Source organism: Mizuhopecten yessoensis, unplaced genomic scaffold, assembly GCF_002113885.1.
Source record: "Mizuhopecten yessoensis strain PY_sf001 unplaced genomic scaffold, ASM211388v2 scaffold10971, whole genome shotgun sequence".
In the NCBI taxonomy this organism is placed as follows: domain Eukaryota; kingdom Metazoa; phylum Mollusca; class Bivalvia; order Pectinida; family Pectinidae; genus Mizuhopecten; species Mizuhopecten yessoensis.
In genome coordinates this window covers 592,094-643,259 of record NW_018408813.1, presented here as the reverse complement: position 1 = coordinate 643,259, position 51,166 = coordinate 592,094, and the positions used below count along the sequence as shown (strand labels likewise).

At 34.7% G+C, this 51,166-nt stretch overlaps 2 protein-coding genes across 2 annotated transcripts; one reads left to right on the top strand and one right to left on the bottom strand.

Moving 5' to 3' along the window:
• Positions 1-6,626: 6,626 nt before the first annotated feature.
• Positions 6,627-38,452, bottom strand: LOC110464188 (protein sidekick-like). The gene is made up of 34 exons (XM_021519271.1): positions 37,928-38,452; positions 33,917-34,183; positions 33,290-33,580; positions 32,978-33,089; positions 32,400-32,635; positions 31,113-31,263; positions 30,475-30,602; positions 29,909-30,025; positions 29,340-29,507; positions 28,077-28,370; positions 27,535-27,687; positions 26,520-26,711; positions 25,338-25,961; positions 24,837-24,935; positions 24,509-24,700; positions 23,781-24,151; positions 23,390-23,615; positions 22,969-23,084; positions 22,380-22,569; positions 21,554-21,844; positions 20,676-20,871; positions 20,099-20,202; positions 19,288-19,358; positions 18,773-18,998; positions 18,003-18,118; positions 17,358-17,538; positions 16,330-16,467; positions 15,656-15,814; positions 14,819-14,947; positions 14,088-14,252; positions 12,725-12,853; positions 12,166-12,328; positions 11,315-11,462; positions 6,627-10,879 (listed from the first exon to the last, which is right to left on the bottom strand). Exons 1-34 carry the CDS (start codon positions 38,043-38,045, stop codon positions 10,583-10,585), a joined length of 6,558 nt encoding a protein of 2,185 aa, XP_021374946.1. The 5' UTR covers positions 38,046-38,452; the 3' UTR covers positions 6,627-10,582.
• Positions 38,453-46,313: 7,861 nt separating this feature from the next.
• On the top strand, positions 46,314-47,535 carry LOC110464187. The gene is made up of 2 exons (XM_021519270.1): positions 46,314-46,657; positions 46,927-47,535. Exons 1-2 carry the CDS (start codon positions 46,411-46,413, stop codon positions 47,382-47,384), a joined length of 705 nt encoding a protein of 234 aa, XP_021374945.1. The 5' UTR covers positions 46,314-46,410; the 3' UTR covers positions 47,385-47,535.
• The last annotated feature ends 3,631 nt before the right edge of the window (positions 47,536-51,166 follow it).

The window sequence follows — 51,166 nt, the reverse complement described above, 5'->3', positions numbered from 1 at the left end:
TATATATATATATATATATATATATGCATATGTCATCTTTGTTTGATTCGGAAAGAAAAACAAACTCAATACTGCCTTTTTAGATGAATAACAGTATCGATTGTATTCGTGACTAGTGTCACTCTTTGTGTTGTATATATATATATATATATATAATAAAAAAGAGATTAAATGTCCATGTGAAGGAAGTAAATATAGAAAAAAATAAGATTAACGACCGACTAAAAAACTTTCGTTTTAGTCGGTCGTTAATCTTATTTTATATATATATAGAATAAAAACATCATTTTTTTCAGATCGTCCGCTAGGCCTTTCTGCCTTCTAGGGCTTCTTCAGGCGGAATCTATATTTTCCTTCGCAAGGACTTATTTATTTATTATCTACTATATATATGTATATATCTTTGAAGTAGCTTACCAAATCTTCTTGAAGGAGAAGATATTTTGTCAAAATCCGTTTCCGGCTATACTTAAAGCTTTTATTATGATTCATTTCCCTATACACATTTTGTCCAATATTTGTTCTGGATACGTAAATTTCTTTTTTTTAAGAAAAATATATAATTCAAATTTCTGATTATAATGACTGATACATACGTGTAAAACATACAAAATTACGGATTGCTTTACTTACATATGCCCTGTCAAAGACAGAGATATTCCGATTGTAATGCTTGTAAACTTTTGTCAGATTTTGTCTCTAGATATGTTCAATTTTTATTTTTTTCATTTCCCATCAATAAACAAATTTAAAAATTTGACGAAACAGTGTTTGTGATAGTCTATATTGCGATTTTCTCAACTATATATAAATTTCAATCTTTATTCAAAGATTTCTAGGGACTTGTCTGGTGTCAGGTAATTAGTCTCAGATAAATAAGCTGTATCATCTTCCGGTCAATTCTAGGGTTTTCTTATTATATCCGTCAATTTCCGCTTTTTTTCCTAATCCCCCTACCCCCGCGTTAAAAGTAGGTACCCGAAAAGTTAATCCTCTTATAGGCAAAAAAACTAGGAAGTCAGAAGTAGGAACTCCAATTTTTATAGGAAGTCAGAAGTAGGAACTACAATTTTTATAGGAAGTCAGAAGTAGGAACTACAATTTTTATAGGAAGTCAGAAGTAGGAACTCCGATTTTTATAGGAAGTCAGAAGTAGGAACTCCAATTTTTATAGGAAGTCAGAAGTAGGAACTCCAATTTTTATAGGAAGTCAGAAGTAGGAACTCCAATTTTTATAGGAAGTCAGAAGTAGGAACTCCAATTTTTATAGGAAGTCAGAAGTAGGAACTCCAATTTTTATAGGAAGTCAGAAGTAGGAACTCCAATTTTTATAGGAAGTCAGAAGTAGGAACTCCGATTTTTATAGGAGTCAGAAGTAGGAACTCCGATTTTTATAGGAGTCAGAAGTAGGAACTCCAATTTTTATAGGAAGTCAGAAGTAGGAACTCCGATTTTTATAGGAAGTCAGAAGTAGGAACTCCACTTTTTATAGGAAGTCAGAAGTAGGAACTTCTGATTGTATCATACATACTATAAGAGCAGCTGCCCGATTACTGCGTTTTATCAGTAGAATCTTTTTAAGCTGGTTTGAGTACAGAATCCATGCTTGAGCATGAGAACGGTTTCATGAGTACGGGGCCAGTAGTAAACTGCATTCAAAGCAGGACTAAATACAACCCGAATTACACTTATCCCGTGATCACGTCTGTACGTAATACTATCCACAATGCAGTTTGATAGTTAACATACAAATGTATTAAAAACTAAAAACACATTCGTGTCCATGTCTGAAGATCATTCGAAAAAGGCCAAAGAATAAACTCTTATCGTAGACAGTTGGCATTCATTGCAAGTAATTACTGTAAATGGATTTGAGGATATCTCGAGGAAGGAACAGAATTTTAAACAGACAAATTAAATTCTCATTTACGGCCCCGAGGAATGTGTGGATAATTATTTCGTCCTTTAAGTTAATACCGTTACGACAAATTTAACAGGAATAACACATCAATGGTGCATATGGTATCATACACAAATTAAACATGATTGCATTAGGAAGCACGTGCCATCTGACGAACGCCGTTCCATTTGTACTTCATGGATCGATGGTTAAATAGTCAAAACGGAAAATTATTCCACGAACAGTCTGCTTCCATTTGTAACAGAGCTAAAGTATAGGTTGTTTTTAAATAAAGCACAGGTACACGAAAATTAAGACACAGTACGAGGCATTTCCTAATATGTAGGGATTTTATTGCATTAAGATAAATTACCCGTGGGTAAAACAGTGTTTGACCTTTATTCTCAGGTCCCTATGGATTTGACGGAGCATCTGGAAAGTGGCAAGAACATATAAAAAATCACAAATATGTTAACAATAACAACCATTTGTTTAAATCTATCGATAAGGTGGGGTTGGGAAAGGTCAGACGGACAAAGTGGATATCTAAACTCCGTCAGTGATGACGGAAAGAGGCGAGATAACTCCGACAGATGACACATCCGTGGCAAGTGACATCGACCTTTTGGACACTTTTATCTAAAAACAAACCCATGCATGTTCTTTATGTCTAATGAAGTCCTGTATGACGTAGTAATATCACTGCTGTTTATCAAAGAAAGCATTTTACTGGAGGTTATGCATGCTATTTCAGAGCATAATTCAAGTACTAGTACTGATCTTTATTTATAGCAATTATATCGCGACCTTCAGCCCTAAAAGCTACTGATATTTAGAGCAAACTCCGTGCTTTGTGCAAAAGGCCCATTGGAGAGTTGGTAGGGCAGCAGCTCTAACAGACACCCCCAATCATGAATGTCCTACCATATCAAACCGAAATAACGTACTGCGACAAAAACGATAACAAAACTTATTCTAATTGTAAAATATTTTATTTTAGAATGGATTTTTGTTTCCATAACATAGTTTAAACATTTTGTTCACTGCATGTGTATGGCGCTACTATACATACATTCAGATTCATACGCCAGTCATATACACACGTACTCAATACTGACCGTAAAACATATAGGACCTCAAAAGTCATACGCACGCGAGCACGTGCTAGCTGGCGGCCAAATGCGGATCACTAGTCAAAACTCTTGTACACTGCAATACCAGCCACAACTTGTGAATGCTATGCCCTCTGATACACATCTGACATGTGGCCCGCGGTGAAGATATGTTGATAGTTTTGATAGTCAATACAATAGATGCCCAACAAAGTCCAAAACATATCAGATACTGGCTTTTGCCGCAAGTTGCTTCTTCAACTATCGTTCTACACATTGGTGCTTCTAAAACCACAGGGGCCCTGATACTCTATAATACTACAGGTTTTTATCAAAGTGCCTGGTCCCTGTGTTAGAAACCATGAGAGTTTTATGTGATAATCAATTCAAGATCAATTAAGATCTAAATAGCTGTTTCGTAGATAAATATATCATATAAAACTTTGTGGCATACCTAATCTATAATTTCTGATTTTCAACCGATTTTCCTACCGAAAGTCGACATTGTTCCTGCGGTTATTTCAGACAGCATAGCATCACAACATGTATACTAACCAGTACCTGTAGCGACTGGCTACTTTCGGTAAGATCATTATTTAGCCTGTTAAAACAATTACTTTATAGTGGTAACACTTATATAATAGTTGATCAATATAATAATTACACACAATTCTGAATCAACAATTAAAAAAGCATTTTGAGATAAAATATTCACAATCTTGATGTTAGGAGATTCAAGCAAGAAAGAGTTATCTCCCCTCTACTCAGTGAAAGACAGACTTTAACCTTGCTTACAATGAACAGGTGTATAGTCCATCAGGATACTAGACATATAAATAAAACTTAAAAGGAAACATTTCCTCATCATTGTGAACACAAAATTCCATATCAGCTGAACAGAAAAACAGGAAATTTTCACCCGTTCTATTTTTGCCTTGGACAGTGGGGTAAACTTAAATTTAACACGGTTACTATTGGATAAACACAGAAAAAAATACTTTCAACACAATTTTCATGATAATATGAAACCAGAGTAAGTTACAGAATGAAATACGAGCTATAAGAAATGTAGTGGGTACTGACAGAATCAACAAGGGTTATATTGGACCGTAACTTGGGGAAATACAGAAGTAGCTACATATCCATGTCTTATGGTGGCAGAACACACTGTGCAGGCAAGTTAACTCAGCACATCCATACTTACAACAATCACAATGCAATGTTAGTTGGACTGAGGTCCAATATAGGGCCTTCATTTCTCCATATAAAAATAGCTGATCTGTTCAGACTTAAATTTTACCTTGATAATTATTTGTGCAAATTTTTACACATTTCACTTCAAATTTGAGAAGATTTTGTTTTCAAAATTCTGTCTGAAAACCAATATGATTTTCAGTGTTCTTCATGTCACAATTCATAAAGCATTTTACAAATGTTTAGATTTCATTTGTGATACTGATAAATGATTTTCTTTCATTTTACAAAGACAGGTTGAGAATTATGTATATAGAAATTGAAGTTTGAACTCCAGGTTTCATTTAGTGATAACAGAACCCTCTATCACAGGTTGCAGTGTTAATTCGTGGATACAGAAACTATCATATGTTAAATCTGCCCCCAAATTCTCAACAGAACAGTCAAATGTTTTGGGTTTTTTTTGGTTATAATCGAGTTTCTTGTAAAACACCTACATTCGCAAACTGATACTAAATTTAAAACACATGTCTCGGAAATCCTGATTTCCCCCCCCCCATCATAGCCGTTCACGAAAAACAAAACCCATATTGTTTTATATTGAGACATGGATTATAACAAAAAGATAATCTAAAAGAACATGTTGCAGAAATGGCATTTTGAACAATTGAAGTAATTTCAATATAACGTTAAGTATTATAAAACAAATTTAGGTAACGTCCTGGCGAGCAGTTTTGTAAGAATTTGGAGTTTCATGTCTCTGTGACAAGTTTTAACACGAAAGTGGACAATTATCTGAGCAGGAATGGTCATAAGCTTGTAACAGCATTCAGAGTATTCTCCTTTTCAAACATACATATGCAATTAAGAGTTTTCATTACATGTTACACAGTACTTTAAATGTTAGTTTTACAAATGACAGCAATATCATAATCTCAATGTCAATTTAACAAATCTTATATTGGTTTTATTTTCGATTATTGGGAAAATCACATCCCTGTTATTATAAAATGATATGTGTATATAATAAACATAAATAATGCTACCCTTTCAAAGCCAATGTTAACCTTATTTCTACAGGAGCATCCTTATAATTACTGTATAACCTATATGTCCATGACTTTTAGTATTAAATTTATGACGAGATAAGCTAACCGTAACCGTGATAAATAAACATCTAACATACATGTAACCAGTCAAGATTATTCCATAATATAAACACGACAAATCAATCTTTTCTTATCACAGAGGAACAATTTACAGTATGTTTATAAATCTTTTCAAGGTTTAAAATTCCATTCATCTCTTTTAAGTTTATATACGAATTCAAAATTCTACATAAACTGGTCATAATTAAGTGAACAGCATTAAAATATTGGATTGATTGTTAAAGTGAATATTTCGGAATTGTTGTGATATTGTCATTACATAATACCAGTAACTTCCAATATAACTTAGACAAAGTCTGAGACAGTCTTGACAATACAGCATTCAACCTGTACATGTGTACATGTATCTACAATACAGCATTCAACCTGTACATGTGCACATGTATCCACAATCTTACGTGATAAATTATGAAATATCTATAAACATTAATTCACTATAATTTTTAACTATAATTAAACTTTACAATTTATAATTAGACTGTACAATTTGTCTTGGAGACACATTTATAGAGATACAAGAAAAAAAAATATGTGTACATTGTGGAGGATGCAACGATACCAAAATGGATCCTGGTATATGTCGACATAATTACTGTAACATTGTTACATTTAAATTCACAAACTGTCACAACCTCAAACTCAAACTCATTTGACAGATTGGAGAACTGGGTCCTCTTTAGGGACATACATATACAAGTAAGCTTTTGACAATTATACAAAGGTAGTCTAAACAGTTAATACAAGCACTTACAGAACAGCTGTTACAAATATTCTATGTAATTATTCAATTTGCAATTAAAGCAAGGTGCAATTACAAATTCAGAAATTTTAATTACGAACAGAATACTGATTTCTTGAGGAAAAAAGTTTGATTTGAAGTCCCAGTGACAAAATTATGGAAAACCTTTGACCAGAGCTGAGATTTTCCCCATGAAATTAAAAGTTGTGTTTAGATATTGTGGTAAGACATGTACTTAAGTGTATACTACTTTTAACAAATGGAATTAACACATGTACAGATATAAATTTGTGTTTGGATGTATATATGTTACCTAATAAAATCTCTTGGGAAAAATAAAAACAAGTGGGAATAATAATTAAACTGATATGTTTCATAAAATGTATCAAAACGCGTTTTGACCTAAAACCTTACAACTTGTTTTATTTTTTATAAAGTAAATCAGAATATTTTTATTTACATATTTGCAATAACATAAAATAATATTTTCAGTCAACAACTTGACAAAAAAATACCCAAACAATAAAAACATAATAAAAAATTACATTATGAATATAAAAAAATGTATATGTTTAGATATGTTGCCATAACTTCACAATGTTAATCTTCATCTGTAGCTGGAAGTCGCTTTTGTTTTAGTAAACCTCAATAAATTCATCATTTCATAATTAAAAACTGCATATGAATCTCTTCAAACATTAACTGTTCAAGTTTCTATGGTTTGCAAAGTCTTGTCGATAATCAAAACGTTTAAAATTTATTTTATAAATAAATTCACCGACTATCCAGTCAATGCCCAGTAATATAACGGTATACTCACAACCTAGTGGATTATGGAATGTTTTACGTTTAAAAACATGAGCAGATTATAATTTAATTTAAGGATGTTTTTTACACAAGGAATATTACACAAAGGTATACAACTAGTCTGTTATTTTTCAAAAGTACAGTAAACTAACAGCCACTTCATTTAATGATCAAGTACTGACTGCAAAAGTTTGAAACAAAAAACTGGAAAGGTCAAACTATATTGACAGAGAAACTCATATTTTGGTGACATTACATTTGTGAACCAAAATTTGACAAGCTTTGTCCACAAACTCATAAAAAGTGACCCTATCATTACCAGTGACTAACCTTTAACTTTATTGGGGGTTAAGTAAATTATGTATTGGATTTTTACCAGGACCTGATACAGTATATACACGTACAACTGTAAGGCTTCATTCCAGTTATTAACCAATCTATTTTTGTCAAAACAAATTAGCTGGGATGGTATTTAAAATCCTCTGAATTGTCCAATTATCACTGTAAAAATATGGTACAATTTGTGTAATCTAAATAGTGAATTCCAGACAAAACTTGCATGCATCAATATGTCTGTTGCATCATGAAGAAATTAAAGCACCATTTTTATACAGTGATGATTGGGATAATGTTATACAAAACTTGACATATCAATGGATTTTTTTGTTGAATGGTTGATTTGTATTAATAAACACAAATAAGTATTATTATCAACAAACATGCTTGAATAGATTTAGAGATGCCAACCTTAATGAATGTATGTAAGTTTGAGTAACCATGCCAATCAAATTCCAAAGGTCGGTTGAGAAAATTTTGTTTTTGTCACTACCGGACATATCCATAATTTTCATAAATATTTATTTATTACCTATATTGCATCATTGAAATATCCAAATTTTAACTTCAGTATCCATACTGGAAAGTGCCTGGATTGCAATGATTGAAAATTTAACAAAACTAAAGTAAAACAAATAGAAACTGGAGAGTGGATTTTTAGTTATATAAAGGAACATGGAAAGGAAGTTGGCAAATATACATATCTGCAAACAAAAAGCATCTGGTTTTCAGAATGGAGACAGCGATGTGCACTCCTTTATAATAATTATACCCAATCTGACAATTCTAATTATTATGACTTTCATATCCGTTTTTACCCAATGCAATTCTGATGTAATGTAATACTTTTCGAATGTCATCACCAGTTTACAGTCCAAATGTTCCATGAAAAATTCTGTATAAATTTCTTAACAAAGTTAGTGTGAAACCCTTCTGTGAAGGAGGTAAAAGTCACTACGTTAGTATACCTCCGAAATAGATTATATATATATTGGTAAATTAAACACGATTTACAGAGAGGCATACTCTACAAATTATATATATAACACTATACAAATAATTAATACACAGTTACAATAGAATTAATGTGACTACATAAAATAAGGATATTATTGCACCTTGTTAAAAATGTTCGCAGGTTTTTAGTGATGTCATGAACCCAGATATACAATGAAGTGATATCATGATACCTGTACTTCTATTGCTTTGTACTTCATATTAGTTACAATTCCTCAAAACAAAAATCATGTTTCAACCAGTTCTTCAAATAATATAATTATATGATATGTTTGTGACTTTTACAGCCAATAACACATTTTCAATTATCTGCTTCAGTGGCTGAAATTTTCCACATCGTTATCAACAGCATGAATTCTCGGTAACGTTGTGTTACTGTCATATATTGATATGAATACAAAAGGCCTCAAATTTACAACTTTTGAAAGGTTGCCGTTATCAAGACTAAGAATGTTCAGGATCAAACAGAATCATAGTATTCCAAAGAACCATTATCCATTATCACTTGGTTTAGCTGGAGACATGTGGACAAGAGTCAGTCTGCAACGTAATGTTACCTAGCACTAACTGTCTAGCTAGCTACATTTAAACCTCTCTCACTCTCTTACACACCCTATACAGGTTTAGAAAATTTGGCCACCTGGGAATATTTCTATTTTATAATTTTCTGTACACATTTTTACACACTCACATCACATACATCACAGTGTATTACATCATGATACAGCACTTGCCATCACTTTTCACTGCATCACATAGGGATGTACAATTTCATATAAAAGTATGCTAAATATTCTGGCAGGTTGATTTAGAAAACTTTTACTAGCCCTACCTATCTTTGCATATACAATTTTAATCAGCCCTGACGTAACGGCTAGTCCTTGGTGTCGGGCTAGATGAATGGTACACCCCTGTTGACATCACTAAAGTGTACGCTAACACCTTACATTTCACATTGTTCTTTATAAGTGCATAACATAGCTTTACATTGCAAGACTTTGTCTTGGCGTGCTCAACATCATTTACAGAACGAAACATCACTTTTACAGTGTATTACTGTGGGCTCCAGAGATCAGGACTGAGTGATCGATCATATTAAGCGATTTGTCTGGAATCAGTTCAACGATTGCATTCGCTTTTTGAGAATACTGCCAATGTTCTCTTCCCTCCACTTGACACTTGGTAGTAACGAAACACCTCATCCCTCCTGTTGACACTCACTACTTACAAAACATCTAACTGGACTGTCCTACTGGTAGATGTCTAGCACACAGCTGTCTTATACATAGAGATCCTTCACTTACACCATTCATAAGTGCAAAAATAATCACAGTAGGCCATGACTGGATTTCCTTTGAATGCATACATCCTGACTTTGCAGTAAGAAATTCATATCTTAAAACAACACTGCATAACGCTCGATTTCTACTCCAATCTTGAAACTGAACTGAAAAATTAAGATTTGTATATCCTTGATCAAAATCCTTCACAAAAAAACATTCTTAATCCATTTTGTGCCAATTCAGTCTTCACCATTTGGCAGCAAGTTAGTTTCAACACTTGTTCAGTCTTTTCTTTGCGATATAGGTCAGACACATTTTGACATACTTCTGAGATGCAGAGCTTACTCCTCCGAGATTGTTTGGCGTATTGCCTTTGGCATGGAGAAGAGATATAGAATTTGAGCTTGCATGTGTACACACTCACTAATCCAACAGATTTATCCTGAATTTTTCTTGGAAGTATTATTTTCAGTATTGCTGTCTCCACTTGCAATATTTTCACAATTATACAAATCTTGCATAACTTCATTTATAAATGATTGTGCATGATACAGTTGAGGGAATACAAAAAAATATATCATGATTTGATGACCCTTTTGGTATTGTTAGCTTTTGTAGTCATATTCTGTATAAAACTATAAAACATATCTGCTGTTGCTGCATGATTTGTTGTCGGAATACCGGTATTCAAGGCACAAAAGTTCAGGTAATCACAAACCCTTTGAAAAAAACCAAATGAACACATACATCAGGTATACACTGGTAGTAACTGAAATAGCAATCTTTGAACAGTGGAGAAGTATTCTCACTATTTCAAAGGAAATCCTAGCATTTACACCAAGATGCATGTTTCATGCAAAGTCAGGGTGTTTTTTTTATCTCTGTCTAGAGGACGAATATGCACTAACAAAAATATCCTTATGTTAGATCTCAAGGACATTCCGCACTCGTATCAGAAATTGAGGAAATTCTGAAAAGCGTCTTTTAGGATTTGAAGAGTCTCCAAATACACTGAATCAATGATGTCATACAAATGAAGAGAAACCTGGAAGAGGAGCTCGTGAGCCTGCGGCATTGTTAATTATCATCTGTCCACCTGTCAGACTGAGTGCGTAGTGACTACTCTCCGCCTCACTGTCTGTGTAAGTATAGGCATTATAATGACTTGTCTGGGGCTGTTGCTGATGCTGGTCCTGCGAGTTCTGTCGCCACGACCGTCGTGCCAGGTCGTTGACGTATGGATTGGCTGTGAAAGGAGGGGGGGGAGGAGACGATGGAGGGGGAGGTAACTTGTCACTGTCGTCACTTTCTTCATCGCTAGGCTGCAAATAAATACAAACATCAAGGTCAGTGAAAATCCAAAATTGACCAAATGCAGAGATGTTTGACAAATAAATAACAGTTAACACCATTTCCAGTAAATGTAACAGTCTCCTGACATACAGCTATCGTTATCAATCTGTGACATTATCACACTGCTGTTGAAGTGTAAATCAAAGTGATGTTCAAATCATTAAAGTAAACTGACATACAAAGACACCAGGATGGCAATCTTAACACAAGACATTTTGTTATTGAAATACAAGAGGACGAATATGTAGTGGGTTACCATTATCACTGTTTACAGAATATCAATCGATGTTTTTTGAATTACTAATGGGCCATACACATGGGGACTGAACTAAGTGTCACACCAACAGAAAATAAGTAACAGGAGTCCTTTGTACTGATGATGCTCAGCTTTGGTAAACACTTACAGATAAAGAGTCCCCATAGTTGGACGGTTTTTCGGTGACACTGCTGATGTCATCATCATCGTCGTCGTCAGGCAGAGCACTTTTGGCTGTGGCTCCATCATCGTAGTCGGAGTATGTGACACTTGCGGGGCTTGGTCTGGGAGGGGCCCTGAGATTAATGTTTGGACCATTATTATCATAACATGTGCAAATTACCAATTTTTTCATAAAACAAAGGAAATTGAAATACTTTCAATTAGGGCTGTCACAGTATATAGGAAAACAGGTATATCGCAATACACAGGTGTATTGTATTGTACCAAAATACAGAGATGAAATATTGTTGTATCGCAATATTTTTCAAAAGCATATTTTAATGTATCTACTTGGTGTTTTAACTTTGCAAATTACTACAAATTCTAACAGATATATGCCAATAAGCATAAAGCAGGCTTTTAATAGTTCAAATTTTGTAATCGATGGTTGGTTTGACAAAAATCTTTAAATCTATGTAATCCATATTAAATATGATTAAGTTTGATAACATTCTGACAACAACTTATTATAAAATTGAGCACATCTTTCCTATGACAATATATTGGGATACGTATTGCAATATATTCATTCTGTATTGCAATATATCGTGATACACTCTTGGCGTATCATGATACCCCAACTTTCAATATCATATCAAGTTTTGGCTGGGATGTACAATTTCATATTTAAAGTATTTGCCTACATCTCAATTTGAACATTTCTACTAGCCCAACCAACCTAAAGTATATTTTGAAAACCCTTGGTTATGGAATATGTATATCAAAATCATACAAATTTGATTACTAGGAGTATTTCTCTGTTTTTAATATGCTTACCTTCCATATATTCCCGCTGTTCTAGCATTGCCATTTCTGCTGCTAGCCATACTTCTACGATTTGACCGTCTCATCTCCATTGTTGCGAACCCACCATCCTCTGGCTCCAGTGATTCAAGGTTAGTTGTGGACAATGCCACGGTAGGGGTAGCTTTCTTCTTGTCTGGGGTGAGGAATTGATGATACAGATTATAAACCAATTGGCTATAGCAAACTGGACAAATCCCCGAGAAAATGATTGTGTAAAACATATGTACTTTTAATAGTTTAAAAAGAAAAATTCCCATTTTCTCTTCACATGCTAATATTTAGACAGGCACTGATAAAAGCAGAAACACTGTCTCTTTAATATTATTTAAACTGTCCAAAAGTTTTGCTCAACTTATTTCCCCCCCAACTTTTTAAGAGTTGGGACACAACTATTATTACGGTAAAATGAAATAATAAATTGGGAGGATATGAAAGAATTATAAAATCCTATTTGAAATGGGCCAAAATTTGGAAGCCATTTACACCCAAAGAGAGGTCTCTGGGGAAAAGTTGGCTTTGGAATACTGACCTTTGTTGCCCCTACGAGCAACCAGACATAAACAAGAAATGATGAGAAGGATGACGATGAGTCCCGACAAGGCCATGATGACAGCAAACCACCACTCGTAATGGAACGGCTTGGTGAGGGCTAGTGGAGCTATAACATAAAGAAAGTTCGTCAAATATCATATGATACAAGTATGTAAGGTCAACCTATAGTTTAACAGTCAGCCAGGTGTAACCTATTGTTTGAAAGTCAGCCAGGTGTAAAAAATAACCTGGTTAGGCCGCGGCGTTGTTTACATGATGCGTCCAGGTGTGACAGAAGGTCCCCGGGGCATTTATCATGAATCATTACCGCCATTTACCTGTATTTTTTTTTGTAACAGTGGCCAAAATAAAGTGATATTAAGAGAAATCGACATAAAATCAGGGGATAATAAAAGAATTGAATTGCATAGATTATATAGCAGGAAAAACGGTGCATCAAAAAAACATGATAATAACCGAAAAGTGACATAAACGGACGTGATATTAGGTGACATGTGCTGTACTTGCCTTTCACAACAAAGCAACTTAATAGTAATTTGAAGAAATTTTTCAGGAGCAAGCTTATAATTCAATTTACTTGAAAGTTTGTTTTGAATCACTAACTCTAAAAACAAGCGTGCTCTAGTTGATAGAATGCACACATCACATTGTTGAAAAGATGGAATGCTTTTTAACGCTTGTTCAGTACATTAAATAGTAGGACTTGTTTATACAGCAAGTTAGCACTGTTATGTGGAATGAAAATACTGCAGATCTAGTCAAGTCGTAAAACAGTGAAAGTTTGATCGAGCTAACAAGCACTATATGTCTTTGTTGATGCTTACCTCGTAAGTGTATGTCAGCCGGAAAAAAACGTACGCGCAAGTGTCCATTTTTCATAAATCAATATTACATAACAAATATTGGAGGTGTTGAACAATACCACTTACACATTTGTCACAAATAAAACATATATACTGGTGCAAACAAAGCGCATATGTCCATCAATAATTGCAAAGTTGTTTCTAGTTTGCTGCAAATATTCTCCATAGAAAACCACAAAATTAGCTGATCAGTGGACGATGTCTGTGGAAATGTTAAAACCCATGAAATTCCAAGTAAGTGCGGATTTCCAAAGAATTTTGTAGATATTTTATTGCTTAATTATTTTCCATGGAAAATGTACAGCTGAGCGCTAGGACCTTATATTTTGTACAAGTTTCCATCAATAAGTGTTGGTCAAGTCAAAAAAAAACATTTGTACTAAATACAACTTCTATCAAAATAGAAAATAAATACCACACACAAGCAAACATTTCACCTTTCTATAGAGTACTGGGCTCATGTAGCAGTGCTCTTACCTATAACCTCTGAGGGATTGCTTGCATGGCTGATGCCGATCCAGTTGAAAGCTCTGATTCTGAACTGGCATCCGTCGTTTGAACACACGGTGGGGAAGGAAAAGCGAGCCTCTGTGATGTTTGTAGTTGTCTGGTACACCGGTGCTGTCTCCCAAAGCTGCTTCTCTATAAAAGTATTATATTAAACCTGTTGAAGCTACTGTTCAGTTCAAATTCATGATCTCATTAATTCTTTAAAATTACTGACATCGTAATAGCACCCATTTATGACATCACAAGGAATAATAAAGTGGCATCCTTGATCTGCAGCGAAGGCGACAGAAATGGAAACACAAGTGATAAAAAGAATCTTTAATACACTGATTACCATTCCAGTAACTGTGGTTTGTGAGAAAAACGGATTTATGTAGAAAAGGACCAATCCATCCCCTAAAATACTAACTGGATAGTAAGACAACCAGGATACCTTAAGTTGAATTCATTACCAGTAGAAGTGTTTTGATAAATGCAAGATTATACTATATTGTAGTTTACAACCATGTCAAAGCTTATAATGCAGATTTGAAATAAAGAAATTTAATACAAAAATTACAGCTGAAACACAATTCCTAATTTCAATGCAAGAGAAACCAATTTTTTATGGTCTTTATTAATACAAACATGTGCTCAAACGATATGACCACTGTTTTTGTATGATACCGAGTGCCAGAGAATTACATGATATTACTTACTTGTACTTTTGGCCTCTACACGATAGCCGATGATATCGGAGTCTCCACTTTTACCTCCCTGCCAACGTAGTATGACAGTGCTATCACCGGTCATCTCAACAGATGGCGGATTTGGACGCCCGGGGGAACCTGAAATTAAACAGAGCAGTTCACAACCATATCAAGCTTTAACAGGTCTTTCCAGATTGGTCCGAGCCTTCTGGTCCAATTGTAAGGATGTTTGCTGGTCATTTTCAAAGTATCTAAATTTTCTTAATATTGCTGTTTAAGGATGGAGACAAGAAAACTCAGCAAAACTGTTGAAAATAATGTTCACAGTTCTGGTTTTTGAGACGTATTCGAAACTTAAACATAGAATCACCTTTTTGCAAAATATGATATAATTCAAATGAATTTTCCGATATTTCAGGAATATCATGTTTGCTACTCATTCCCAGGATATTTTTTTTGTCAAACAGAAGCAAATTAGAATTGAGCTTAGTACTGATTTTTTTTTTTACATTTAAAGTGAAAACCAAGAACAAATAGAAAAGGCAAAGAAAAATTGGTAGATGATGCCTCTTAGTTTGCTAATAATATTTCAGTGGTTGAATTCAATAGTTATGAGTTGTCCTATTAAGATCCTCCTATGTAAATTTGGTGTACTTACTTTAGTTTCATATCATTATCATAATCAACCATGAACATTTGTCTAAAACAAAATTCACTAACTATTAAAAAGGAGAGTATAAACATAACACGAAGATAGAAGAATTTCACAGAGAGTAAAAAGTGTGCAAAATTGTACAGGAGTATAGTGAGGACCTTAACCTGATGAGCCAACTACTGAATACATACCTGGCTGTGGCCCCATGGTGACCTTGCCCACCCGCTCCGGCCCGAACCCCACAGACGTTCTAGCTTTCACACTGAAGAAGTAGGTACCATTCTCCTCAACTTTGTCGATGATCACATAATGTCTTGAGCCACTGACTGTCAACTTCACAAGGCGACTCTCTGTGGAAAAAGGACAATTATATCTTCAAATTCACTCGTCATAATACAGTTGTTATAAAAGTACAAAATTGAAACTTTTAACTTTTGTCTAACAGATGGTATACTTTTACTTGTTAGTGACTGTAGATGAAAGCTAATGTTTCTGTAGAGCACTACTAGCTATAGACAGCCATACAATTGACACTTTTTTAAAGTGATTTATGTAAAAAAAAAAAAAAAGCGTTTCTCCTTTCAACCAAACTAGGATGGAAAACTACTAGGCAATGCTAAATATAAACTAGCAATGAAGATGTTTGAACCTTAAAACCACAAATGCAATGCCCTTTTTCTAATATATTTTTTTATTATATATTAAGTTTTTAAGAGCTTCTACCCATAAGTAAAAGCTCTTAAAAACTGCTGGCTAAGCTTTAGATCTAGTTTAATACAATCCATGGGCACATTCCCTAATCTCCAATTCTTAAAACTGGAAAAATGGGCAAGCAACTCTTGAAGATTGAATAAACATGACCCACCTTCATTAGAATGCTGCAGGGAGTAGGTCAACTCGTAGCCGATGATGATACCATTGGGTTGGATGGGCGGTGCCCAGGATACATTAAGGGATGTCAGTGTGATGTTGGTGAATAAGATGTAGTCAGGAATCTCAGGTACTGCAAAAATAAATATATTACATAAACTTACAATAATAGGTTTTATACAGAATTTTGGCACCAATTATTCAAGCATAATTGAAATTAAGAAAACATGAGCCATCTCATTGAAGCATATTGACCCAAGACAAAAGTTGATGTTTCAAATGTTTCAGACTTATGTGTAATTTGACCTTTGTTATAAGTAACTGTTACCCTGTCTTTACAAGCTCAGAAACAAGCTCTTTAATGAAGAAAATAGGTCTAATATGTACAGTCAACATAATCCCCAAAAATCACTGTCAAAATAACTGCTAACCATAAGGACAAGATTTCCGGATTTCCTGCTATTCAAATGATGCACCATTATCAATACTTTTGTCAATACACTATCGGAACAGCTAAAGTTGAATTTAAGCCTTAAATGGTTTTAGCAGTCTGACTAGAGTAAGAACACAGAAATTTTAAGATGATATTATTTTTAAAAGTTATGTTCAAATAAAATTCATGTTTGAAAAATTAAATTACATAGAAATAAGGCAGAGATTGTTTAGTCTTCTTTTTCATCACAGAAAAGATTTTTAATTTGTGGGTTATTTTTTTAAATAAAAGAGGTTTTCAAGTAATATTCCACAAATATACACAGATTTTAAATGTTGATATAAATTGATAAAATAATAATGAATTATTGTCCCTGCTATAGGTAATTTTGACAGATTTATTGACTGAATATACGAATTTATACTCTTCATAAACTTATTTTTTTTCCCTCAATCAAATTTATAAATCTTCTGATCATAATTTTCAAATTAACTGAGAGTAAAAGGACAATAATTTGTATCTACAACCAATTTTACTTCATCAATTGAACAACTTAACCAAGAGGGAAACAACTATGCAACAATACATACATCCCTCCAGGGTTCGTCCGTAGAAGATGTTACTCTTGGGTCCTTCCCCGGCCAGGTTGTAGGCCTGTACTGTTACCGAGTAGTTGGCGAAGATCTGGAGGCTCTGAAGTAATGCCTGTTTCTCCCTGACTATTATCTGTACGGCAGACGGGAGCCCATCCATGGTCATCCAGTACTGAATCTGTTTCAGAAATAAGTTATTGAACTTAAAAGAGGCCAAAACAATCAGAAATGCACATTTTGAATCAATCTGTATAAATGTACTGAATACCCAAATATGGTCAATTAATCCTTTATAATACACATACCAGACTAACAGGTATATTTTCAAATACAAATGTCTGTAGTATCTTGTAGATGTTGGTTAGTGATATTGTATACTAATGGCATTCTCAATAATTAAGATTCACCTTGTTGATATAAAAGTGAATAAAGGTTGCAAAATAATCCTGAACCAAGTGTTTCTATAACTTCACATCATGGTCTAAAAAAAACCTTAAAATTCCATAATTTTATTCTAGTATTCAACGATTTCTGGAACAATACTAAAGAATTTTGTATTTATTTATTTTTGTTCCTTTTGATCTAAATCTTTTGAAAGTATTTAACTTTTCTTGAACTTCAAGGTTTTTGATGCAGGCCTACCTTGTACCCGGACAGGGCCCCATTCTGTTTGTCTGGGGGTGGTGGCTGCCAGTGCACCATCAATTCAGTGGAGTTCTCCGCCTGAACTAAAATATTCATAGGAGCAGCAGCAGGAGCTAAAAAGAAAACAAAGTATCTATGCTATCAGACCTTTACACAAAATAACCTACTGGAACATATTCGGTCTTTGCTTATTGCAGAGTTATCTTCTCTTGGGAGCAGGTATTGATTGTTACGTCATTGGTTTGTGTGAGAAAATTAGGTCGTTTTCTCAAAAATTGATGACGTTACTCTCACAAACCAATGACGTAACAATCAATACCAGCTCCCAAGAGAAGATAACTCTGCAATACGCAAAGACGGAATAGTAACAGACCACGTATTACAGGGATAACCAATACACTACAGAAAGGTAGGGGCATTAGAGTCCGGCCTCGTAAGGGAGTAACAATTAGTGGTTACATTTGTAATCTGGAATAAATAGGAAATTTCACATTCATTCAACAACTGGTTTAGGAGATGTGGCATTACAAAGAGAAACATAAACTCGCATAACAGAAATTGGTAAATAAATTCATGTTGACATTTTTACTTTTTATGAGGACAAAAATGCCCAAATAATACCCCAAATCCTTTTCATTACTCGACTCCTTACACACATGTCACAATATAATCCAAGGAACAAAATTTCAATGGCTTTTCTCCTCCTAACATAACAGTTTATGGAAATGGATTTTTACATCACAAGGAAAGCTATTCATTTTACATACCTGCCTCCCCTACATACACAATGGTAGGGGTACTCGGTGGGCCATTGCCCATGCTATTGAAGGCAATAATACGGATCTCGTAGTTGACATCTTTTGTCAGCTGGTCCAGGGTCACAGTGTGCTGGCGATAGTCCACCTGTGTTTCTGCATAACTGTTCATATCCACTTGTTTATACTGGATGATATAGCCCAGCAGTACCCCGTTCCATGTCAAAATTGGAGGTTGCTAGAAAATAACGTGAAGTATTAGATTATAATTGGTTTTTTTACTGGTGAATGGTTGTATTTGTATTTCATGGCTTTTTAAAAAAATTGTTGTGGAAAACTATAAAATCGAAAAAGAACAGTTTCAAGAAGCCTTTATTTCTTGACTATCATCAATTATTTAATTATTTAGAATTTTTATACATTTCAAGGCCTATCAGTTGTTTAAGTTGCACAATTTCCTTAACACTCTTCATTACCTAGTGCTGTATCTAAAAGTTTAAACTGAAGCTTTGAATATTTTGACCTACCTGCCATGATACTCTGACGGAGACAGTCGTTACAGGTACAACAACTGGATTCTGTGGTGCTCCTTCTGGTACTGAAATAACAATGATGATAGGAAACTAAGTTACATGTATTTTGTTTAATACTGTGTCTTTTTCATAGTATGACCACCATAGTTTCAACATGGAAGGAAGGAAGGGGGGAATGGGCTTATACAAATTAGGTGTGTAAGAAACAGTGCAGCTCGTATTCTAAGTGATTTAAACAGGCTAGTAACCTCCCCCAAAGTATGTTTTAAAGTATGTCATGTGTGCTGTATAACATCAAACATTCATGAGTACTGACATCCGCAGTGTTAAGATTACTAAGCATTTCATTAATACAAACCTTACTGGACATTTATTTGCCGTTTTGATTCAAGAATATTCTATTTTATCACATAATGTACTGTGTTATCCAGCGTATATACCAATGTCATATTTTTTTTGCGTATTAACTCATGTAATAGGACCTATATCAGCCCTGTGATTGGTTGTAAGTGTCAATTGTTCCAATTGTGACCTCATGCCTAGGACAAGTACATAACATCACAGATTTATGCACTGGAGTCAAAAATGGCGGCTTTTTACATTTCAAGATTGCATGGAAATTGTCATTTTACATGTGTAAATGCCACAAATCTTGATTATGTGAAATGGAAACTTATGTAAGATCCTTTATATATATATGTCTTACACACAAAAGGAACTGGGAAACAGGCAAAGCCTATTAAAACCCTTGTTCCTTTATTTGCTGTTCTAGTTGATTCAGTTTCTACCACAGTTGCACACTTACAAGCTTCCAAAGTCATGACTGGTAAAGACTCATCGCTGAATGGACTCATTCCAACATCATTGGTGGCAGCCACTCTGAACCAGTACTGGGTGTTTGGGTGCAAGCTAAAACATAAAGTAACCTTGGGGTTCAAGTCATGGCAAATTCCTTTTAATATTCAATGCAGGCAAACTGTATCCATTACTTTTTTTTTAAACTTACATGAAATTTTTTAACATTTATTTTCACAAGAAAAGGGGGAATGGCATAAAATATTACCCGGTAGTTTAAATATTCTTTTAAAATCAATCTCCCATCTTTGATTTTCGTAGCTTGCATACCTTTCCTGAATTAAGATTTCCAATGAAACACTTTATACCTGTACCAGGCAATTTCAGTGTGAAGAGTTTGATTGGACAATTATCAATTTAACCGATGTCAGAGGGTAAATATTTCACTGGAAAACATTTTATCCTGTTACAATGGTATTGACAAATTACCCTCTTAAAGTCAAGTTTATATAGATCCAATAATTTGATGATACATGTACTATATTTGCACTTAATGTACTGAAAATTACTGAATGCTGACAACATACCCGGTCACTTTGTAAGAGTTGAGTTCTGGGGGCACAGTCTCTGCGGTTGGGCTCCAGCCTTCGTTCTGACTGCGGTACTGTATGGTGTAATTTCTCAAGGGGCCATACCCATCAAATGCTGGCTGCCAGCTTATCACCACTGACCTGGGTCCAACTTCTGATGTGATGGTTGGCAATGAAGGTCGGTCCGGGATGGCTGCAAGATAAATAAGTAGTCTCTAACCAGGCACCGGTTTAATACACAAAACAATGAAAGCAGATTATGATTTTCTCGACTGTATATGACATGTGATTACAAATCTTACAGCAGCTATTTCATTATGTGCTATCTTATTCATTTATACCTAAGCTTGATTTTGTTTGTTTGTTTATGTTTAACGGCCCATCGACGGCTGTGGTCATTTAGGGCCATGGTTATTTTTTTATTTTTTTTTAACAAACATGTGAGTAGCGAAGATAAAATCAGATAAAATGGTTCATTTTAAAAGCATTCGCATTGTATGTGTAGATAATAAAAATTAAAAAAAAGGGGGTTAAAATAATAAGAGATAATGAATAGATGATATGGAATGGAATGTAATGAATAAGCTTGATAGTTGGAAGCAGTAATATATGTGCCCCACTATATTTTTGTCTGGGATATATCTAAAAAAAGGAAAAGAAAAAAACCCACTATCCCATTAGAAACTTTTCCTTTAATTTTCCAACATGTTTGACCATCTCCTCCCATTTACATTTGCCACTTTTGTCTCATTTTACATTGATTTATACTATGCATAACTTATATCTAGTGAAATATGGACTAGGGCAAAGACAATAAGCAAAACTTCTATACCACAACACAGTACAACAGTACAAATTTGAAGAAATGAACTTACTGCGGTTGATCATGGTGTAGACGAGAACCTCTGCCGGTGTTCCCCAGCCTAGATGTGTACGGGCTGTCACACTGAACAGGTAGTAAGTCTCACGCTGTAGTGTGGCCACTGTGTACTCAAACTGTGTGGATGGCAGCTCTGAGCTATTAGTGATGATGTTGAGGTTTTTGATGCGAAAGGATACCATGTATCCACTAACAATACCGTTTGGTTCAAGCGGCGGGCTCCATAGGACTTTTGCAGTTGTGTAGGTAACCTGAGGAAACCACACAATCACTGGTGGGCCTGGTTCTGAAGGAATATATTGTAGATGTTATATTAGTACCAATTATAAAAGAAATCTTCACATAATAAATACCATTGAATTGTTATTTCCCCTTTTTTAATGTTAAGATTTTATTACGAAACACTGAAGACTAAATTTCACTAATACTTTTTTGCCCATATTGGGGCTTTCATGTGATTTTATAAAAAGTGATTCTGACAAACCATTAATAACTTTTGCCAGGCAATATAAAGTTGATAATTTTAAACTAAACTAGAACGTTGTAAGAAAATGCTTTTAACAAACTTTAAAGGGACACTCCTGTATACATACATGAATTTTTAAAAACAGGTGCAAAATAATCTTTTGAAATTCTTGCGGAAAAACTGTATTACCTTTCTTTAAATTATAAATCAATCGATGATAAACCTTTGAATCATTAACAAGATCCCTAGTTTGCTTTGGTTGTTGCACTTTTTTAAATCTTTTTATTAACAGAATATCTGACCATGTTCCTTTTAACGAAAACTTATACTGAAACATAAATTAAAATGAACTTACTATCTTCAATTGTTTTGACAGTCTTTTTGGGCACGCTGAGAACTCCGTCTCCCATACGAGTGTATGCAAGGACCTGCATCTGGTACGACACAAACTTGCGTAGGCCCTGAATCAGTACACTGTATGTTTGGTTTCCCGGCACATCTTGCATCACAGGAGGAATGTTCTCGATGGCTGACTCATACTGGACCTACACCAACACAAAAATACTCATCAAGGGTCACCTTTATAGAAATTTTCACATGTTCAAACTATTACAATTAACAATTTCAGGTAAATATTTCTCATGAGTTGAGGATAAGTTCTACCTTACCGTGACATGAATTTCTGTTCCGAAACACCTCCATAGTAAGAATTATCACACAAGATGCCAATTTGAAGTTTTCAGGGGAGATAACTCTACCAAATTCTTTATGTTGCTTTTTACTACTGTTCAATGATCTGAATTTATATGCAGATTGGGTTTGTTTTTGTGATATAAACCACATAACACATTTTTCCAAAAATTACTGAGACTTTGATAAAGAAATATTTTCGAACAAACAAGTTACAACCAAGGTTAACATTTAGTTTATTTTGTACGCTATACCTTGTAGCCAGAGATAAGACCGTTCTGGTCAAGAGCAGGGACATCTGACCAGGAAACATTGACTGAGGTTGACGAGACAGGGATGGCGTTCACATTCTTTGGGCTGTCCGTTGGTGCTGTTCGTAAAAGAAGATAAGTATGAAATAACAGAAACATCAATTTTACATTGGACAGCCAGGAATAGTTAATACCTTTATATCATTGAGTTACAGGTATTATACATCAACCTTTCCAATTGTATCATATATATCTATTGACAAAAATCACATCATATTTTCCAAATAAAGAAATTATATAATTTGAAGCCAGATAAAGAGAAAAACCAACTTCACTGAATTGAAATTGCAGTTTCAAGACAAACACAGTTCTTCTTTGTTATTTGGCAAGTAAAACAAGCTTTTTCCTGACCACAACCACTCACTTGCTTCTCTAGTACGTTCTGTGGTGATGGGACTATAGCCACTACTGCCCACATCATTATATGCCTTCATCCTGACTTGATACTCCATCCACTCCTCTAGACCGTTCAGAAAATGGTTATCACGGTCCATATTCAGATCAATCTGTGCATATACGGGGTTCTCTTTGAGCTTGTAGAACAGCTGGTAGCCACGCGGGGCTCCATTCCACTCACTCTTTGACAGTGGCTGTAAAAAATAAATAAATTAATTAGCGCTTTCTTTGAAAATAAGACATGAACAAAAAAACAGTTTAAATTTAAGTACCATAAGAGTTTTTTAAAGAAAATATTTACCTTAACAACTCTTTTTTACAATTTAACAATTTTGTTTTTAAGTTGTGTAAAAACTTACTGCCCAACTGATCCTGAGAGCCGTAGCGTTCTGAGCCCTAACAGTGACGTTGTCTGGGGGAACACTTGGTGCAGCCTGTAGGGTCTGGAACTTTCGAGTTGGAACACTGGGCAAACTTGGGCCAACAATGTTGACAGCAATCATTCGAAGGCGATATTCAGCGTAGGGGAGGAGGTTGAGGACAGTGAGCGAAGTGGCCCCGGGTTTTGAGATTCTATAAACTTCTCCCCAGGTTGTATTTTCGTTTTGCTGTCCCTGTACTATCCATGTGGTGATGGAAGTCTTGCCGTCATACCCGGGTATAAACTGGAGCAGGACAGATGACGCCTCTATGTTTGACACTCCAAGGTTGATTGGAGCAGTCGGTTGCTCTGTGTTACAAACATTGTTTATATTACTACACATATATTCAATGTAATGATCATTGTATAAACATTGAAATAAGGGTGTGCTAACAAAAAAAATTCAACAGGACAAAATACTACCCACACTAGTCTATGAAATGATCATCAAGATTTGATGGTGTCTGTTCAGCGATTCTTGAGAATTTCTCTTTTTAAAAAACAGATGGGCAATGTACTTTGTGTCATGGCATAAAGTTTCTTAGTACAGTTTTTACATTTACTGAAACTCCATAACACTACTTACTATAAGAAACATTTATTTTATTTTTATTTACTTTATACAATTAACAAACAGATGTATAAACTAGAAAAAGCACTATTTACCTGGAGGGACCCCAGACTGAATGTCTGCAGATCTGGAAGGTCCATATCCCTTGGCGGTCTTGGCTCGAACCAGTATAGTGTAATTCGTGCTAGGGGACAGGCCTCTTATAGTGTAGTCATTGAAGATCTTCTGTAAGTCTATTGACTTGCCTAACTCTGTTGAGTTACGCTTCATCCACTCCAGTTTATATTCTGTACAAGACATTGAGAACACGATGAATAAATTACACAGTGAAATAGCCGAGAAATTATTTAGGAAACTGTATGCAAACAAAAGGCGTTTTAAAGAAAGAGGAATTATCACATATTAAGATTTTAACTTTCTTACCCAGGAGTATTCCATTGACCTCGGTAGGGGGCGTCCAGATGACTTTCAAAGATATGTCCAAGATGTTGGCAAATGAAAGACTTCCAACTGGACCAGGAACTGAACACAAAAAAAAGTCTTAATTATGAAAAGACTTAAAAAACTAATGACATAAACAGTTCTTCCTCACAATTAAGAAACTTTTTCCTTCAGTAAAAACTACTGGTCAATATGTTCATACAATAATTTCACTACATGTGTAACATTATCAATATCATCAGTGCTTGTTAGTTGGCCCTGAAAAAATACAGGACTCCGTTTAAATATAATGATGTTAATATGAATTTCAGCATTGTATATCTGTCTCTTATAAACTGCAAATGTATTGATTTTAAATACTTACTGATCACCTTTATTAGAATTTTGTAGTTATCATAAAGAATGCAATTCACCATGTTTTACTTCTTTAATTCAAAATCAAGCAATAAACACTGCAGGATGAAATTTGGCAGCAACACTCACCATCTTCTTCAGTTTTCACAGCTACAAGTGAGCTGAAGGGACCATTTCCTTTACTTGTGTAGCATGTTACTTTCAAGGTATAGTTTGTGAACTTGTTCAGGTTGTGTACATGTGCAGTCTGTATTCCGACAGGATTGTTAGGATCTGGAGCCACTTGTAGTCTGAAGGTGGGCTCAGGCTCTGTCAACTCTTTCATGTAAATCTTGTATCCCAGATTGACACCGTTGAAATATGCGGCATCCGGTGGGCGCCATGTCACCTCCACTGTTGTGGAATTAATTGTGGTGGCTGTTACGTCCCTCGGTGGCGCGTCCGGTGTTCCTTCCATGGTGGCCACTCTGATTGACGAGGTGTACACACCCACTCCCTCACTGTTAAAAGCAGCTATCTGTATTTCATATTCCTGGAAAATGATCAGATTTGTCACCTCATAAGAAGTCAAAGGCCAAATGGTGGCATTTCTCATTTGGTAAGAGGCACTGGGATAATCAGCCAGTTTGAATCGGATTGTATAGCCAAGGAGATCTCCGTTCCACTTATCCTCATCTGGGGCCTGCCACTGAAGCATGATGGAGGAGTTAGACCGTGCACTGCCAAAAAATCCCTTAGGTGGACCACTGGGGGCTGAAATTGAAGAGTTAAAAATGAAATTATTGTCAGCAAGCTCTTAAATATTTAAAAGAAATCCATTCTGTTACAAGAGGGACAAAAGGTACATTTTAGTATGCCAAAACTTTTCTTTGCATCAAAATATAGAAATGGGATCATACAGTAAAACAGGCTTGATCATTTTCTACCGTAATTCAATGACTTGTAAGCTTCTATTCATGAATATATATGATTGTGCATTCCAAGATCTAACCAATAAAAGTGTTAAGGCTCATTTAAAAAAAACAGCCATTTCATTTGTGAGTTATGTCTCAATTAACCAAGTCATTTAATTTGAAAAAGGATTGCAAAATTTAATATTTGTGACAATTGAATGATTTACAGTCTACTTAATAAATGATATCTTAAATCCCCTATAATTCACATTTAACTAGCATAAAACGCACAAAACCCTGAACCGCTCCTGTATTACTGAAAAGACTTGAAAGCAAAATAATTGCCTAATTCATACTTCAAATTGAAATTGATCATTTTTGAATGTTTGACAGTTCTGATTTGGGTTTTTCTCTCTACCTTGTTCTGGCATGCTTATAGGTGGAACTGGTTTGGGTACACTCTTGGCACCCTCTCCCATACTGTTGATTGCACTGACACGGAACTGGTAGCTACGTGCTGGGCGCAGACCTGATACAATAAACCAGTTGTTGTCAGAGGGTGCTGTCTCAGGGTAGGTGACCCATCCTTCCTCTGGACTGTCTTTTATACCTGAGTTAAAACAAGTGATTTCATTAATTTTGTTTGATGAAGGGATAGGTGAGGACCTAGCACAAAATACGAAGTACGGACTAGTTGAAAATGTGAATAACTCTTGATAATCAATCAAAGTCTTGCTGGAAGTAAATCCATCAAATAATTGGAGATTGTGTATTATCACTTCTATTAGCTCTTTAATAACATAAATGGTACACTGATGAAATAAAACATTTCTATGAATCAGATCTTACTTTATATCTAAAAATTTTTTTAAACATTTGTGATATCTGATCATACCCTGTAATTAAAAACCAAACCATGAGCAATTCATGAACTTGTACACTTTTACCTAGATCTGTACTATGCAATTTTGTACAATCTGAAGTGAATTTCATTAATTACGTTTTTTGTTTAGACAGACTTCTCGATGTAAGAGTGAAGAGATTTTAATGTTGTCCAAATTTTAAAAGCATAAATTGCTCTGTTGACTTTTGAATAAAAAAATGATTTTTTTTACAGAGAGGGATTTTTTTACAGAGATAGTAGATCCATAATTATACATTATATAGTATGATTGCACAGTGAACAGTTCATTACTCAGACAGCCTGTCTTTACTTGGACATAGTGACCACAGACAGTATCTTGAAGAAAAGACAAAATCTAAATTTACCAAGACATTGCAAAATAATTTGCAAATTTCATCTGAAAATTCCTTTCAAATTATGAATCATTATCAAAAGAAATGACTATAAATTTCTGAACAATAATTAATGGCATTTCATTTGAGAGAATCACATTGATATGCCTTTAAAGGACCATTAAGGACATAAATACCTTCTCCAGGTACAAAGAGAACTTGTCTGTACTGTATGATAAATCTGATGATTGGTGTGTAGCCATCGAAGCCTGGCTGCCATGTCAGATTCACCGACCTCAGGTCTGACTGCATTACCACAACCGTCTGCAGTACTGGCTGGTGGGGGATCTCTGCAGTAGGAAACAATGATAACATGATAAATTCAGTGGATAGCATTCAACAGATATTTAAATGATAATCAGTATATATTTTTTGTCACTTGTTTAAAATTGATAAATTTATAATAGCATAATTTTTTTTCTTGTAAAAAATGCTATTTCACACTTAAACACACATTTCTATTCAGTTCTGTGATATCACTGCAACTAGGCAACGATTAAAATGATTCTAGTAGAATATACAAGATTCTATTAACAGGTTTTTAAATTTCAAAATTTTATCAGCAGCAAGTATTTTGAACATGACATCTTACTATTCAAGAAATTTCAAAATTATTTATAAAATGTTGATCTAGGGAAATTCTGTCTGTTTCTTTCAATATTGGTTTTCTGTTTCATACCTAAGACTGAGAGATAAGCCTTGCGGCTGTCGTTTCCTCCCAAAGAGATGACCTCACACTGGTAGTAGCCAATGTCAATGTTGTACACGCCCATGATCTGCAGTGTACCCGTTCCGCTGATGCTGATCCTACTGCTGTTACTGAGCAGATTCTTCTGGTTTGTATTGCGGTCAAACTTGTACCAGTTTAGCTGCACCTGTATGTGTGGATCATGCGATACGCTGCAAGGCATCATGGCATTCTCTCCCTTGCCTTTGGAGACATTTTGAGGGGGAGCAGTGATCTGTGTTCTCACTGTTGAAATAAAGATAACAGTTACTTAGGCTTCAATTTATAGACAGTTAAAGTATATGAACCAAGGTCTAATTAAGAATTATAAGAAAATTACCCAAATATAAAGTTGTAATTTTATTAAGGTAATGACCTTTAAAATACTTACACATGCATGCATTCTTATCTAACCAAGTCAACAATACCATTCATATAAAACATTTTTTCTTGTGATTAAGAGTAGCACTTTTATTTAAAGGAGATATACAGTGTCACAGTGAAGTAGTGCACATCTCCATGTCACAGTAAGGCAGCATATACCCTTAAGTCTTCATGTCACGGTAAGGCAGCATATACCCTTAAGTCTTCATGTCACAGTAAGGCAGCATAAACCCTTTATTCTTCATGTCACACACCTTTAAGTCTTCATGTCACAGTAAGGCAGCATATACCCTTAAGTCTCCATGTCACAGTAAGGTAGCATATACCCTTATGTGTCCATGTCACAGTAAGGTAGCATATACCCTTAAGTCTCCATGTCACAGTAAGGCAGCATATACCCTTTAGTCTCTTTGTTACAGTAAGGCATCATACCCCCTTAAGTCTCCATGTATTAGTAAGGCAGCATACACCCTTAAGTTTTCATGTCACAGTAATGCAGCATATACCCTTAAGTATCCATGTCACAGTAAGGCATCATACACCTTTAAGTCTCCATGTCACAGTAACGCAGCATATACCCTTAAGTATCCATGTCACAGTAAGGAAGCATATACCCTTAAGTTTTCATGTCACAGTAAGGCAGCATATACCATTTAGTGTCCATGTCACAGAAATGTAGCATATACTCTTAAGTCTACATTTCACAGCAAGGCAACATACACTTTAAAGTTTCCATGTCACAGTAAAGTAGCTTTTACCCTTATGGAGATGTTTCAATAACTCAGAGTTGAACCCTGAATAGGTGAGCACTTCTATCAAACTACATCCTACCTAGAACTGCCAGATAAGCTTCTGCCTCTAAGCTGCCTCGACTGTTTGTGACATTACATCTGTACTGGCCCGAGTCCGAAGCTTGTGTTGTGGTTATTAGAAGGTCAGATCCATCCATGATCTGGAAACGCCCACCAATGGCAATAGATTGTGCGACTCCACCAACAACTGAAAAACAATAAAATATATAATTAGCTATTTGTATCTTTTTCTGCCATTGCAATTTTCAAATATTAAAAACTCACCTAAATCCTTCTTTTTGTTAAAAAGTGTGCAATTATTGTACGATTTGAAAAGTGAAAAAAATAAATATGTTAAGATATACAGTGTATCACCGAAGTTTGAAAAGAAAATACAATGCATGAAAATAAATGCAAAGCACTGCTTGGATAACAAGACTTGTCGATACTCGTCAAAGACTTGTCACATGAAATCTTCAGTTATTTTAATTTGGTTATAAATTACCAAATTTCCCAAGAAGTTGTTTGAAATGACAATCCTGAAACTAATGAGAACTTTATATATTCTATAGGAAACAGCACTTTCCCTGTTCTTCACCAAATAGTTACCTTTCACCCAAAATATTGCTGGTTTTGGGGCACCAGTTGCACTGCAGGACAATCGAGCATCAGATCCCTCCACTACAGTCAGATTCTGTGGGGGTGCAGTCAGCTCAGGGGGCAAGCCTGAAAACATTCAACATTATGGTTACATAAAGTAGGTAGTTACTAGTTACTATAATTTAACTGCAAAATTTAGAGTGGTTGGGATAAATCCACACCTGCCTAGTATTCCACATAATATTTTCAATATTTGATATCAGTAGTGCTTCCTGTCCCTCTCATACTATAAATTCTGAAACAGCCTTCAGATCAATTATGTTTGTCAGAAAACAGTCCCATGGTAATAATACAACATAATTTCATCAGTGTCTCCCCATGCTTAAAATATTATAGACTGATCACTTAGAATTTAGCACTTACAAAATATACTACAGGCAGTCAGAGGGACTTTAAAGGAAATGATTCCCATATACCTAAATTGTTTTTCATATTGAATATATGGGTCTACCATTACATAAATATTGCCTTTTCAACCCCGATTAACAATGGTCTGCTATGTACTAACTACTTACTGTTAACCTTAACCCAAGTAGATTTCACAATTTCTCCCGCAACATTTTTGGCAAAGCACTGGTACATCCCTGAATCCTCCAGGTCCAGAGCGGTGATCACTATGGTCCCATCTGATTGTACTGTGTGTCTGTTTTATATGAAATACATTATCATTCTCTATTAATGTAATAATTGGGTAAGGTATTACCTCCCTGGACCCAAAGGTCTATGGCAAACAAACATATCAAGAGTTCTAATTACTGTATACCAGGAATTTTTTGCTGTATTTAATTTTCGCTGTTTTTGCCCTCAGCAATTAGGGCAAATTTATCATGACAGCACATATTGGTACACAGTATACTCTTCATAAAGTAATTACATTTTAAGGGTAAAATTAGCACTAGGCACATATGAATTTCACCGGTGATGGGTGAATATTTGACAGGGAGAAAGTTTCCATGCATGCAGTATATCATTCAACCTGAGTTGCAGTCAATTTTAGAGTCAAATTTCCATATTTGTTCTGCATTTGTTGTTGCATATATTTTATTATTCATTCAAAATTTAAGCATGAAGATATTGAAAGTATTACATTTCCTTTTTCTTTTCTTGAAATGGTTTAGGCATCAAATAAAAGTGAAGAAGATCTAATGCTTACTTGTTGCTGGTAAGAGATGCCACGTCTGCCCCATTGAAGTACCAGTGTATGGTTGGTGTTGGGTTTCCTGTGGCTGTACATGGAACCTGGACAGTCTCTGCATAATCTTTACTGTAGATACTGTCAATCACCGAGTCGATGACAGGTTTCTCTGTGGTCATAAAGAGGAATATTACTAAGAAATTCACTTAATTTTTTTCTTGTACTATGACTGCTTAAAGACTTTATACAATACTGAAACAGATTAGTTAATTGAACATAGTATTTTAAAGGCATCAAATTATCCATTTAGTAAAAGCATATTTATATAAAAAGTGAATATTTTTTTCTAGGTAATTTGTATTGAAGAAAAAACAAGTGATCTCAAGAAAAATTCTGAATATTTTGTTAATATGATAATACTTCTATGACAATCTGCAAAAGCTTTAATTCAAATGTTCATTTGGAAGTTTTCTTAAAGTTATGCAAAACTATTAGGGGTGATTATTGAGCACTTTACTATTGCAATAGTTAGAATTATAATTGTGATACATGTAGTATTGCCATATCAATAAATGGAAAACTATTGCGATAGTCATGACATATGGTTTGGAGTAAATTTTTGTCCTTTTTTTTCAGTTTATAATTATGATCACTATAAAGTTATGACAAATACATCTGTAGGGAAATGATAAGTGTATATATTTATGTAAATATATTTGGTTTTATATTGTAAACGGAAGTTTGTTTTTATGTTCTTTATATATATTTACTCATCAACAAACAGTTATAAGCAGTCTGAGAATGAAATATTGGTAGAAATATGCTACATACATGTACATAACATATTATTATTACTAAAAGTACTGCATAGCTAACTGCTTGTCCAGTCATCATTTCATAGTGAAATGCAGACAGCATTACTCAGATCCTTTTTAACCTTTTCCTTTAGGTTGTTATATAGCTTGGGCACAGCCCTGTCATCAAAATATTATCCAGATGGAAATATATGCCTCGGTTCCAACACTGACATGATACATGAACAAAAAAAAAGAAATATACTACAAGACTTCAATAATGGAAGAAAAGTCTTCAGAACAACCAATCATTACACCCTTACAAAATATAAATATAACTTCAGAAATGTCAAAAATTATAATACTTTTAGATGAAAAAACAAATTGCAAGTAACATTTAAATGTAAACAGTCTTTGGTAAACACAAGATCACTTTTTGTATTTAAATGGTATTTAGTTTGAAAAACATTCTGTACTTTTTATATAAAAGAGTGTACTTAAATAATCATACCATAAACTGTTAAATTAGCTCTAGCACTTTGCTTAGGGTAAGTGTTTCCATCGGGGGAATTCAGGAGTTCTGCCTCACACTCGTACACTCCCCTATCTGAGGCTACTGGGGTTCGTATCTGTAGTTTGCGGTGGTATCGTCCATCATCAAACAGATATTTCGTATCATCTCCAATAATTTCTGTTCTCGTTGCACCATTTATTCTGTACCATTTTGTTTGCAGTCCACCAATTGGCCTGAAAATATTGATTAAATTTCACATGGAGGCCTCAAAGTTGTATTTCGGTAGAAGTATTCATGGTAATGATGGAACTATTTCAGTGTTAAATTACACATTTAACACATAAATTTTCTGTGAGTGACATGCTCCATTTCTTTTTTAGAAAAACTTTATGGTTTTGGAAGTTGATGAACCATTCATTTAGACATCAACTTAAATGAGCATTTTTTCCTCGTCTAGTCTCTTTAAAGTGTTTTGTTGTTGTCGTCATAAAATAATTTCAAAACAATTTCTTATATTTGTGTATCAAATGAACACTTTAACCTTGAACTTAAGAGGCTATGTTTCTCATGATCACCTTGCATTGACGACACACTCGAACGCGGCCACTGTTGTTGTGAAGTCTGCCACGATAGCCAGATCCTTTGGAGGCACTTCCATTGTAGGGGCTTTCACCACATCGTTGGTAGCTACAAAATTACATGGATGGTTTATATTATTTCAAAAATAAATGATGGCATCACAAAAATCATCATTGGTGATTTTTTAAAAAAATTGTTGCGATTTGTACAAGCATGGCTAGTAAACATAATAACTATTGGCTCTGCATAATTTTAGCTTATCTAATAATACCTTTGATCAGAATTTTTCATCAAATCTAGAAACATACCTTGTACTTTGAGAGTAAAATGTCCACTTTGTGCAGAATCTCCAGACTGTCCATTAAGAGCCTCTGCATGATAAATATTGTCATTTAAAACATCACTTATATCTAACAGAGCTAAATTATTCTTTAAAGTGATGTAGTGGTTTGGTCCATTTATATCCATCAGGTTTTGACCGAGATACCAATCCATTGTCGGGGCAGGAATGGAGTCAATTTTTGGGAGCTGCAAGACGACAGCATTTCCATATTGAATGGGTATATCTTGGTCTGTAGATGTTAAGAAAGGGTCCATATCTAAAACAAAAACATTCACATGATACTTCATTATGGACAAAGTGCTAGCCCATGGTCAGGGGCAATTGTATTTTACAGTAACAAGAAAGTCTATCTGTCTTTGGCTTGATGTCATCTCAAGGTTGTAGCCCCAGTAAATGGGCAAGTGAAAAATGAGAAAGCACAGCCAGTAGGAATAATTCCATCTTAAACAGACCCTTTGGATTTTCTATTTTTTATTATCTTATATTTCCTTTGGTACCCACAGAGATTGGACAAAAGATCTTCATTTCAAGCATAAAATGATACATATAGGTAAGGCAACAGCAGGTTATAAGGGACAAATTATTTACTCACAAGCAACCACCACTTCACAGCTCTCTGAAAGTAACGTTCCAAGATCATTGTATGCCATACACTGATAAAAGCCAGCATCATCTCTCTGTACTTGCGAAATGCGGAGTTGTGAGTTGTTTTCTCCGGGAAGATCAGATCCATTTTTTCTCCATTGGTACACTGGACTTGGGTTAGCGTATGCTCTACATGTCATTAGTTTAAATCCTCCTGTTTGTACAATACTACCACACTGCGGAGAATGGGTAAAATATTTTGGCGGATATTGATCTGAAACAAAAAGACATTCGAAAACTATATAGGAATAAAGAAAATGTATATGTAGGCCAATTACCAACTAAATAATGTGTGACTGCAGTGTGTCCTCTTTTGGGTCTCTCAAGAATCCTATCTATAGGTATATTATAGGCAAGTGTTTAGATTCTAAAAATCATTCAAACAAATATTTTATATTATAAAGGGACAGCATTTCAGACTGTAGCAGTGCTTATTCTTGTTTATGGTATATTTTTTGGCCTGAACAAAACTAAAGATAACAGAAAACCCAAATAATGTTTAACAGCTGGTATTATGTAAACCTAATATATATATATGTGTATTCAAATAATATCATTTCACATCATGTAGGGGGGATAACCCTACTGTATTTTGACATTTGTTGGTGACTGTATGTTGCAATTCAACAGCTGTCACAAAATTGAGTTAAAGCTTAAGTGGCAACATGCATGGAGCAGCAATTAAAACAGATATGTGCAATGGTATGCTCATGATCATGATATACTGCTTCAACTGATGAAACATACAAAATTAAGCTCAGCAATGACATCATAATAAAATAGCCATGAAAGGTTTAGGAGACCATGTTTAACTCTAGGATCTTCTGATGCTGTCATAGCTGACCTTGTAATGTCAACAAATAAATCAAAGCATTTTTGTGGACACAAACTGCTGTATGCCCATGCATGCATGGTTGTGACTAATTTGCTACATGGAAACTTATGTTTACTGTCCTGAAAATGATATATACCTTGCATTTGATTTGGGAGCGAGGGTTTGTATCTGGACTTGCAGTATTTTCATGTTATTATTTGTTAAAGCTGTTCCCAAATCAAATTGAATCAAAGTATTGCAATTTAAACAGCCACAAATACTGTAAACATATTGATGTTCCCAGTGTACCTTTTAGTTCTACTTACCAGGTATCCACACCATAAGCTTTTCTTATTGAGGAAATACAATTCATTCACAGGAGCATAAATGAACTCACATGTAGGTGTGAAAAATGCTTCAGTACATGTACCCTGTATAAAGGGTTGAGTAATTATAAGACAAGGGTTTTTAGGAATACAGCTAGCTATATAGTATATATATATATATAGCTACAAGTTTTAACTTTTACATGGCTGTATAGTTTGGAAGACTGTTTCTTCTAGTCTAAATTTGCAACTATAACATAAGAACATATATAAAGACAAACCTGCCTCAACGACCACCTGTATTCAGCGACTTCCTATCTTACACGACCGGTAAATTATTCCCCCATAGGCCCAACGATATTTACTTTATAACTGACCTCTATTCAATTTGCAACTATAACATAAGAACATATATACAATGCAATTCCCACAAAACTCTATTGTATACTATAAATTTAAAATGGACATTTACCTATACTTAAATATATGATCCAGCACTCTATGACAATTAACTGATTCTATGACTGTAACTGCTGCATGTTTATTATTAACCGTGGACTATGTGTCTAAGCTGAGATAGCCATGGACTGAGTGTCTAAGCTGAGATAGTCGTGGACTGGGTGTCTAAGCTGAGATAGCCGTGGGCTAAGTGTCTAAGCTGAGATAGTCGTGGACTGAGTGTCTAAGCTGAGATAGCCGTGGACTAAGTGTCTAAGCTGAGATAGCCGTGGACTGAGTGTCTAAGCTGAGATAGCCGTGGACTGAGTGTCTAAGCTGAGATAGCCATGGACCGAGTGTCTAAGCTGAGATAGTCATGGACCGAGTGTCTAAGCTGAGATAGTCGTTGACTGAGTGTCTAAGCTGAGATAGCCGTGGACTGAGTGTCTAAGCTAAGATAACCATGGACCAGTGTCTAAGCCGAGATAGTCATCGGTCTTCTATCTATATTACAGCTGTAGCTTTGTTATCATAAAATTAAAAACAATTATTTAACAAGCTACAATCGCGTTTTAAATGACCTTGTCTTTTGGCCCTTAAAAATGCATGAATGGGCTTTTGTCGGGAGGAATTGGGAGTAATTTTGCAAAAGAAATTGATGTGTTTACAGAGATACCCTAACTGTAATATATATTTTCTCATTAAATTGGGTGGATCAAACCCGGTCTCTTCTGAAAGGTGGCAAGATTGTGCTTATAACAACAGTAGCAACTGACTGCCTTTTTTTTGATAATGGCTGATCATGAAAAAATTAACACCATTGACAGTACCAGAATTTAGTTGGTTACTAGAAATACTGTTTTCTGGTTTGGTGCAGTTGAATCTACAGTACAGAAAAAACAAAGTTCCAGCTGTCAGGGATGTAAGATTACAGGAAAAAGGCTTCTCAGACAGGCTATTTTGAATGAATGCTTGACATGTCTGAATGCACCAGTTTCATTGAACATGTACATGTTCAATGATCCTGCAGGTTTTGAGGATCACATTAAAATGGAATTTCCAGGAATGTTTTTACTGTTTCTTGTATGTGTTGAAGTGGGGAAACATCAGTGACCATGAAAAAATTAAATAATCAAGCTTCTTTTTTTATTTCCTGTTTCCTAGCTTCTGTAGTTTACAGAATTTGTTATAAGTATTGTATCTTTTTGCCAATTTTTTAAAATGTGCTTGAGGAATAGGAGACAGGCACGTCTCAGAAAGTTTATCACTGCATTCCCATATTACATCATCATATATAATTCTCATCACAGACAACTAATTTAAAAAAAATACAGTTGAAGTATTTATATTGAATAAGTAGCGATCACAAGATACTGGTTATGTAAGCAGGTGAAAAGACAGACAGCTTGAATTGATTACATTACTGGAGGTCCAGTTAGTCTTTTGATCTTTTGCACATTCATCACTACATGTACAATTAATGGTATGCTGAGAGTTTGAATACATCATTGGTAGCAAATGTAAACACTTCTTTTATGTCTTGAAAGAGCTCTCAGAAAATGAGACAAAAGACAAAAAATTGGACCAGCATAGAACGAAGACCTCTGCTTTTTTGTTTTACATGCTTCTATTCCCCAAGATAAACTTTTCATGCCCCCCCCCCTCCCCCCCCTCATGCATGAAAAGGTTATCTTAGGGAAGCATGGAAGCTTTTTGGTCATGAGCAGGGCTTTCACTCAGTAGCTGCTGTTACAGGTGTAATATAGATGTGCATTGAATTTCCCTTAAGCTCTGAGCGGTAGAGCATCGGGCTGGAGAGCCAAGGGTTGCAGGTTCAAGCCCCAGCAAAGGCACTATCTTTATCACTTTTCCTCGTCCTTGTACATAGGTAACTATGTTTTAAACTCCAAAACTGAACTTTTGACTAAAGCCGTAAAGGCTGTGTAAATTTGACATGTGTGTACTGTGTACACTGTTATATTTAACAGGTCCAGTACACTCTGTCAATTATTGAGCTATATAGCTGTTGATACCTTTATCCATCTACATTTTATAGCTGTATTAAACTATGTTTCTTAAGATTTCAGTTTCAATAATGATAAACAGTAGTCAAGATCAAAAGACATGAATCCAAATGAGAAAAGAATTGACATGGGGGTATGTGAGGACTAAGCCAACGGAAACCACACTGGCACGGTATCCAACACTATTGGACCGTTAAACATGAGATAAACATATCACCAATAAAAAGCTTCCCTCTACTGAAACATTCCACCACACCACAGTGATAAAGGTGATGCTGTAATCACACCGGTATCTCAATCTGCCATGGATGTTTTATACGTAATTTGGGTCTCGGCAACTTTGTGTAGTATCTTACCTTGACAATTAACACAATACAGATGTTCTTGTATCACCCACAACATAAATATAAGTATATGTAGCACTGAAATCTGACTATCCAAGCCTTTGCAGAATCGGCCTCGTCTGGGTCCCATTTTGAATAACGTGACATCCAAGGGGTAGAATCACCTGTGGAATGTTGTCTTTGACATGTCTTGTGTCTAAAAGATGTTAAAAGTGATAAAATTAAAACAAATTAATGGTGTCAAGACAGAAATGTTCTCCCAAATGTTCCGTTAGTTCTCACAGCGATTTCGTTGTGTTTGATCCTAAAATCGGAAGTGCCCAATCGCCATATTGGATGCAGACGGACTGTCCCAAAATGAAATTTGTTTTACACCTGGATGAAGTTATCCAATTTCGTGAAATAAATGTCGTCCGTATAAATTTCCTGAACAACACAGATCCCGAAAAAGTTGAAATTTCCTCTAAATTATTGCCAGAATATCACATTTTCTACACACCAACCTGTCGCGTACAGGTACAAAGCTGTCGGACTAATTCCGTTCACGTGACAAAAACAAATGCTCTGATTGGTTGAAAGTAGAAAGTCGATGACACATCAATGTGGGGGTACCCATTGACACAGGTATTTCACACAGGTAAATTACAATCTTACATAGCGAGTGTATATCTTCTGTGGGAAAATGAAACACAAACCACTCATAAGAGGGAGTGTTAAATGCTTGTACAATAAATAGTCCCGATGAAAACGTGGACGTTATATAAAACACTGATGTTACACCCACATGACATGTATTATTACGGCCATGATAATTAATATGTAACGTTACGCATCATTACTGTAAAATGTTAACGTTATATAGATTAGTTGACAGTTACGTCTTATTACTTATTATGTGTCTTATATAAGTTGATTTCGACTGGAAATCACATTTGATCTAATCTCTGTTTTTTAAATGTCATGCATTTTTTAATTGTGATATAGGCCTATGTAAATTGATGTGTGACATGACACTAAAACCACGTAATTAGATTAGATCTAAGTCCTTGCTAGAACAAACTAAAGATTGGTTGTCGCGTAAAGAGCTTATCATGCAGTATTCAAGACATTTTTTTAATGGATAAAAAAGGAATAATACATATGACCAAATGGTTTCGACTGCTGAAAGATGCAATAAATGGACATACATTGCATAACCATGGAATTCAATAAATTCATTGGGGGGAGAAGAGAGCCAGGCTCCGATTCGATCGAGCTACACATATTGAAGATGTCAGACAGTCTCTGAGCTAAGTTCGCCAGACCATGTAATTATAATCATACCTGGAGACCCAACAAACACCACTGAAGCAGAAGTATTTGCGAAATCTGTTCAAAATAAAAAATGGAAAATAAACGAGTGGAAAATGCTCAGCATTATAGAACAAAATTGTTTTCCAATATGTAAACGCTAACAATGGGTATCCCTATCGTCCGCCTCGAACAGTTCTGGTATGTTATTGATTTTTTCCATCTGCTCAGTCTCAGGGAACAAGGATGTATAAATATTTATGCGTCCCCGATTTGAAAATCAGTGGCTACACACTTGATCCCACTGATCTTCAATGCCGGGGTCAACTACAAATATATAATGCTGAATTTGTATACCAGATTCATATTTCGTGTCTGTACAAATACGTTATTGATTTAATTCTGGTATTTTAAATTGATTTTAAATGACCTGCAAATATGAAGTTATGTATGGCAGATTTATATGTTTATTGCATATCTCCGACACATAGACTAAGTCGGTTAATCTAGATGAATTCAGGGTGGCGTCCCGAGCAATTTCAATCCACGAACTTCCTGTAGATCAATTCTTCCTCATGTACGTACGCATATTTATTCAAAATTCTATTAATTTCTTTTGAAAATCAGTGCATTATGTTGATTCCTTATTGAAACATGCTCAACGAAATTGCAATTAAAAAATAACATCGTTCTTCCAAAATTATTATTATATAAAACACACCTTTAGGTCATTTCGGCAATACAAATATAACATAATTACAAGGAAATTAAATATTTCTGGCTTTACATTTATCATTGTGTTGTACATTTCTAATATGTCATCAATTAATTAACACGAACTTGTCGAGATACATATATCTTTAACACGTTTTTATGGTGTCGAACTCTTTTGAGACGGAGGTGCATATTACAGTAAAGGTAGCATACATCGTTAAAAGATTCTAATAGATGTTCGACACTCTAATAGAGTCTAGCTTTAATGGACGTTCGACAGGTCTGTCGGCGTAGCCTGCACATATGGCACGTTGTCGATGGATTTAAATGGACGGACTGAGATGGAGGTGAGATAACTCAAATATCACAACAATGGGAATGTCATACCGCCGGCGGCACTTCAAAGAAACAAAGAAATGAGATAGGCCCGTTGTAAGCTGTTGTGTGTGTACAATTCACGTCCGAGAAACAGGTGCTACCACAGGTGTAAAATTTATTTAACAGTGTTTTGTAAATATTGACGTTCTAAGTGACGTCATTTCAAATACCAGGGTGACCTGCTCTTTGTATACAAAGGTAGATATTTTGAAGTACTGGCTCCAATGTTATTGTATTCGGTGTAAAACATTCCAACTATTCGATAATCGAGTAAAATCAATTAAATTAAAACAACAGAATAATTGACTCTGTGATTCAAATCATAACGTCCTTTTATCAAGTACTTTGGCTAGAGACGGAGGTAAGCGTCTTATATCGTTGATTAGATAGTAAGCGTAGGGACGTTTATATAGAGTTGATCTGATTTATTTTGGCATTGATAGCAAATGCAAACTGTATAGAAATGACAAATTCAATGAAGTTCGCGGAGCCGTTAGCAGTACAATTTGTTAGCAGTACAATAGTTTGATTTATTATATAGACATTTTGACTAATGGGAAATTAAATTGATAAAAGTCAGCATTCAATCAACATAATTAAATGTAAAGTGTATAGTATTTTAATGAATAGAGCAGATATCTTAAGGGAGGGTCAGTGAAATCAAAAGTGCCAGTTATTATGTCAAAAATTGGGTCATTGCATTCATAGCTGATATTAGCGCAATCTGAATTTGGTAGGGTTATATAGTGACAATGCAATATAGTGGTAAATATGACCTCATACCACGGACTTAGATGATCTAATTCCGTGCTCATACACATCCGTTGTACTTGCTTGCTTACTCATTATGTCACATTCCAGCGCCTACATAATCAGGAATGATAAAACCGGTTGGTGCTCATTTTATTTAGCTAATACTTGCAATGAAATAAAGATAAATCATTGAGCAGTAATGGAATTTCCACAATGTATACTTTGCGCTTTGATAAGAAGAGACGTGTACGTGTTAATGATAGTTTTTGTATTAACAAAGTAGTTTAATTCTCCTATCGATATGCAAGGAACTTGTTATCGTGTAGATAGACGTTGTTCAAGGGTGGGGAGTTGCGCGAGAGATCATAACACGACCACTTCCCGTACTTTAAGTCGATAAACCTGCAGTTTAAAGACCATAAATCGGGACAATCTATATAAGTATGTCTAGAAGCAAGGTCGTATATACACACAAGTATGTTCTCAGGGTCCAAGGTAACTATATATGTATATATATGCTAAGTATACTGTATGTATAGATACAGCTAACACCTGGCCTCGGGTTATAAAAATATCGAATAAATATTTACGATCTCTATAGCCCAATTTCATACTTAGAGAGTTTCGAGTTGAGCTGTACCTTGGCTAACGTTCGAAAGGATTAAAAAAGTCGAATGTGGACGACTTAATTTAAATACAATTAAATCTCTTAAATTTCTTTTTTGTTCATAACTGAGAAAAGGAATTTTAACACTTATATTGTTTTATTTTGAGTGATTAAAAAAAATCTACATTTTAGACACTATTATTCAACACAATTGTTATTTTTTCTTTATAAACGGACATCGCCATAGCTCAATGAATAACATTAATGCCATCTTTTGACCTTACTAGCCGTCTTTATATGATCACAGTGGTTTAGAGGACAAAGTCATCGAGTATAAGTAGATTCACGGCACATATCTTTTAAGCCGACCGGAGTTACCTCCCTTCTACACTGTCAAGAACACCCACCGCGTAGATCACTATAGGTGTAGAACATACAGGGTTTTCGGCATCGAGTCATGCAGATATTGACGGAAGTAAAGCATATATGATACGTAGTTTTACAGACATGTTTTTGGCAGCTATGTTTAAGTTATATAACAATCTTATTTCCACTGTTTTCCTCAAATGTCGCTTTATTGCATTGTCTAGAAAAGGATTGTGGTATCTTCGGAAGATGTTGTTTATATATGAAAAAGCATTTATAAGCAGAAAACTATCATTATAACTTAGCATTAAATTATCATTATAACTGAGCAGTAAAATGTCATTATTACTGAGCAGTAATATGTCATTATTACTGAGCAGTAAAATGTCATTATAACTGAGCAGTAAATTGTCATTATAACTGAGTAGTAAAATGTCATTATAACTGAGCAGTAAAATGTCATTATAACTGAGCAGTAAATTGTCATTATAACTGAGCAGTAAATTATCATTATAACTGAGTAGTAAAATGTCATTATAACTGAGCAGTAAAATGTCATTATAACTGAGCAGTAAATTATCATTATAACTGAGCAGTAAATTATCATTATAACTGAGCAATAATATGTCATTATAACTGAGAAGTAAAATATCATTATAACTGGGCAGTAACATATCATTATAACTGGGCAGTAAAATATCATTATAACTGAGCAGTAAAATATCATTATAACTGGGCCGTAAAATGTCATTATAAATTAGCATTAAATTATCATTATAACGGAGCAATAATATGTCATTATAACTGAGCAGTAAAATATCATTATAACTGAGAAGTAAAATGTCATTATAACTGAGCAGTAAATTATCATTATAACTGAGCAGTAAATTATCATTATAACTGAGCAGTAAAACGTCAATATATAACTGAGCAATAATATGTCATTATAACTGAGAAGTAAAATATCATTATAACTAGGCAGTAACATATCATTATAACTGGGCAGTAAAATATCATTATAACTGAGCAGTAAAATATCATTATAACTGGGCAGTAAAATATCATTATAATGAGCAGTAAAATATTATAACTGAGCAGTAAAATGTCATTATAAATTAGCATTAAATTATCTTTATAACGGAGCAATAATATGTCATTATAACTGAGCAGTAAAATATCATTATAACTGAGAAGTAAAATGTCATTATAACTGAGCAGTAAATTATCATTATAACTGAGCAGTAAATTATCATTATAACTGAGCAGTAAAATGTCATTATAACTGAGCAATAATATGTCATTATAACTGAGAAGTAAAATATCATTATAACTGGGCAGTAACATATCATTATAACTGGGCAGTAAAATATCATTATATCTGAGCAGTAAAATATCATTATAACTGGGCAGTAAAATACCATTATAATGAGCAGTAAAATATCATTATAACTGAGCAGTAAAATGTCATTATAAATTAGCATTGAATTATCATTATAACTGAGCAATAATATGTCATTATAACTGAGCAGTAAAATATCATTATAACTGAGAAGTAAAATGTCATTATAACTGAGCAATAATATGTCATTATAACTGAGAAGTAAAATATCATTATAACTGGGCAGTAACATATCATTATAACTGGGCAGTAAAATGTCATTATAACTGAGCAGTAAAATGTCATTATAACTGAGCAGTAAAATGTCATTATAACTGAGCAGTAAATTAACATTATAACTGAGCAGTAAAATGTCATTATAACTGAGTAGTGAGTTATCATTATAACTGAGCAGTTAATTGTCGTTATAACTGAGCAGTAAATTGTCATTTTAACTGAGAAGTAAAATGTTATTATAACTGAGCAGTAAAATGTCATTTTAACTGAGAAGTAAATTATCATTATAACTGAGAAGTAAAATGTTATTATAACTGAGAAGTAAATTATCATTATAACTGAGCAGTAAAATGTCATTATAACTGAGCAGTAAATTATCATTATAACTGAGCAGTTAATTGTCATTATAACTGAGAAGTAAGTTGTCATTATAACTGAGAAGTAAATTGTCATTATAACTTAGAAGTAAAATATCATTATTGGGGAATTCTGAATGTAGTTGCGGTAAACGAGGATCCTGGATGTCTATAGTATTTTTGCTTGCCCTCGTTATCGATATCTACTTCCATCATTGAAGGCGAAAGGTTATGTTGAGTAAAGCAATTTATAATTTTCACTCTATATGTTTTTCTCGTATTGATATTTTCTAATAAAGTTTTTTTTTCTTTTATATATTTTTTGTTTGTTTAATTTTTGTTATATGTGATGTAAAATAAATTTCATTGTGATCAATACTGTGCTATATCTGTAATATCTCATGCCAATTCGTTTGCTTGATTTATATAAGTGCTATAAAGTAGTCTTTTATGGATCAGAATTGACGTTCTGGACCAGATCCGACAGGAGGAACGGCCACACTTACAGCTATATATCATATAGACTTAGCTGCGGCGTGTCATGTGACCTCGAGATGTCACATTTACAGCTATATATCGTATAGACTTAGCTGTGAAGTGTCATGTGACCTCGAGATGTCACATTTACACGTGTTTGTGTGCATTTTCGTTTAAACATCATCTGTAAGGGAAATGCATGTTTCTGATGCACGGTAAAATCATTCTGAACTCAATTTTACAGCAATGTCGCTTATTTGTATGATGTTGCAGTAACATTATGCCGCAAAAAGAAAAAAATCGCATCGAACTCTAATTTTCTGTTTGACACTAGATCAAAGGTCAAATTTCTGAATAGCATATCACCTAATGATGGTACATGTGTCTCTGAAAACCTGCCTTAAGTAGTTAATAACATGCAATATGATATCAACCGGACAAAATATCCTTGCCTTCACTTTGTTAACTAGAATCTCGGAAATACTTCCCGTTACAAATCGATAACATGACTGATGTTGAGTTGTATCAAATTATTTTGATTTGACAAGAAACAGAAAATATCAACAAACAGACAGAAGCACAGACACGTGGAAAACTCCATGCTATTTTATAACGTCTTAGCAAGACGGGAGTAGTTACCTCCCTTTTTGTACACGGCTATGTAGTGAGAAAGTTGCAAAATTCAATGACTAAATATTTTTTATATTGCATTTTTCTTTTTTTATTATTGAATGTATATTTTTGTTACTGCACATATATTTACAATTATTGAATACAAATATAAATTATTGCATTATATTTACAATTATTGAATACAAATATAAAATTTCGAACATAAATATAAAATTATTGAATATTGCAACGATTGGCACGCCACAGTCTGACGCCAGTTTTCAAGACCAAATCGTTCTGGAATTCCCATAACGGTCCAACCCAGGGGCATGTATCTTCTTGGTCATATAAAAAAAATGGCTTCGCTCCAAAAATCTTATTTTTAAAAAGTAACGCGGTATCACGAAAAGGTGGCATAATTAATACAGAGACTATACGTATTACACACCCAGCTATCAAAGTTTTTAGTTACCCTATGTTGAACGTCCAACGCGTGCACACTTTTTTTTACGGCTGAATCATAAACACTGTAATGCGTTTATTTGACTAACGTGTTCATATCTTTTAACAAATGCAATAGGTACACATTTATTTCAAACATATAACCAGATATTTCAGACCATCAAATAAAAAAAAATCCTATTTTATGTACACTTTCTTTGGGAACTCGAAAACTAGACAGAAGTTGACCTGTTTCCCCGACTGAAACATTTGGGGCTTTTGTTTTCTCTCTTATCTCCCTTCCCCCGTCAGTGTCTCCCTATGCACCTCTGGTAAGGCCAATGTCACAACGCTTCATATAAATCATAATTGTAAAAAAGTAAGTGTTTGTATACCACGATGCATTGCAACATTGTCGAGTGATGTGTCAATCAATTTTGTTTTCCCAAAGGAAATCAGTCTAACACTAGACTCCAGATGGAATCCCAAAACCTTATTATTATGAGCACAACACATTTCAGGGGCCAATAAGCCAACCCCGACCTTGTTTACTTATCAATTCCGTATAGTTCGGTCCTTTTGGTCCCATTCTGGTGCACAGAAACGCAAATAAGCACAACACATTTCAGGGGCCAATAAGCCCCCCCCGACCTTGTTTACTTATCAATTCCGTATAGTTCGGTCCTTTTGGTCCCATTCTGGTGCACAGAAACGCAAAAACAAAAGGATGACGTCATAATAACTATGACGTAACCATGATTTTGTGTCATAATTGATACCCATAATGCTTGCTTCCCATAACTACGACAGTAAAGTTCAACTGGACTGACTGCTTTTTCTCACTTCTCTTGCTATTGGATTTTTACTTTTAACTACAAAGCAGAATATGATTACTGCCAACGACCAACAGCTATTTCCTAACATGGAGTCTTTCAAAGGCATCCATCCAAAGAAAACGATGAAGGATAAGTGCAAGGTAATCGGTGAAACAACCATGTACTACAGCAATGCTGGATCAGTCCAGGTATTGTCTCCAATCCCGGGCTCTCCATCACCGGACAGTGAACCATGGAGTGACCGTATCCGTCCAGATTGTCCGAAAAGGACGTCTCTAATCAGTTTTGACAGAAAAGGTGAGTCACGTTTCTACAAATATTTGTATTTATTTGCATAACCCTGGATATAAAGGGGCGTTCTCTGAGTGCCAACATTTATTTAACAACAATAGGCAGGCGTTGTTAAAATGATGACTACCTGCTGTGTTCAGGCGGGAGCACTTTTATCGTCAATCTATTATTTTGTTGAGCTACACGAGTATATTTCTTGATGTGATGTATAATTATCACGCAAGTATAATATCTAAATGTATTTGAATTATATTTGTGCCCGGTTGTACTTGCAGACAAAGTTAAGAAGACAATGTCTGGAAAGAAAATCTCATCAAAGAAAACAACAAAAAGATCCGATTATTCTTTACCGCCGATAACAAATGTGCCGACAACTGGGCTTTCAAAGAAGATGGTGGATAGAAATCAAAAGACAGACACATCTACAGAAGCGTGTAAACCAATAAACATGCCGAGCTTCAGAGCTGGTCGCGGTAGTAGAAAAGTGGTGACAAAGGGAAGTAACCCGTCTGTACCTGTCCATTTGTTTGGTCAGGAATCCGTTGCCAGGTTAACTGCGGGCCCAAAAATGATTCAAGCAACATCCCGCAGGACCAGCATATTGTCAGTAAAGAGTGTACGTTTGCCCGTGCCCCGGGGACCTATGAGGACCCCAACCTCTATTAAATTCCTACCGTCACTGTACAGGGACAGTCTACCATCTCTTCGAGTCCAGGCGATGGTTGTTCAGTAAAGCGTACAAGACGTACTTAAGATCATTGCCTGTCGTTTATAGCACGATGTAGAGTTCCGTTAATATGCAATATAGACTACGATATACAGACAATGTATTTTATTGAAAACGAAATCAACAAATAAATGATTGAGTGGAATTTGAATATTGAATTATACATACAAAAATATTTTAAAGAGTTTTTGTATTTGTTTTCTGAATAACCGGCTGCCTTTATTGTGTTTTTATTAGAAGAATTATTTTAAAAATTCTTTCCGACTGTATCTCACACATGGTAACAGCTTTTAGCTATTGATTTTATGACGTATGAACAGCCGATTTCAAGCGCTGTTTTATTTTCATAAACGGCGTTTGGGCGCTTTTTCACGTTTTTGGGAAAAGTTTAAAGACGTCATTATGTTTGACAAATCGGCGCTTTATCGTTTATTTGGGGGTTTCATGAAAAGGCGAAAAAGCGGCAATTTATTTTACAAAGCGCCGTTATCGCTCCGATAACGGCGCTTTATAAAATAAAATAAATGCGAAAAAGGAAAATGTCCCTAGTCACCCACCATATCTGACCCTTTTTATTGTGAAATTTATCAAATTTTGAACTCGGATTTCAGGAGTATAGACACTGACATTATTTTCTAAAATAGGTCACTCGTGCGTATGGCGGTTACGCACCCTCTAAATTTTAAGATCTTACCTTATGTTAAAGGTACCAGGCGTCCTTACAATGGGAACAGAGACCTAAAGCATCCAAAATCAATCAATCAGTTGATCAATCAATCAATCAATTGATCAATCAATCAATCAATCAATCAATCAATCAATCAATTAATCAATCAATCAATCAATCAATTGATCAATCAATGAGAAGCACGTCTTGCAGTTGATAGCAAGGACCTATAATACGCGGTGTTTTATCTGCCTAAGGACATTGAACCGCTGCTGTTTAGTACGTTGTAACACAGAGTCGGAGGAAATGTAGCAGAATGACCCCGCTTTCCGTGGCATAGGCTAAGGCCGATTACTGAATAGGCCGTGGCATTATCTACCATAACAATTAAATAGAAAACTCAGCCTTAAGGATGGTACCGGTGCATGTGTTAATAGATCAATTCAAACTGAAAAGTGATGGAAATAATACAGGGTTTTAAAGGAAATTCCCAGGCTGGGGGCAGTCTTGTTGGTCAGAAAACCCTGCATATCCGCCATTTATTAAGCTTATTAATTAGAATAACTAGATGTATATAATGGTAAGCTTTACGTCATTTATAGCGGTAATTGATTGCCACAGGAAGATTGGTGGTACAGTATAGAGATCAATGGATCCTAGCGAAAGGTACGGACATTGCTATTGTAGACCACAGGGACATGAGAATTTGTTACAGTATAGGTTTGTTGGGATCATGATGTGTAGAATTCGGCCACAGATCAGACACCATGCGTGCTGTGTCATTCTGAAGTGTACGGAAAGGAAAACGTCCTCCTTTATTGTAATCATACATATACACCGTACACACGGGAATCACATCGAAGTAATCACAGGGACTTGTTAGGATGCTTAGTTAACATACTAGAATATAGACGTGATATTGACCTCGGACTTCGTTCGCGGTTAATACCATTTCATCGGGTCTACATCACAATGTGTCCCCCGATCATAAGTCTATAATTGATAATCATAGGCCGTAGATATATTATTAAATTGTAGTATTAGTACAGCCATAATACAATGTGACTGGCCCCTGTGTTCAAATACGTGATGAAAAGATTCATTATAACCAATATGGACAATGGTTACAGTCTCAATTACGCATCGTTAGTTGTCGAATTATCACAAATGTCAAATTATATATGGAGTTATATAATGAGCATATATAACACACGAGTATGCTGACATGATCCATTTGTATCAAAGCTCAATGAAGCATTAATTGAAATATAAAAAAGTTTTCCAAAATCATCAGTAGTATCTGTTCATCATCTTTGGGGACAAGAAGATCATGAAAGTAAAGTATTTGACACACTTTACATTGTAAGATCCTCAACATTTAATAATGAAAATTACAAATATAGCAAGACCAACATACATCTATACAAATTTGTCTAAAAGTGTCATCGAATTAAGAGCTATCAATATGGCTTAAAAGCATATTCAAGTCGATGGTATTGGTTTTTGTCGCCTTTTAAAAAAAACTGTTAGTAGTTAATCTCAATGGCAAAATAGTGTTATGACCTATTGATTGAAATATTACATTTGTAATTGATTTCCATATGTCACCAATGTTAAAACATTCTGTTGCAATCCATTTGATGTTAAACCGTTCATTGACTAAACTATTATTCCTTTTTGTTTTGTTTTGTAAGATATAAATTATGTCTGACACGTGCTTTATGACAATGGCATATGTTAGTCTCACAAACTGACATCGGTTAGTTTACAGAAGCTGAACACACCTACGTACCATCGTTCACATAGTTATTACAATAATCGATAATTAAATGTGGACTCCAAGCTTGTAGTTTCTCTGAAATATTATAACAATTCATATTAAAAGGATATTAATTCGTTTTTCCGTAACATACTTTCTTGTTGTAACTTATGAGTGATTGGTTTTTCATAAAACATCGAGTCAAATGACTGTTATCCAGGTTTTATATATATGAGCTGAATTCAGGAAGACGATGGGTACCCATTGTTAACGTATATGAGTATATATCTTGACACACTTGTGTGTGTAACAAGTGGTCAACAATTCAAAACAACCTACACGGCAGACAGGGTAATACAGTTACTAAGTTCATTGTAACATATTAAATACGCATTAAAGAAACTCACTCAAGAATAATAATGATTAATTGCAAATTATAAGCATATCAAGGTAAAAAAATTACAAATTTATGGAATTTTAGAGTAAACTACAATTGTATGACTCAATTCCGTGTGATCAACATAGGTTTTCTACATTTTTAAGAAAGTAGCTCACTCTGGATAATAAGGGTCGATTACAAATTTCGAACATACCTCTCATTTTAGCTAAACTTGGATTTATATAAAAGTAATGTGCGATGTATTTATGTCTATAATTAGTTATCGTAGCATTATTACATTGAATTAGATAGTGGTATTCATCCCCAATACCATTATTACATAGCAAACCAGTACGATTATTACGTGGTATACCAACCCATCTACCAGTTTCAATGGGTAATTTGAAGTTCGACATTCTAAATTTTCTGATAACTATACGTTCGCTGGAATTAAGCTTAACAAGAAATCATTCCACCGTGAATTTACTTGAACATAAACTAACATAAAACAGACACAAACAGAGTTGTGGTCCAAATTTTATATGCACTGATTTCCGAGAGACGTTGATAACTCATTGTTAACATAGATTAGTATACATACAACAAGAAATCGTTCAACTGTGAATTTCATTTATCACATACTAACATAAAACGGACACAAAAAAAGTTCAACATAATACCCTACCTTTACGTTTTACGAGATAATTAGATTTGGCGAGTCTACGTAAACCTATCTGAGTCGACTACATAATGGTACATGTACGACCTTTTACTGTAACAGTGAATGTCCTTATTTCCTCCAATCATCTCTTATGCAGTACACTATGTCTTCCCTGTATCAGTTTTAATTCCTAAATAAACAAACTATCACATTCACAGTAAAGCACAGTAGTTTAATTGGGAAGTTTTAAACCAGGAGTTCGTTTATATATAAATGTAACTGAAGATATCTGAACGTGTATACATGTAAAAGCCCCCCACCC

Excerpts from the sequence above, each read along its gene's own strand:
- LOC110464188 (XM_021519271.1), bottom strand. The coding sequence starts at position 38,045 with ATGGGACCCAGACGAGGCCGATTCTGCAAAGGCTTGGATAGTCAGATT. Across the intron at positions 20,872-21,553 it reads CTACACCATGATCAACCGCA|CCATCCCGGACCGACCTTCA; the intron begins GTAAGTTCATTT and ends TTTATCTTGCAG. Across the intron at positions 17,539-18,002 it reads GGGCCCTGTCCGGGTACAAG|ATTCAGTACTGGATGACCAT; the intron begins GTAGGCCTGCAT and ends TTTCTGAAACAG.
- LOC110464187 (XM_021519270.1), top strand. The coding sequence starts at position 46,411 with ATGATTACTGCCAACGACCAACAGCTATTTCCTAACATGGAGTCTTTC. Across the intron at positions 46,658-46,926 it reads AATCAGTTTTGACAGAAAAG|ACAAAGTTAAGAAGACAATG; the intron begins GTGAGTCACGTT and ends TTGTACTTGCAG.